This window comes from Triticum urartu, chromosome 4A (assembly GCF_056163025.1).
Source record: "Triticum urartu cultivar PI428250 chromosome 4A, HENAU_Tu73, whole genome shotgun sequence".
Lineage (NCBI taxonomy): Eukaryota > Viridiplantae > Streptophyta > Magnoliopsida > Poales > Poaceae > Triticum > Triticum urartu.
In genome coordinates, this window is record NC_141876.1 from 194660125 (window position 1) to 194731049 (window position 70925).

General features: G+C 47.0%; 4 protein-coding genes across 30 annotated transcripts; 2 read left to right on the forward strand and 2 right to left on the reverse strand.

Moving 5' to 3' along the window:
• Positions 1-15604: 15604 nt before the first annotated feature.
• Positions 15605-16515, reverse strand: LOC147975350 (putative L-type lectin-domain containing receptor kinase S.5). The gene is made up of 3 exons (XM_087520374.1): positions 16438-16515; positions 15911-16294; positions 15605-15817 (listed from the first exon to the last, which is right to left on the reverse strand). The coding sequence occupies exons 1-3, from the start codon at positions 16513-16515 to the stop codon at positions 15605-15607; spliced, it is 675 nt and encodes a 224-aa protein (XP_087376500.1).
• Positions 16516-25896: 9381 nt separating this feature from the next.
• Positions 25897-31463, forward strand: LOC125551783 (uncharacterized). 8 transcript variants are annotated; one of them, XR_007303187.2, is made up of 5 exons: positions 25897-28917; positions 29078-29265; positions 29604-29717; positions 30552-30695; positions 30996-31463. XR_007303187.2 is itself a non-coding variant. In XM_087518129.1 (5 exons), exons 2-5 carry the CDS (start codon positions 28880-28882, stop codon positions 31030-31032), a joined length of 333 nt encoding a protein of 110 aa, XP_087374255.1. In that variant the 5' UTR covers positions 25916-28645; positions 28724-28879; the 3' UTR covers positions 31033-31463. The 8 variants fall into 8 exon arrangements, 6 of the variants coding, with proteins under 6 accessions (XP_087374255.1, XP_087374256.1, XP_087374257.1 ...); XR_007303186.2 differs by having other exon boundaries at positions 25899-28917; positions 29125-29265; XM_087518129.1 differs by lacking the exon at positions 29078-29265 and having other exon boundaries at positions 25916-28645; positions 28724-28917.
• Positions 31464-32895: 1432 nt separating this feature from the next.
• Positions 32896-33997, reverse strand: LOC125554773 (uncharacterized). Its single transcript, XM_048718199.2, has 4 exons — positions 33914-33997; positions 33701-33847; positions 33442-33499; positions 32896-33368 (listed from the first exon to the last, which is right to left on the reverse strand). Exons 1-4 carry the CDS (start codon positions 33995-33997, stop codon positions 33181-33183), a joined length of 477 nt encoding a protein of 158 aa, XP_048574156.1. The 3' UTR covers positions 32896-33180.
• A 17154-nt stretch (positions 33998-51151) lies between these two features.
• Positions 51152-58822, forward strand: LOC125551784 (uncharacterized). 20 transcript variants are annotated; one of them, XR_015600692.1, is made up of 7 exons: positions 51388-51593; positions 51700-52179; positions 52271-53584; positions 54088-54208; positions 55163-55844; positions 57465-58421; positions 58569-58818. XR_015600692.1 is itself a non-coding variant. In XM_048715109.2 (3 exons), exons 1-3 carry the CDS (start codon positions 51281-51283, stop codon positions 52851-52853), a joined length of 525 nt encoding a protein of 174 aa, XP_048571066.1. In that variant the 5' UTR covers positions 51152-51280; the 3' UTR covers positions 52854-53585. The 20 variants fall into 20 exon arrangements, 1 of the variants encoding a protein (XP_048571066.1); XR_015600697.1 differs by having other exon boundaries at positions 52271-52914; positions 55031-55844; positions 58569-58817; XR_015600695.1 differs by having other exon boundaries at positions 52271-52914; positions 58569-58816.
• The last annotated feature ends 12103 nt before the right edge of the window (positions 58823-70925 follow it).

Sequence of the window (70925 nt, forward strand, 5' to 3'; positions counted from 1 at the left end):
CGGTTGAGGAGCGCTAGGCCTTAGGGCGCTGCGGCCGGAGAGGCCCAGGCTGCAGGGCGACGTGGAAATGGGCCGGCTCAGGAGGAGCTAGGCTGCTGGCCTAGGGCACCGTTGGGCCTAGGCGCGAGGCCGGCCTAGGGAGGCAGCAACTCGGTCGTCTCCCCCGAGCAGGAGGCCGGGCGAGGTCGGTGGCGGCTCACGATGGGACGACGGCACCGGCGAAGGAGATCCGACAGGGATGACGACATGGCAAGGCGGGGAAAACCATGAATGAGTAGATCCAGGCGTGGAGAGCTCGGATCCGGCTACAAACGAGGCCGAGGAGGCCGGCGATGACCTTGGCGTTTGCTCCTGCCCAAAAATGGCGGCGGCACTTAGAGGAGAGGGAGAGCATGGGAGAAAAGAGGAGAAGGGAAGGTGCGACCTGGGTTTGGCGGAGGAGGAGCTCATCTGCAGCGGCGGGGCTCTCCTGGTGGGTGATCCGGATGGATCTCGCCAACGGGAGGCGGAGCAATGGTGCTGGCTAGCACACGGGACGGCGGCGCTGGATCGAGGGACTCCTTCCTTCGATCTAGATCGGGCGCAAGGAGGACGGCGGTGCGACGCTTCGGGCCCGAGCGGGCATGCTACGGGCCGGGAGGGCCGTGGGGAGGTGGGTGGATGGTTGGGTGACGTGGCGGCTTCCTGATGGTGGAGGGCGGCGGCTACGGCGGCGCTGGCCGCACAGGCGGCGCCAAGTGGCGGAGGCGGTGTGGTCGGGCGCGGAAAACGAGGCAGAGGGGAGAGGTGATGGCGGCTGAGGGTTAGGGGAGGCTAGGGGTAGGTGGATTGGGTCTAGGTTGCCCAAAATGGTAAGAGGGGGTCTATATATAAGGAATGTTTAGGGTTAGGGGGGATTAGGAGGGGTTTTGGGGGGTTTCCGGACCCTCGGATCGCAACCGATGGGTCCGATCGAGAGGGGGGATAGGTAGGCCTAGGTGGGATGGTTGTGACTGTGTAGAAGGTCGAGGGCTGCAGGAGAGAAGAGGGAGAGAGAGACCCGGCAACAGTTTTCGGAGACCGAAAACGTCCGACGATAGACTGGCTATACTGCCGCTATAGTTTAACGGTTGGGCTATCAAACGAACTCCGAATGCGATGAAACTTGACAGGCGGTCTATCTACACTATAATAAGGCCACACGCCAACTTTCAACCCAATCAGAGAACATTTTCCAGCCACTTATAAAATACTATTTTGGACATGCCGCAGGCGCGTGCAAGTGTGTCTGGGCTCAGAATGGACAACGGAAAGAACGAAGAGACCGGGACGGATGCAAGTTTTGAAAGCATGATGATGCAATGCACATGATGACATGATAAGATGCGACACGCAAGCAAATGACATGACAACGACAGCGAATAACTGGAGGACACCTGGCACATCGGTCTCGGGGCGTTACAGGGTGGCCGCAAGGTAGAGCACCAAGGGCTCCCGAGGACGCGGAGCTACCATCACTGGTGGACTGGTAAGGTACCTCTTGAGGTCTTGGAATGCCTTGTCGGCCTCTTCACTCCATTCGAAGGGACCCTTTTTCTTCATCAGCTTGAAGAAGGGCAGCACTCGTTCCCCCAGCTTGGAGATGAAACGCCCCAGCGCAGTTACACGCCCGGTGAGCTTCTGCATTTCTCTGAGGGTCCTTGGCGGGCTCATGTCTTCGACTGCCTTGACCTTCTCCGGGTTGGCCTCGATGCCCCTGTGGGATACGAGGAAACCCAGGAGCTTGCCGGATGGGACTCCAAACACGCACTTCTCCGGGTTGAGCCGTAGGTCCACTTCATTGAGGCTCGCGAAGGTTTCTTCCAGGTCCTGTATCAGGGTTCTTGCCTCACGAGACATCACCACAATGTCATCGACGTAAGCTTCAGCGTTCCTCCCGAGCTGCCGGCCTAAGGCGATGTGCATCAGCCGCTGAAAGGTCGCGCCTGCGTTGCGCAACCCAAACGGCATGCACGTATAGCAGTACACTCCACACGGGGTCAAGAAAGCTGTCTTCTCCACGTCTTCTACCGCCATGTTGATCTGGTGATAGCCCAAGAAGGCATCTTAGAAGCACAATAGGTCACACTCTGGGGTGGAGTCGACTATCTGGTCAATGCGGGGGAGCGGAAATGGATCCTGTGGGCAGGCCTTGTTGAGGTTGGTGAAGTCGACGCACATGCGCTCCTTTCCTCCCTTTTTTGGCACAACGACCGGATTAGCCAGCCAATCAGGGTAGCGGACCTCGCGGATAACTCCTGCCGCCTCTAGCTTCCGGGTCTCTTGAACGATGAAAGCCTGTTTCTCAGTAGACCGCCGCCTTGCCTTCTGCTTCATGGGGCGCACATTGGGGCACACGTTGAGGTGATGCTCGATCACTTCCCTCGGGACCCTGCTAACTAATCAGGTTCCCACGCGAACACCTTCTTGTTCGCACGCAGGAACCTGATCAGGGCTTTCTCCTGCTCGGGCTCGAGGTTGGCCCCTATGGTGAAGGTGGCGCTAGCGGACCCATCCTCGTCGACTGGTACCTGCTTGGTTTCCTCCTTGTCTTGGGTGAACGGCTGCTTCTTTTTAGCCGGCGCAGCCCCCTTGGGCTCAAGGGCATCAGTGCTAGTGGGCTGCGCCACCGCGGCCGCCCTGAAAACAAGCTGGAGCACCTGCAGTGCGTCCCTTGTGTCTCCTGACACGGTGAGGACGCCACTGCTCCCAGGCATCTTCATGAGGTTGTACGCCGGGTGAGTTGCTGCCATGAACCGAGCCAAGGCCGGATAGCCGAGGATGGCGTTGTAGGGGAGGCCAATGGGGGCGATGTCGAAGTCGATCAGCTCCATGCGGAAGTTGCCGTAGGTGCCGAAGGTCATTGGGAGGCAGATCTGTCCCAAGGAGGCGGTGGAACCGGCCCCGACGCCCGAGAAAGGCCTGTTGGGTTGGAGCCGCTCCAACGGCACGTGGAGGAGGCTGAAGGCCCCCACCGAGAGCACGCTGAGGCCGACACCACCGTCGACGAGGGTCCTGGTGACGGCCACTTGGCAGATGGTGGGGGTGCACAGCATTGGGAGCGCGCCCAAACCAATGGGGTTGAAGGAGTGGTCCTCCGAGTCGAAGGTTAGATCGGCCTCGGGCACCACCTAGCCCGGGGGGGCTTCTCGGCGCTTGGAGGCGGTGCTGATCTGGCGGGTGAACGGCTTGACGTGATGGCTCGAGGGTGGTGCCTGGGAGCCACCGAGGAGAGCTGCAACGACGGGCGGCGCTGGTGCGGCGAAACAGGCGAGGAAGAGGTCGCGCAGCTCCTCCTAGGAGGTGAAAGAGTCCGTCGGCAGGTGGAGGAGCCACGCGCGTGGGATGCCGGTGAGGGCCATGGGCAACCAATTGGCCATCACCCGGTCGTCGCCCCCGGCTCTGAGGACGGCCTCCTCGTATGCCAGCAGGAAAATCATCGGGTTCGTCGCGCCGTCGTAGCGCGGCGGCGTCTCGGGCCTGAACTTGTGCGGCCATTGCACCTGTCACAAGGCAGGGGCCAAGGCCTGGACCCCCCCTGGCCCCAGTGTCGACATCCGTTGCTGGAGCGGGCGGTGCATTGTCTGCCATGCGGGCGGATGCGATGTACGGGGAGAGCGGGTCGTCAGGAGGGAGGACTTCGGCGCACCCCTACTTGGCGCGCCAAATGTCGGATTTCGGGTTCCGGCAGACCCTTGAGGTTCGAACACTGGGGTGTGCGCGGAGATCTCTCCCCTACCGATCTACGTCCAATCTCCTCGCGTGATCTAAACTAGAAACAGCGAACAACACAAGGGACACGAGGTTTATACTGGTTCGGGCCACCGTTGTGGTGTGATACCCTACTCCAGTGTGTGGTGTGGTGGATTGCCTCGGGGGCTGATGATGAACAGTACAAGGGAAGAACAGCCTCGCGAGAGGTGTTCTTGAGCTGGTGCGATGAACTGCTAGGGTGAGTTCAGTCGCCTCTCTCTCTCTACTAGGGTTCTACCAGATCCCTGGCCGTTTTCTCTAGATGTCTCTACTCTGTGGTGGCTAGCTCTATTTATAGAGGCCCTGGGCCTCTCCCCAAATAATGAGCAGGAAGGGCGCCAACAATTGGCCATTTTGAAGGGGAACATATAGTACAAGTTATCCTGACCAAAGGTGGTCTTCGGCTGCCAAAAGCACTGGTGATGACGTCGTCTTGGGCTCCACGGTGACCTCCGTCCTACCGCTCTGCTGGTCTTGGTCTTGTTGCACCGGAATGGCAACCTTTGCCCGGTGCCTTGGGCTGCGCTTGCCCCCTGGCGCAGGCCAGCGCCCGCCTGGTCTCGATCGTCATGGCTTGCATCACGGGTTCCTCGCGAGGTATCCCCGCCTTGATCTCTCCGCCTACTCGCGAGCCTGCCGGATGAGGCTGCCTCTGAGGAAACTTTTTGTCGCCCGCCCCGCGAGGCTTGGCCCCTCACGAGGGTCTTGAGCTTGAGCTGATGAAGATGGGCCGTGCTAGGCCCCCACTTGAGCCACGCCGCAGGCCGTAGGCAGGCAAGTCTGGGGACCCCCGTTCCCAGAACGCCGACAGATGGGTTGCTAGAGTGACAGAAGCTTAAACCCTAGTTTATGCGTTGCTTTGTAAGGGGCTGATTTGGATCCATATGTTTCATGCTATGGTTAGGTTTACCTTAATACTTTTGTTGTAGTTGCGGATGCTTGCAATAGAGGTTAATCATAAGTGGTATGCTTGTCCACGTAAGGGCAGTACCCAAGCACTGGTCCACCCACATACCAAATTATCAAAGTACCGAACGCGAATCATATGATCGTGATGAAAACTAGCTTGACGATATTCCCATGTGTCCTCGGGAGCGCTTTACATCATATAAGAGTTTGTCCAGGCTTGTCCTCTGCTACAAAAAGTATTGGGCCACGTTGCTGCACTTTATTTACTTTTGTTACTTGTTACTCGTTACAAATTATCCTATCGCAAAACTATCGGTTACCTATTATTTCAGTGCTTGCAGAGAATACCTTGCTGAAAACCGCTTGTCATTTCCTTCTGCTCCTCGTTGGGTTCAACACTCTTACTTATCAAAAGGACTACGATAGATCCCCTATACTTGTGGGTCATCACGCGGCTAGCAGTTTCTTGGCTTCTCGTTCTCCGCCCTGGGCAACTTTCAGTTGTTCTTGTAGTTGACCTAGTGATCCTACTAAGAAGTGAGCAACCGTGTTAGCATTATTTGTATACCATTATGTTTTCTCGATGGAGGGGAACATTACTAGGAGACGCCTTCTTGGATTTCTCCATTTCGGCACGGGCAGCAGTTAGTTGCGTCTGACACTTTTCTAGCTCCTAGGCTAGCAGGTCGTTCTTCTCCGTAAGAACCTGGTTATACAACAATACTTAAATCAGTTGTACCAACTGCTTCAAGCTTGGGGGCTACTGGCATATGGTTATCATATTCGAACAAAGCAAACTTACCTGCACATCTTTTAAATGCTGCTTTGTGGCTCTGTTAAGCCCATCTCGAGCAGCTCGGATGTATGCATCAGCCGAGCTGAAGACGTTAAATTCCTCTTATGAAAAGCCGAGGTCCTGTAAAACGGCCCTACAGCGCCGATGATTCATTGCGCTCTCCACTTCCGAGTTAGTGACGGACACATCATCCGAATCCTCGACTAGAGGACAGTCCGGTGTTACCCCCGCATCAGCCCCCGTCTTTACGGCAGGATCTGGATCCTGGCTGTGGGAAGTCTGACCGGCCGGACCCTTGGATATTGTCCGACACACTTTTTTCCTGATACAGGATAAACGGAAAGGTCACAGTTGGATGTGACTGCCAAGGTGCATATTTGCAAATCCATACCTCTTTGATGAAGGCTCGGTCGTATCTTTGTTTGCCTTCCTCTTCGAAGGCTTGCCCGGCATGGGGGCCACTCTCTTTGGAGATACCCCTGGGGCAGCATGGTGCGTAGAACGCCTCCCCTTTTGAGCACAGGACAGTGCGGTAGGTGAGGAAGAATGAGAAAACTCTCTTGGACAAGGTATCTCCGGATTACTTATGTGTTAAACAGGGAGAAGACTGGGATAATCAGCAATGATGGCCACTTCTGTGCCATCATAGCTCGTTTGGTAAAACACCCCATTATCGAGCACCATGAATATATCCGGATCCTCTTCGGATCCGGGGTCAAGGTCCCGATTGTGGCCCTCGGGCTGCGGGACGAGGCTGTAAAGCCCCTCGGAAGTCTTTCGCCAGTGCTGTTATAAATGGATGGGTTAATGTTCGTTGAACATAGCTCCAGGAGTAGAATGAGTAGAGCAAAGGAGTTGGGGGCTTACCCAGCTAGGAGGATTATACATAGAGTATCCTTCCCTGTGCTTGATGCACAAGAACTCCTCTTCCTCCCCTTTGAACAGTTCGGCCAGTATTTTGGCCAGGGCGGCAGGGGTGTCTGGACCTTTTCTGCCGCAGCGGGAGGCGTCATCTTCCCCATTGTAGTGCCACATGGGAAGTCCTCTGTATTGGAGTGGTTGGACCCCCTCCACCATGGAGGTCGCCATTACTTCGACTATCGTGTATCCGGACTGGGTGAGCGTCCTTATCTTGCTCAAGAGTTGGCAAACCTCCGCACTATCTTCTTCCTCGAGGCTCCGAGGACACCAGCTGTGGTGTTTCTTTAAAGGAGCACTTGTGAACTCAGGAAGACCCTTATGGACTGGGTCTGGAAGTACGACGTCCTCGATGTAGAACCACTCAGAAGTCCACTCTTTAGAAGCCTTCTTCGGTGTACCAGATAGGTATCCAGTCTCGGCAATGCGCCATATTTCAGTTCTGCCCACTTCAAATATTGATCCCTCATGGTTATGCGGGACAAGGCAGAATAACCTTCTCCATAGTTCAAAATGGGCCTCGCAACCCACGAATAGTTCGCATAAAGCAATGTAACCCGCAATGTGCAGGATGGAGGCTGGTGTAAAGTTGTGTAGCTGGAGGCCATAATATTCCAGAAGCCCTCGGAGGAATGGATGAATTCGAAATCCCACGCCCCTTAGCAGATAGGGGACGAAACACACTCGTTCCCCCACGGATGGATTGGGGAAATCCTCCGCCTGGGTTTTGCCGTTGAAGGAGGCCAAACCTGCTCGAACAGGGACTAGATCCGCAGGGCGGAGAAACCCCTGCATTTGCAGCTTCACTAGCTAACGGTGGGATACGGAGCACTTGTCCCATTCGCCTCTTTCTGGGCCGCAGGGACGGGAGGAGGTTCTGGGAACGCTAGACATGTTGGAGTGTTATATCCTAGCAACCTTTGAGGATTTTCTTCGTGAGATGTTAAATGGATCTGGGATCCAATCTCGTTAAATAGATGTTGTCCCTCACGTGGCTGGGGTGTTATGTGCAAAAATACCCTGATCTCTCGCATTCGCTCGACACGTGGAAATTGATGTTGTTGATACACAGAAGTCGAGGGGTACAACATTAAATGGAAGGCCAAACACACTACTTGGAAGTCATCGGTGGAGGAACCCGCCTTGCAATGCTGAAGACAATCTATACGCTGAACACCTCGTCATTTAAGACTAGTTCGGGGGCTACTGAGGGAGTCCTGGACTAAGGGGTCCTCGGGCGTCCGGCCTGTTAGCCATGGGCCGGACTGATGGGCTGTGTAGATACGAAGACCGAAGACCGCACCCGTGTCCGGATGGGACTCTCCTTGGCGTGGAAGGCAAGCTTGGCGATCAAATGAGTAGATTCCTTTCTTTGTAACCGACCTTGTGTAACCCTAGATCCTCCCGGTGTCTATATAAACCAGAGGACTTAGTCCGGAGGGGCGACAATCATTACCATACTCATACAGGCTAGGCTTTTAGGGTTTAGCCATCTTGATCTCGTGGTAGATCAACTCTTGTAATACTAATATTCATCAAGATCAATCAAGCAGGAAGTAGGGTATTACCTCCATAGGGACGGCCCGAACCTAGGTAAACATCGTGTCCCTGTTTCCTGTTACCATCGACCTTAGATGCACAATTCGGGACCACCTACCGGAGATCTGCCGGCTTTGACACCGACAACTACCTCAAACGGAGATGCTTTGTGTGCTTAGGTACCAAGGAAGCAACCAAGGAGAAGTTATGGTGCAAGATGGACATCAAGAGCATGAAGAGAATCTGCCCAGTCCAGACATCCCAGTACAACCTCCCAACTGCTACCGGGGCGGTACAACTTCTCAACTATCGCCCAACTACCGGTCCAGCTCCTGCGATCGAGCGGTGCAAGGCTGGTACAATACTGGTTTATCCCCGTTGTAGCCTTCAGACCAGTACAGCCGCTCCAAACACCGGTACAACCGCTAAGCACCTCTGGAAACACCTCCAGGAACCAGTACAAGAGCTCCATGCGATACAACTGCCCCGTGACCGGTACTACCGCCTTCCCTGTGCGCAGTGGAAGGGGTTTCGCCCCATGTATCCCCAATTTACCCCTTGGACTATAAATACTCGTCCCCTAGCTCCGTATTAGGGTTAGCAAAGTAGTAGGTCATTTGAGATAGAGCTTTGCTCTCCACTTGATCCCTTCTCCATCGGAGTTCACGACCTCTAAAGAGAAGATCCCACAAGTGGATTCAAGACCCCTCACAGATCGACCCCTCAAGACCTCCTCACGGAGAACTTGCTACTTGAATCGTCCCTTGTTGATCATGGATCGTGTATCTCTTTGTGTTTCGAGGATCTAGCACATGTGTAATCGAATCTTGTTGGTTTGAGTGATTCCTCTCGTGTTTCCCCTCGTGCTTTCCCGTCGTGTTCTTCGTGGGATCCGCTCCAATCGTGAAAGATCGGGCATCTAGGGTTCTACCCTACACCATCTTGGTATCATGAGCCACATTGATCAGGAATTTCGAGTCTTCCCCTCCGTTTTCTAGCCTTCTTTTGCTTGTTTTTTGTCCTAAATTCGAAAATCCCCATAAAAATAGCCCCAAATTTTTTTCTGATGAAGTTTTTTTGGAATTTGATCCGTGGATTTCGTGTGTAGCAGGTAAATCTAGCTTTCCCCCACCTCCCCACCACGAATTCCATCCCAAATCTTCTTTTCCCCTTTGATTTGGCACCAAATTTTTGAGTTTGGTCCGCCCCAAGTCCATCCCGTACCCAGATCTGAGAAATTTTCCAGACAAAAGTGGCACAACCGGCCCCCAAGCCGGTACAACCGTTCCCCCACACCCTGATACTTCTGCCAGCCCAAAATTGGAACCCCGGGATGCTCCAGGAGCAGTACAGCCGCCCTCGCAAGTGGTACAACTGCCCCTCCCAGTTTCAGCCTCGGCTGATTGACAATTTTAACCATAACTAATTCATCCGGAATCGGATTTTTCCTTTTTTAGCTCGTTCGATAGCTATTGACATCCCCCATCAATATAAATAGGTTCCAATATCGTTTGACTCCATCAAATTTTGGAACTTTGGCATCTTTTCCTAGATCCTCCACCATATCATCCGCATTACCACCACCGACTTCCGCAACTTAACCCATTTTGATTCTCATAGCATTTGTGGTTGTTTGAGTTGTGATTTGTGTCTCCTAAGGTGTTTCGGCTACTTAGGGACGATTGCTTCTTCATCAACCAGCATTGCCACTTCTGCATTGCCAACTTCAAAACCACCACTGCATCCCGCTACAACCATTTGACTTTGGTTTTGTGAATTTGAGTTGTGGTTTGTCGTTTCCTAGGGTGTTTCAGCTAACTAGGAACGTCTCGACATCTACATCACCGCTGCTCATCTTCGCCATGGACTCGTCGTCAACAACAACCTTTCTACAATTTTGACACCCTCACTGTAAGCAAGAACAGTAACTTCCACATCATCTTGGTATTGAGGTATATCATCATTCTTGCCATTGCATTGATAAACCCATAGACCATTTTGCGTATGTTGCCTATCGAGACTAGCCATTTGAGTATTGCTGGCAACGTTACTTGTGCACATTAGTGATCATAGCTCCCATTGCATACATACCATATCATCTTGGTACATATCTTGGTATCATATCTTGTGTCACAAGGTTGTCATAGCATATATGCAATTGCTATCTTGGTTCGTGAGTGCGTGAGAAAGAGCTCAAAAGTGAAAGAGCCAAACAAGCTTTTAAGCAAAAGAGAAAGATAAGCAAAGAGCTTTTAAGCAAGAACCATAGCATCATACTACATTAAGATTGTCATACTCGATCACCTTGGATCATACATCAAAACACTATACATATAGAATACTTGGGATATAAGTCGTTGCATTTTTGCTTAGTAGGTTGTGCACAAGTTTTGTATTTGCCTATTGTCATAGTACGCCCAGTAGTTGAAGGAACAACCATATCATCTCTTGGAATGTGCACCCTGCGCTTATTCTCCTTATAGACAACATGCCGTTTTATTTCCTGTTCAGCTTTGCAAGCAAGACAAAACAAACAGTCCGTAGGATAACACTCTTCATGAATTAGTATCTCCTGAATATCACAGTTTAATCCTCCCCAAAATATATCCATAAAATCATCTTCAGTTTCCTCTAAAAAGGAGTGCAACAAGGTAGTTCGTAAATCATCATAATATTTTGTTACAGTGTCACTACCTTGTTTTAAATGTTGTAGTTTTTTAGTCATGCCATGAGTATAATAAACATCGACAAATCTATCTCTCATGACAAGTTTTAAATCATTCCAAGTAGTAGGTATATGATCATGGTGTAACCGACAATATTCGCTCCACCAAACTGAAGCATAACCAGTGAATGAACCAGCCGCGACCTTAACTTTTTTAATTTCAGCAAAATTAGGGGAAGCAAATATATTATTTATGTCGAACTCCCAATAAATATATAAAGCAGGTCTAAAATGACCATTAAATGGTGGTATAGAAATATTACCTGATCATGTGCATTTGGATGTTCGTGCACGCCTCGTGATGGTTGTCGTATTTTCTTAGGTGGTGGCACGTCTCCGATGATCGAGAAAGCCCATGAATTGACTCTAAATCCTATCATGATTAGTAAAAATAAGAAATAAAATCCAAAAATAATGTTCCTATGAACTACTAGGATGTGGTGGTAAAATGCTCTCAGTATAGCAAATGTCAAAGTCTTACAAGTTCTTACCATGTAGCAGGTGATGACCGGCAACCAGCGGTGTCAAATAACTCCAGAAGTGGGGCAAACTGATTGCCAGGTGAACATATGTGTGCACGGTGTAGAAATATGTTGAGTTAGGTTGGCTTTATATATGTGGAAAAATGCTACAACCACGTTAATTAATGCAAGTTGAATAATCATTCAAAGTAATCGAGTGTTGGTCTTGGAGTAGACTATACTAGAGACACGAGCCTAAGACACAAATGAAATTCACACGGTAGAATCAACTAGAGTAGCAAGTTTGTATGTGAACAAAAGTCAGCAGACAGAAGAAATATAATACTTGCGAAAGAAATCAACTGACACAACTTTTATTTCTGTTCGGTCAAATCCAATGTATCCAAAGGTACGATACGGTGTACCTATCCAGAAACTTAATTGTTTACATAAATAATACTAGTCACGTAATCTATTTTTTTGCTCGTCTCAAGATCAACTCTCCAAAGAAACCAAATAAATCAGCACTTTTATTCCTTGGAAAATATCTTCTCTTTCTTTTATTCTCTCTCCAATGTCCAATGTGGCAAACAAGGAAATAAAATTAAGATATTTTCCTAGAAACCGAACCAGACCTCAACTTTCTTAAGGCTGGTTGTAATGGCGATTATCATATGCTAGTATCATGCATATGATACTAGTGTATGATACTACATCTGTAATGCATAGTATCAAATGTTAGTATCATGGATGAATTCATTTATTGTCATGCATGACACATAGTAGCACAACATTTAATATGATATAGTATCATGATATGATACTCAACCTTCTCTTTCTTTATTTAGTTTTACGTCACCTCAACAAATTTGCTTAGTTGGCATGCATAATACTGTTCGAATTTTGCTAGTAGGCCTTTGGCCCAAAGCCCAACTAAAATTTTGAAATTATCTTGGCCCATTCATGCACACATGTGAGTGGAGTGAGTGAGACTAAAGTTTAGTCCCACCCCGGAAGTTGAGAGGGAGTTGCATCTCTTTATAAGGTGATCTCTTCTACCACTGGTATGAGCATGAGAAGAGGAGACCTATACGTGCGCTCCTCCTCCTCGCTCGCCTTGCCACGCCACGACGCGTCGCGGGCTGCGGGATTGAGACGAGCCGAGGACAGAGCTATGCATGTTGTCTATATTTTTGCTGCTCGGAAAAAATTAACGAGTCATTAATTAATAATTAATGGACGCATTCATTACTGAACCGTTTCCGATTCTTTTGGATCGTGACGACTCGGACGTGGGGTTTACTCCCACGACCTACCCGGCCCGCAATATATAGTCAGACAGACTTCTACCTTAGCCGCTGCTTCGTATGGTTTCTCACCACCGTTCCAGATCATTGCGCCGCCAAGAAAGACTTGTCCATCCCTCCTTTCGGCGTGCACCGAGAGAAGGGACAGCAAGCCTCTGAAACCCCGCCTCTTGTGATCCTGTACGAGAGAGAGGAGATCAGGTTTTTGGGGAGCGCACTCACGCGACTGCTAGCAGCGACGACTTCGCGAACGACGACTTCTTCCCCGACCTTGGCAACCTCATCCTCGACGACATGGGCGACAACGTCAACACTGGCAGTGCTGCTCCCGCTGCACCGTATGTGATTCTATCCTTCCTGTTCGAGATCGTGGTAGAATTCATGTTTCTAGTATGTGCCCTAGATGTGATTTGTTCATCTACTATGCTAGTTCGCATGATTAGTTTAATCTCTGCTATTGATGTCATGATTTATCTTTTGTTCATTCGGATTGAATCCCGTAGTAATTTGCTCATATTTCCAACAATCCAAAAACTTGATTATAGGCAATTTACTCCAAGTGATTTTGTTGCGCATCTGAAGCCGCCTGCCTTTAAGGGGGCGCAATATAAGAGGTGGCGCACGAGAGCAGTCTACTGGTTTCAGACCATGGGCTACTATGATGCCACCAAGGGCAAGCCTGAGGGCGATCTTAATCCAGCACAGCTGGAAGCTTTTGAGAAGATCGACACTCTCTTTAAAGGTGCTCTTCTGAGTGTTCTTAATGACTCCATTGTGGATTTGTATATGCTATTTGAGAACGGCAAGGACATGTGGGCTGCGCTCGAGGCCAAGTTTGGTGCCTCGGACGCCGGCAGCAAGTTGTACGTCATGGAGCAATTCTATGACTACAAGATGACTGATGAGCGCTCTGTTGTACAGCAGGCTCATGAGATAAAGTCGCTCGCAAAAGAACTTGAGTACTTCAAGTGTGTCTTGCCGGACAAGTTTGTCGCTGGAGGCATCATTGCCAAACTTCCACCTTCGTGGAACAATTTTGCTACTTCCCTGAAACACAAGAGACAGGAGTTTTCCGTTGCGGATCTCATTGGTACTCTTGATGTTGAAGAGAAGGTGAGAGAAAAGGACACACGTGCTCGAGTTGCTGAGGGAGCTTCTAGTGCCCACATGGTACAGAAGAATAACTTCCATCCCAACAAGTTCAAAACAACAAGAACAAAACTCAGGGCAAAGGCAAGTTTGATACAAAGAACAAGCCGTCACATTCTACCAACTTCAAGAAGAATTCTCATAAGAAAGGGAAGGGACTTTGCCATGTCTGCGGTGATCCTAATCACTGGGCTCCGAAGTGTCCTAACCGCTTTGAGGAGCGCGAACATGAGAAGAGCGGCAAGTCCGCTAATGTTGTCATCGGTGATTCTGATATGAAGGAATCTGGGTACGGTATTCTTCCTACCATCCTTTCAGTATTTCAATATCCTGATTGGTTAATTAACACTGGTGCCAATGTACATGTTTGTGCTGATGCCTCCATGTTTTCTTCTTACCAGGTCACAGTGACTTCTCCCGTGCTGATGGGGAATGGTTCACATGCCATTATTTGAGGTGTTGGTACGGTTGATCTGAAGTTTACTTCAGAAAAGATCGTCTGAAGAACATTCATCATGTGCCATCCATCAATAAAAATCTCGTTAGCGGTTCCTGTTTATGTCGAGATGGTTTTAAGTTGGTTTTTGAATCCAATAAAGTTGTAATTTCCAAGTATGGACAATTTGTTGGAAAAGGCTATGAGAGTGGAGGCTTGTTCCGCCTGTCTTGGTCAGATATTTGCACTAAATTTATTAATAATGTTTGCCACAATAATGAGTCTGATATTTGGCATTCACAACTTTGTCACATTAACTTTGGTTGCATGATGCGGCTAGCCAATATGAATTTAATTCCGAAAATCTCTACTGTCAAAGGCTCCAAGTACCAAGTATGTGTGCAATCTAAGCAACCTCACAAGTCCCATAAGACTGCAGAGGTAAGAGACTTGGCACCACTAGAGCTCATACATTCTGATCTTTGTGAGATGAATGACGTGTTGACAAAAGGTGGAAAGAGATACTTCATGACGTTGATTGATGACTCCACTAGATATTGTTATGTGTATCTTCTGAAATCAAAAGATGAGGCTTTAACTTTCTTCAAAAACTATAAAGCTAAAGCAGATAACCAACTTGATCGAAAAATTAAATGGCTTAGGTCTGATCGTGGTGGAGTATTTTTTCAATGAACTTGATTTGTTTTGTGTGGAACATGGTATAATCCATGAGAGTACGCCTCCCTACTCACCCCAGTCAAATGGGGTAGCCGAAACAAAGAACCGAACTCTAACTGATATGGTTAACACCATGTTAGACACTTCGGGTCTCTCCAAGGAATGGTGGGGGGAGGCGCTAATGACTGCGTGTCATGTCCTAAACCGAGTTCCACAAAGCACCACACCAAAAGTTACTCCCATTGCAGCGCACGGGCATCTGTGCTACAAAGATGACATATAAAGATGTAGGAAAATGACTGATGACCTTTTCTCTTTTTGTATGTATAGGTGATACCAAGCAATTGACTGAATTCATGTTGGAAGTCAACTTCTGTTAGGTAACTACATCTCAATCTTTTTGGAGCAATGAGTGTGCACAAATTGATGTAATACAATTTCATCTAGGCGGATATATTGCAGATTTATCTACAGTTATAGGAATTTACTTACCTCTGTGGTTTTGATAAAAGATCAGGATGTGTGTATTATAAACATGGTCAACCTAGCTGGAAATTTTTCACAAATGGGTATTATATGGTTAACTTAGTTGGAATTTTTTTTAACAAAATTTCTATGAAATTCATATAGGTATTGTGATTGAGTTTGTCAGTAGAATAATGTCAATCTTTATTACCCCGTTGCAAGGCACGGGCGTATGTGCTAGTCTCTCCCTAATAATAAAGCACGGATTGACTCCGTGGGTTCACCGTCACAATACACTTTCTTCATATAAATTTACGCTTTCAGTTTAAATTTAAAACATATACGCGAGGTGGTACTAAAGCATTGATAGATTTCGCTCGAATCGTTTGGCATCAAGAAAACGAACGAAACAACCCATCCAGAAAAGGCCAAGCGAAGAAACAGCCCATATCAACCGGGGAGCCTCTCCACCGTCATGTTCCACGTGGGCACGCAGTTGAACTGGTACTTGACGCCGGTGGACGCTGAGAAGTCGAAGTAGGCCTGCTTGCCGAGGAGCACTGCCGAGAGGTCCAGCGGCGCGTCGAGCAAGGCCACGCCGTGCCTGGTCCCGTTCTTGGCGACGTACGCCCGCGCGCGCCGTGATGCACCGTCGTAGTTGACCTAGACCATGTAGAAGCCGTCGTTGACCGTGGTGTCGATGGGAGCGAGCTGGATGTCCAAGGGCGTGAGCGAGGCGGCGTGGGTGGAGCGGACGCCGTTCACGTCGAGGCCGACGTGGTTGTCGTCGAGGTCGTAGGGCTGCTTCACTGTGTCCAGCTCCACGGCCGCGAACCCGTTGGCGGGGTTGCTGTCCATGGACGCGTTGGTGAGGCCCAGGTACCCGCCGTGGCTGCCGGGGGGCAGGCCGCCGCCGCCGCCGTTGCTGGACGCGACAACGAACGCGAGGCCTTCGCCCTTGCTTGTCGCGTTGGTGCGGTAGAGGTTGATCCGGAACACAGTGCAGAAGGAGGCGACGTACCTGCCGCCGGCGAGTTCAGAGGCCCACAAGACGAACGGGGAGGAGAGGAAGACGCTGCCGGTCTGGTTGACGAGGAAGTTGTCGGGCCCGCTGGCGCTGTTGCTGTCTGGGGTGAGTTGCTGGCGAAGGTCGGGTTGGCGGGAAGCAGCACCAGCACCATGACCACCAGGAGTCACCGTTGCAAACGCCGCCAGGAGCCCAGGACATCTCGCTAGACGCCGGGGAGGAGGACTCCGGAAAGGCTCCCCATGCTTCCTCTCACTGGAGGCAAAGCCAGGCAGCTGCCGGCCTTCTGTTTCACTCTCTGCTGCATCTTGTTCTGGTTGGCGATGGTCGTCATCGGTGTGACTGTGCTCACCGTGTACCTCATCTACCGCCCGCAGCCGCCGAAGCTCCGGTGACGGATGCGTCCCTGAACGCCGGGTACGTGGACGAGCTGACCGTCCCCGGCGGCCCGGCCCACGGCCTCACGCTCAACACCGACCCTCACCGCCCTGGTCGCCATCACACAGCCAGTATCGATCAACGATTCGTTGGTTATCCTGGTTGCGAAAGTTTGATCAGCCCTTCCACTATCGTGCATCCATAGAATAGTCCCACCTCGCTTCATTAGATCGAATCAGTCCAGTTTATATACATGTTGCTTAGCAAATCAACAAGCAAGCTTGGAAATCAAACAAGTAGATGGCAAAAAGAGGGATTGGTGTGTCCAGGGGGCAAAGGTCAACGGGGGGAGGCCGGATGTGTGCCGCGGCAGCGAGCGAGCAGGGGGCAAAGGTCAACGGAGCCCTGAGGGGGGAGACAAGTTTGATCAGCGGGGTCGGCTCGACGGACGGACGGAGCAAGATGGAGAGGGAGGCGTGCGGGGGAGAGAGAAGTTGAGCAGCGGGGACGGCTCGACGGACGGCAGTGCTAACCGGCTACATGAAGCATACTGCTGCTGACTCGTGGGATTTTTGCTCCTAATTAAACCTCGACGCACGCATGGCCTATGGCCGATCCGAACATCACATACATGTATGTCATGGCAGATCTGAAGCAGAAAAAACCTGGTCGTCATTCCAATAATCAATCATGGAGCACGCATCAAATTAGCCTCATCAAGTCTTACACGTTGGTAGCTCACCTGAAACGGTGTCCAGAAAAAAGGTTTACCAGAGACGAACCCTGAATTGCATTGGAATAATTTCTTAAATATTGGTTTGTTCTTATCATTTTGTTCAAAACAGTGATTTCACTTTTTTGACTCATCATTTTGTGTTGTTCGACTGTCTTGGATCGGCTTGCTTCTAATTGATACCTTAATAAACACACCAGCTACAACGCTTTCAGATACAGTATGTGAGACCAACTGATTTTATTTTATTCATTTGTTGGAGACGTACTTTAAGGCTAGAGGGACATCAAGCTCGGAGACAACGACTCTGATGCTTGAAGTGTATGGAGGCTGCCTTTATAGAACCAAAACTACCGTGGATGCTTTTATTAAATTAGGCCATGTTGACATCATAGTCCTTTTAGTTTCAATTGCATTTTAAAAGTCCTCATCTCATTTTAGTATACAATTTCAAAGTTTTCTTTATCTCTACTGTGAGTCTTGAAAACGTGTTCATTTAGTAGGAGGATGAATCCATGCGGGGATAATAGTTTTTCACCCGTTTGCAACGGGCATATTTTAATTGTACAATTTTGAACAAAATATTGTAACTTCCACAATTTTCTTCTTCGGTTCCGGATTTTAGCTCATTGTTCATGTTTTTCCTTTTTAGTAGAGATCATGGAGTACGCATTCCAATAATCTGGTCGCCATTCCAATAATCAATCATGGAGCACGCATCAAATTAGCCTCATCAAGTCTCACACGTTGGTAGCTCACCTGAAACGGTGTCCAGAAAAAAGGTTTACCAGAGACGAACCCTGAATTGCATTGGAATAATTTCTTAAATATTGGTTTGTTCTTATCATTTTGTTCAAAACAGTGATTTCACTTTTTTGACTCATCATTTTGTGTTGTTCGACTGTCTTGGATCGGCTTGCTTCTAATCGATACCTCAATAAACACACCAGCTACAACGCTTTCAGATACAGTATGTGAGACCAACTGATTTTATTTTATTCATTTGTTGGAGAGGTACTTTAAGGCAGAGGGACATCAAGCTCGGAGACAACGACTCTGATGCTTGAAGTGTATGGAGGCTGCCTTTATAGGACCAAAACTACCGTGGATGCTTTCATTAAATTAGGCCATGTTGACATCGTAGCCCTTTTAGTTTCAATTGTATTTTAAAAGTCCTCATCTCATTTTAGTATATAACTAGCAAAAAGTCCCGTGCGTTGCAACGGGAGGAAAATAGATATTTTTGGCCTTTTTGCTAGTATTTCCCTCGTAATATGGAATACTTGGCAGGGGGCTAATCATCACAGAAAAGCATAACTCGAGGCCCCTAGCAGACTTGCACGTACTACTAAATATGCAATACTCGGCAGGGGACTAACCCTCACAGTTCGCTACTAATGCTGATAATATGTATCATGTCCTACAACTTTTGAATCGCCAAGGTCCTTAAGCTAGCACAAATGCCCATCCTTGCAACGGGAGAAACAAACTCAAGCCCTTTTCTGCACCGACTTCTAATTCCTCATGCGTTGCAACAACCATCACATTCACTTCACGTGGTTCAACATAAATCATGTCTTTACATATCATTTGGTGCATTTCCTTATTTATCGCACACAATAATAATTCTTAATGAAAATTATTTTAAGGTATGAGGCTCCTTACTGAACATAAGCTACACACACTTCATTGTCGCCAATGAGCTTGGGCATTTTTCAGGCAGTAAACTATGTCGTCATGTTCTTCGACCATGGCCATCGAATCATAGTACAAAAAATGAACCAACGAGAGTAAAATTATTGTTGTAATCATCAAGTATAAAAGAGAGCAAAAATTAATATTCATGAAGTTTAGTCCCATTGGATGGAAATCAATCAGTTGTTAACTTTACATTCACACTTCAGGCAAAAAACCTGACTTCCACACTGCACTAAATAATTCATAATTCATATAAAATTATAAACATGGAGATTGAAAACTGATTTATATATACCACGGGAAGTTGAAAACAACATTATCAAGAAGTTGAAAACACCACTATAAAATCCTCATTGCTGCACAGAAGAATTACGTCCTGGAAGCACCGCTGGGTGCCAGGCCTGCTGCTGGAGCAACACCAGATGTTGTGAACGTCTGGCAGAGCAAAGCTGATGACTACTCGATAGTTCAGTGTGCCATGCTTTACGGCTTAGAACCGGGACTTCAACGACGTTTTGAACGTCATGGAGCATATGAAATGTTCCAGGAGTTGAAGTTAATATTTCAAGCAAATGCCCGGATTGAGAGATATGAAGTCTCCAATAAGTTCTATAGCTGCAAGATGGAGGAGAACAGTTCTGTCAGTGAGCATATACTCAAAATGTCTGGGTATAATAATCACTTGATTCAAATGGGAGTTAATCTTCCAGATGATTGCGTCATTGACAGAATTCTCCAATCACTGCCACCAAGCTACAAGAGCTTCGTGATGAACTATAATATGCAAGGGATGAATAAGACTATTCCCGAGCTCTTCGCAATGCTGAAAGTTGCGGAGGTAGAAATCAAAAAGGAGCATCAAGTGTTGATGGTCAACAAGACCACTAGTTTCAAGAAAAAGGGCAAAGGGAAGAAGAAAGGGAACTTCAAGAAGAACAGCAAGCAAGTTGCTGCTCAAGAGAAGAAATCCAAGTCTGGACCTAAGCCTGAAACTGAGTGCTTCTACTGCAAGCAGACTGGTCACTGGAAGCGGAACTGCCCCAAGTATTTGGCGGATAAGAAGGATGGCAAGGTGAACAAAGGTATATGTGATATACATGTTATTGATGTGTACCTTACTAATGCTCGCAGTAGCACCTGGGTATTTGATACTGGTTCTGTTGCTAATATTTGCAACTCGAAACAGGGACTACGGATTAAGCGAAGATTGGCTAAGGACGAGGTGACGATGCGCGTGGGAAACGGTTCCAAAGTTGATGTGATCGTAGTCGGCACGCTACCTCTACATCTACCTTCGGGATTAATATTAGACCTAAATAATTGTTATTTGGTGCCAGCGTTAAGCATGAACATTATATCTGGATCTTGTTTGATGCGAGACGGTTATTCATTTAAATCAGAGAATAATGGTTGTTCTATTTATATGAGTAATATCTTTTATGGTCATGCACCCTTGAAGAGTGGTCTATTCTTATTAAATCTCGATAGTAGTAACACACATATTCATAATGTTGAAGCCAAAAGATGCAGAGTTGATAATGATAGTGCAACCTATTTGTGGCACTGCCGTTTAGGTCATATCGGTGTAAAGCGCATGAAGAAACTCCATATTGATGGACTTTTGGAACCACTTGATTATGAATCACTTGGTACTTGCGAACCATGCCTCATGGGCAAGATGACTAAAACTCCGTTCTCCGGTACTATGGAGAGAGCAACAGATTTGTTGGAAATCATACATACAGATGTATGTGGTCCGATGAATATTGAGGCTCGTGGCGGATATCGTTATTTTCTCACCTTCACAGATGACTTAGCAGATATGGGTATATCTACTTAATGAAACATAAGTCTGAAACGTTTGAAAAGTTCAAAGAATTTCAGAGTGAAGTTGAAAATCATCGTAACAAGAAAATAAAGTTTCTACGATCTGATCGTGGAGGAGAATATTTGAGTTATGAGTTTGGTGTACATTTGAAACAATGCGGAATAGTTTCGCAACTCACGCCACCCGGAACACCACAGCGTAATGGTGTGTCCGAACGTCGTAATCGTACTTTACTAGATGTGGTGCGATCTATGATGTCTCTTACTGATTTACCGCTATCGTTTTGGGGTTATGCTTTGGAGACGACCGCATTCACGTTAAATAGGGCACCATCAAAATCCATTGAGACGACGCCTTATGAACTATGGTTTGGCAAGAAACCAAAGTTGTCGTTTCTGAAAGTTTGGCGCTGCGGTGCTTATGTGAAAAAGCTTCAACCTGATAAGCTCGAACCCAAATCGGAGAAATGTGTCTTCATAGGATATCCAAAGGAGACTATTGGATACACCTTCTATCACAGATCCGAAGGCAAGACTTTTGTTGCTAAGTTCGGAAACTTTCTGGAGAAGGAGTTTCTCTCGAAAGAAGTGAGTGGGAGGAAAGTAGAACTTGACGAGGTAACTGTACCTGCTCCCTTATTGGAAAGTAGTGCATCACAGAAAACTGTTTCTGTGACACCTACACCAATTAGTGAGGAAGCTAATGATAATGATCATGAAACTTTAGAACAAGATACCACTGAACCTCGTAGATCAACCAGAGTGAGATCCGCACCAGAGTGGTATGGTAATCCTGTTCTGGAAGTCATGCTACTAGATCATGATGAACCTATGAACTATGAAGAAGCGATGGTGAGCCCATATTCCGCAAAATGGCTTGAAGCCATGAAATCTGAGATGGGATCCATGTATGAGAACAAAGTATGGACTTTAGTTGACTTGCCCAATGATCGGCAAGCAATTGAGAATAAATGGATCTTCAAGAAGAAGACTGACGCCGACGGTAATATTACCGTCTACAAAGCTCGACTTGTCGCAAAAGGGTTTTGGCAAGTTCAAGGGATTGACTACGATGAGACCTTCTCACCCGTAGCGATGCTTAAGTCTGTCCGAATCATGTTAGCAATTGCCGCATTTTATGATTATGAAATTTGGCAGATGGATGTCAAAACTGCATTCCTGAATGGATTTCTGGAAGAAGAGTTGTATATGATGCAACCGGAAGGTTTTGTCGATCCAAAGGAAGCTAACAAAGTGTGCAAGCTCCAGCGGTCCATTTATGGACTGGTGCAAGCCTCTCGGAGTTGGAATAAACGCTTTGATAGTGTGATCAAAGCATTTGGTTTTATACAGACTTTTGGAGAAGCCTGTATTACAAGAAAGTGAGTGGGAGCTCTATAGCATTTCTGTTATTATATGTGGATGACATATTACTGATTGGAAATGATACAGAATTTCTGAATAGCATAAAGGGATACTTGAATAAGAGTTTTTCAATGAAAGACCTCGGTGAAGCTGCTTACATATTAGGCATAAAGATCTATAGAGATAGATCAAGACGTTTAATTGGACTTTCACAAAGCACATACCTTGACAAGATTTTGAAGAAGTTCAAAATGGATCAAGCAAAGAAAGGGTTCTTGCCTGTGTTACAAGGTGTGAAGTTGAGTCAGACTCAATGCCCGACCACTGCAAAAGATAGAGAGAAAATGAAAGATGTTCCCTATGCTTCAGCCATAGGCTCTATCATGTATGCAATGCTGTGTACCAGACCTGATGTGTGCCTTGCTATAAGTCTAGCAGGGAGGTACCAAAGTAATCCAGGAGTGGATCACTGGACAGCGGTCAAGAACATCCTGAAGTACCTGAAAAGGACTAAGGGTATGTTTCTCGTATATGGAGGTGACAAAGAGCTAATCGTAAACGGTTACGTTGATGCAAGCTTTGACACTGATCCGGACGATTCTAAATCGCAAACCAGATACGTGTTTACATTAAACGGTGGAGCTGTCAGTTGGTGCAGTTCTAAACAGAGCGTCGTGGCGGGATCTACGTGTGAAGCGGAATACATAGCTGCTTCGGAAGCAGCGAATGAAGGAGTCTGGATGAAGGAGTTCATATCCGATCTAGGTGTCATACCTAGTGCATCGGGTCCAATGAAAATCCTTTGTGACAATACTAGTGCAATTGCCTTGGCGAAGGAATCCAGATTTCACAAGAGAACCAAGCACATCAAGAGACGCTTCAATTCCATCCGGGATCTAGTCCAGGTGGGAGACATAGAGATTTGCAAGATACATACGGATATGAATGTTGCAGACCCGTTGACTAAGCCTCTTCCACGAGCAAAACATGATCAGCACCAAGGCTCCATGGGTGTTAGAATCATTATTGTGTAATCTAGATTATTGACTCTAGTGCAAGTGGGAGACTGAAGGAAATATGCCCTAGAGGCAATAATAAAGTTATTATTTATTTCCTTATATCATGATAAAAGTTTATTATTCATGCTAGAATTGTATTAACCGGAAACATAATACATGTGTGAATACATAGACAAACAGAGTGTCACTAGTATGCCTCTACTTGACTAGCTTGTTAATCAAAGATGGTTATGTTTCCTAACCATGGACAAAGAGTTGTTATTTGATTAACGGGATCACATCATTAGTTGAATGATCTGATTGACATGACCCATTCCATTAGCTTAGCACCCGATCGTTTAGTATGTTGCTATTGCTTTCTTCATGACTTATACATGTTCCTATGACTATGAGATTATGCAACTCTCGTTTGCCAGAGGAACACTTTGTGTGCTACCAAACATCACAACGTAACTGGGTGGTTATAAAGGAGCTCTACAGGTGTCTCCAAAGGTACATGTTGGGTTGGCGTATTTCGAGATTAGGATTTGTCACTCCGATTGTCGGAGAGGTATCTCTGGGCCCTCTCGGTAATGCACATCACTTAAGCCTTGCAAGCATTGCAACTAATGAGTTAGTTGCGGGATGATGTATTACAGAACGAGTAAAGAGACTTGCCGGTAACGAGATTGAACTAGGTATGGGATACCGACGATTGAATCTCGGGCAAGTAACATACCGATGACAAAGGGAACAACGTATGTTGTTATGCGGTCTGACCGATAAAAGATCTTCGTAGAATATGTAGGAGCCAATATGAGCATCCAGGTTCCGCTATTGGTTATTGACCGGAGACGTGTCTCGGTCATGTCTACATTGTTCTCGAACCCGTAGGGTCCGCACGCTTAAGGTTACAATGACAGTTATATTATGAGTTTATGCATTTTGATGTACCGAAGGTTGTTCGGAGTCCCGGATGTGATCACGGACATGACGAGGAGTCTCGAAATGGTCGAGACATAAAGATTGATATATTGGAAGCCTATGTTTGGATATCGGAAGTGTTCCGGGTGAAATCGGGATTTTACCGGAGTACCGAGAGGTTACCGGAACCCCCCAGGAGGTATATGGGCCTTAGTGGGCCTTAGTGGAAGAGAGGAGAGGTGGCCAGAGATGGGTCGCGCGCCCCTCCCCCCTTGGTCCGAATTGGACAAGGAGAGGGGGCCGGCCCCCCTTCCTCCTCTCTCTCCTCTTTCCCCCTCCACGAATCCTATTCCAGCTAGGAAAGGGGGGAGTCCTACTCCCAGAGGGAGTAGGACTCCTCCTGGCGCACCTCTCCTGGCCGGCCGGCCCCCCTCCCTTGAACCTTTATATACGGAGGCAGGGGCACCCCCTAGAGACACAAGTTGATCCACGTGATCATATTCTTAGCCGTGTGCGGTGCCCCCTTCCACCATAGTCCTCGATAATATTGTAGCGGTGCTTAGGCGAAGCCCTGCGACAGTAGTACATCAAGATCGTCATCACGCCGTCGTGCTGACGGAACTCTTCCCCGACACTTTGCTGGATCGGAGTCCGGGGATCGTCATCGAGCTGAACGTGTGCTAGAACTCGGAGGTGTCGTAGTTTCGGTGCTTGATCGGTCGTGCCCTGAAGACGTACGACTACATCAACCAAGTTAACGCTTCCGTTGTCGATCTACAAGGGTAGATCACACTCTCCCCCTCTCGTTGCTATGCATCACCATGATCTTGCGTGTGCGTAGGAAATTTTTTGAAATTAGTACAAAACCCTACAATAATAAAAATATCATACACGCAATTCTTCTTTTCAGTTACTGACATCACATAATAAAAATATGATATACTTCATCCGTCGTTCAGGCATGCATGCTTCTCTCGTGTGTGCTAATTATGACGCGTACCACATTAAAATTATTCATAAAAATGTTTGCTGCTAGTGTCTTATTTGTCATGGATATAATTTAGGGATCAAAAAAATGTTATGGTGTTGTACATTAGATCGTCAATGCCTAATGAAAAATATACCACATCACCCTAGCAACCAGTATGAGTTTGCGACGGGCACAAACAAAGTCAAATTCATCCTTAAAACAAAAATATATAGCATCAAATCCAATGTGTGCAAAGTTCGGAGCATTACCGAGGATAAACACATGTGAAACACTAAGAGCATCTACAGCCAGACATTCCATATCCTCCTCAAACATTTACAGACACGCCCGGTCAGTAATCGAAAAGGAGAGAAGGGAAAAATGACCAATCGAACCCCTCGTATCATCCCTATATGTCCGGGGATGTCCGCAAACTCTCATATTGAGGACATATGTAGAAAGGATATGAGGGTTTGTAGACGCACCCGGTCAGTCCGCCATGTAGCATGCCGCCCATTTTGGACCACCATTTCTCTTTTTTTTATTCATTTTTTCTCTCTCTTCATCTCCACAATTCATTGATTGGGCGTGTCCGCGAACGTTTAGAGGGCTCGATTTGCTAACTCCGGCTGTAGATTTTCTAACACGTCGATGTTACAGACTGGGAGATATTTACCAGTCGGTGAAGGATCTAAACTACACCTTTAAAAACAGGAACATTCAAAAACACAGGTCGGTTTTTGTTAGTAGTCAGCCGCCCTTGATCTATATAACATGAACATTCAACATTCGTGCACACTAGCTAGCTAACAGGTCGTTTTTGTTAGTAGTCAGCCGCCCTTGATCTATATAAAAAAGGAAATGACCGGCCTCGCTCGATCTTGTTGGTTGGTAGCGAAGTTATCCATCCCGACCTCCCCCCTCTATCCCAATCTCCACGACCTTCCCCATGAACGTGCCGCCGCCTGCCCTGCACCCACCGCCGCCGGGAGATAACTCGCTCCCCCGTGCGCTGCGCCGCCAGATACCCGCACCCCAGCCCCACCACCGCTAGCGGCAATGGAGGGCTCCAAATCCACGCGCGCCGGGGAATCACACCGCGGCCCTGCTCATGTTCTGCTTTTTTTGATTTCATGCGCCTCTTTCGCCTCTTTCTTTTTGATTGGCCGTGACCTTCCTTCTGGGGCTATCGATTTGTGATGCATGGCATCTTTCTTCAGATCTCTATCTGAGTCTAGGCTGAGTCATATCTTATCCTCTTTTCTTGGCTTGTTGATTTTGGTAACTTCAAAAGTATATATGTTGCTAGGATCTCATGTAAAGAGGCAGTGTGGGACTAATTAGAATCTAAAATTATAACATAATAAGTCTAATCAATTTTCTCTCTCTGCCTCCGGGAGGTGAGGGAAGGTGGGGAGATTGATTTTTTTTATCGGCCCATAAAAAATCTGGCCCATTGGACTTACGAAGCTCTCAACGTACAAACCAAACGAAAAACAAACCAGGTCGGACGAACCTACTATTAGTACCACCTCGGTTATATTACAATTTTGTCTATACAAATTATAAAAAGCATATTACGACTGGGCGAAAGCGTATTGTGACGGTGAACCCACGGAGTCAATCCATGCTTTATTATTAGGGAAAGATTTCAAAGTTTTCTTTATCTCTACTGTGAGTCTTGAAAACGTGTTCATTTAGTAGAGGGATGAATCCATGCGGGGATAATAGTTTTTCACCCGTTTGCAACGGGCATATTTTAATTGTACAATTTTGAACAAAATATTGTAACTTCCACAATTTTCTTCTTCGGTTCCGGATTTTAGCTCATTGTTCATGTTTTTCCTTTTTAGTGAAACTCTGGTAGACACGACGACAATTACATTATGTTTACACAATCACAAGAACAATCATTAGAGAGGAAAGTAGCCATTTTTTGCGGGATGAGTACCATATTTGTGACTTTTTAAGATACGGAGTGCACTAGATTTTTTTAATATTACCTTCCTTTATCCATATTCATATAGAATTTTTCAAAATTGGACACAAGAACGGGCCATGACCATTGATTTAACTTCAATTTTTTAGTTTCCTACTATTTTTCTAGCTAAGTGAAATATCTCTGAAGCTATGAAACTTACCTACGCCCATGACTTGACTCTTTGTTGCAAATTCTAAATGAAGTACAAGCAGCCAATCTTTTTGAATGAATTTGCTGATAGTTTGAATGGTTATTCTTCACTATGGATGCATGGCTATTCTTGGATTTGAGCCTTAGGCATGCATCAATGAGAAATAATTGCATTGTTTGTTAACTATTTAAACTGAAATCATTCATCAATTTTGATTGGAAATCTTATCCCAATACTTTTGATACTTTACTTCAATTTTGATAACGAAAATGGTTTCAAATTGCCATGTGGAAAATCAAGTAAGAGCATATCCATGTTTACTTATTAGTTTGTTTTCTGAGAATGGTACGGGATTTACAAACTGAAAAAACATTAATCGTTTGAAAATTATTTTAAACCAAAATCGTTTGAAATTTTTGTTATGATATGTTGTTTGACTGATTGCAATGTTGTTTTAGTGGTAATTTTTTTCAACTTCTAAGCATATATTTATTTTTTTGTACACCCGGTGCAACGCACGGGCCCTTTTGCTAGTCTATCCCTAATAATAAAGCACGGATTGACTCCGTGGGTTCACCGTCACAATACGCTTTCTTCTCATGTCATAATACGCTTTTATAATTTGTATGGACAAAATAGTAATATAAATGAGGTGGTACTAATCTACCGTCCGACGCCCGTCTCAAAGTCCAAACATAACTCCTCCTTCCCCCGCCGTCTTTTATGCCAACGCATCCTACCCTCCTCTTGAAACAGGCCTGCACGAATCCTTCCTCCCTCGCATGTCCGTCGCCGCCGCCGCCAGCACCGGCCACCTCGCCCCAGGCGCGGGACAGATCTAGGAATCAGGAGGGGATGGACGGAGTATGGCGAACAGGCCGACGGGGATGTGCTCTCTCCTCCCGCTACCAAGGCCCGTGGGCGGGGCGCCCGACCTCTAGACGACGGTGGCGATAACCAAGGACGGATGTGCATCCTGGCATCTCAACTCAAGATGATCAAGTGAAATCTGCATAGGGTGGTGGCTGGCGGGTTGGACGCGCAGAACTTCGGCGGCGGCCGGATCCAGGCGAGGGCGACGAGACCTTGCAAGGCGTTGGGGTTCTCCGGGGCGGCACCATGGTTGCTCCAGCATGCTCCTGTAAGAAAAGGAGGGAGGACGAGGGAGAGGGAGAGAGAAAACCGGGAGGAAGGAGAGAAACGAGGGGAGTCACGGCAGGGAGCTGTGCTGCTGGTTTCTCCGGTGAAGAGCAGATAGGGCACGGACGTTCGCGGGAGTGGGCGGCGTTTGGCGACGGAGGCGCTGGTCGGGGAGCGCGTGGTGCGAGCTCCCAGGGGGAGATGGACGAGGACGAGGACGGTCTGGTGCGCTGCTGGTGCGGGGAGGGCATGGGAGAGGGACGATTGCTCTGTATGTTGTGCGCTGCTGGTGTGCTCCTGTTAGTTGCATATTATACTGCTGCTTTCCTGTTGTTTGTTGATTGATTGATGTTGCTGATGCTACTACTTTGATGCAGCAGCTGCTAATCTCATGTGGAGGACGCGCAGGGGCGGGCGACGAGCGAATTGAATCTGGGAATTCACCCAGGGAAGCAACATATAATCTTCTGATCTTTGTCTTGCCTCCAGTGCAAGTTCAGTTTGTCCAGCAGTGCTCTTGACAAATTTCTAGAATGAAGAATGAAATACTTGGAGATAGGCTACCAATTCGGTAAGAATATATATGTCATGGATCTGTTTATAACTATTTTACTGTGCTTACATTTGGTCAGCAGGTTTTAGGCTGTACTGCAGCCTAAATGTGATCCTGCTTGTTGTTACTATGCATTTTATATTTCCTGATATACTATGATTTCCCCGTTTTTAACCAGTTTGGGGCGTATAAGAAGAGAAAGTGAATAACTGAATGCAATGGCAGGTGTTGAACTGAGGTTTACACACATTGGTGCACATGATGTGTCAATCAAACATACTATAGCCCTCATATAATGGTTGTTGTTGTTTGCAAAGTAAGAATTGAATGATGCAAAGAGATTTATGCTGTAGAAGAACTTCCAAGGTAGTCTCCGAAGCCCTTTCATTGGAATTTGACAAAATTCCCAACCACATAGGTCACACACAATTTAAGCCTCCATGGTACTAAAAATGCCATGTCTGTCGGTCCTTTGTTTAGAAATGTTTTAGTCACATATTCTTATGTAATTACGGTATGACAAAAATAGCACTTCAGGCCCTTATTAACCGTGTTTCTCCTTTGTTTTGGTCTTCTCTTAATTTGTTTGTTTGCTTAAGGATGCCCCTAATTTTCTAAAAAATGCATGTGAGTAAAGATTACAATGGCTCAAATAGCATGTAGATTTAATAAACCGAATAATTGATTGTTGGTGTTGTTTCTAGCGTATCACATATAGTAGCAGAGACTCAGCATGGGGGACTGCCGCTTGAAGAGATGCAAATGTTGCAACTTCACCAGAGGTTCTATGTTGGAGTTCTGTGTGTCAGTGGTTCAAGGTTCTTTCCCTTATTCTATTTTTCTCTCTGCAGTTTTTGTGTAATGTATGATTTATTCATTCTAAAAGTTGTATGGTAACGAGCGAGCCTAATCTGAAAATATATTAGACTGACGATTGCTTTAGTTTGTTAGATGGGCATGATGTAGTTGTAGGAGACACATGCCTTCTATGTTCATGCCATTGTTTTTTTCAATTTTTAATTTGCAGACTTTACATTCCACAGTATCTTTCGCTGCCATTACGAAATGCCTATATATATATATATATATGGCTATAAATCCTCTATGATTACAGAGTGCAAACTACCTTTTGAGACATGTAAACTGAAGCCTGAAAAAATGCAGAATGAAAAACGCCTTGATATTCAGTAGCAGCAGTGAGAACATGTATATATTCTGTTGGTGAAAAGTTTTCAGATAAACAGTAGCAGTAGCAGTAGAAATGCGCCAGGGGATGTGAACGCCATAGAAATCGCAGAGGCCTACCTTGATATCTGAAAAACGCCTTGATATTCAGTAGCAGTAGCAGTATGAAATGCGCCAGGTTTTTTGTTATATAGTCTTTTTGCCCTGTGTTTAATTACTAGATGTGCTGCACACTGATCCATGTATATATTCTGTTAGTGAAAAGTTTTGACTATCGAGTTTCGTCAGACATGAGTTTTAGAAATTTTCAGTTACTTTTCTATGCCTACCATTGTGATGGAGATTGTAATACTGTGTTTAAAATATGTCAGTCCATGTGCAAGTCAGCTGCAAGTGCCAGGTAGCATCTTGCACTAGGTTGATTTGAATAATTACTCTTCTTTTGCACTGGTACTGAAACTTGGCAGTTCACAAGGATTGGCACCATGGACTGGAGAATCGTCACAACCATCGTGGACACACCAGGGGCAGGGGCTGCATGCAGCCAAGTCCGAGGCGACTGCCAAGAAGACTGGGCTCGATGTAGTGACCGAGGAGGCGCATGCCGCAGGGTATGCTCTTCTAATTAGTATGATGATTTGCATATGTACCAATGCTACTCTCAATGGATTCGCTAACAATCTTCATATTTTCGTATTGAATGTGGAGGTATATATATAGTATGATGATTTCCATGGTATCAGGTTCTGTAAATGCATGTTCTGGTACAATATTTGTTTTTTTAGATCCAGCCTTTTTTGCTAATAAATCTATAGTTCAATCTGGATTCAAAATCTAAGAAATTTATGGCCTTGTGTTGATAGTTGCAGTTACACACTGATGGATTGTGTTTATTTTTTTTATGGAAACAGAGAAGCCGATTATTCTGTTTGCACGACGGGTATCTAAAATTCTAATTCAGACATTAGTGATGATATAACAATGTCGTCCGCCAAATTGTGATTCGGGCGAGCCTAGCTTAGCTGGGAGCCACCGAAGATTGTGTGGTGCACGGGAGATAGAGACTCCACCGGATATTTTGTCGTGTCCACTAACAACAACGACATGGATAGTGAGCTCACTGCTGGACATGATTGCCCTATTTATAATCTGTTGGGTAGTCCTATTTGGTGGATTGTATCTATAGCATGTTGAAAGCAAATGTAACCTCGTTGATTTTCACATTACTCTTCAGTATATCAGATCTTTCTCTACAAGGAGCCTACAGTTTGTAATGTTGTATTTCTTTTGTGAGACCTCCACGAGCTGTCTATGAACCATATATGCAGTAGACGTTCCCATATGTATTTATTCGATTTTGAAAGGAATGTTAAAATTCTTATGCTCAACTATAATTTAAAATTTCCAGTCCTTTTGGTACGGCCAACTTTATATTTGTTGGTGGACACATGCATGGTTACTATCTATATCTAGGGACCTCATATATTGTGCACTATGTGCTGGGAGAAGATGCGACGTGCCCACTTGGACTGGCCCATGCGCGGGCGGCCTGTTTTTTTATTTTTATTTTCCTTATTTTTTTCTACTTTAAATAGTTTAGGACTTCAAAAAATTCAATTTTGAAATAAAAGTTTTAATAAATCATAAAACGTTTGTGGATTCAAAAAATGTTGTGCTTTTTTAAACAAATGTTTGCTTACGCAAAAAGATGTATGAAATTTTGAAAACAAATGTTTGGGAAATCAAAAAGTGTTCATAATTTCTTAAAAAGTTTGTGTATTAAAACATATCAATAAAATTGAACAAAATTTTGTCAATGCAAAAAATGTTCATAAATGGTAAATATCCTAAAAATTCAAAAAATGTTCGTGACTTACAAAATAGTTTATTCATTCATAAAATGTTTTTTCATTCAAAAAATGATCATGCATTTCAAAAGATGTCAGTTAAATCAAAAAAATGTTCGTCAATTTAAAAAATTGTTCCACCAGTTTCCAAAAAAATGTTTGTTAATTCTAGGAATGATCGCCTATTCAAGAAAATTGTTTATAAAAATATTCATAATTTAAAACAAAATGTTAGAAAATAATATAAAAAGTTCATAAATATAAAAAATGTTCTTGCTTTTAGAAAATATCCGTATATTTGTAAAAGTGTTCATGAATTGGAAAAATGTTTACGAGTTTTAAAAAATGTTTATGATTTCAAAAATTATTCAAGATTTCACGAAATTGCGGGTGATAGTGTATCTCGGTGATGCAGCAAAATGTGATCATGGCAATTGAAGATTATGATTATTTTTTTCCCGTTGCAACGCACGGGCCCTTTTGCTAGTAATAATAAAGCACGGATTGAGTCTCCGGGTTCACCGTCGCGGCGTTTTTCAAAAAAGACCTTATGTTTTTTTTAATTCTACCCGCAGTCCTCCTAACAAGTCAACACGAACCGGTACATGAGAGAAAAAAAAGAGTTAAAAGCACCAAGAGTCCTAGAACTTGCTCTCAATGTGATGCTTTAGTCCTACAACTTGAAATTTGACCCTACCCAGTCCCTCAATTTGCATAAAATGTGCAAATTTGGTCCTGACGAATCAGAGAGCGCCATGTGGACGTGTGGGTGCATACCCGGTCAGCGCGTGCTCTTTTGCGAAAAGGCCCCTGGCGTTGCTGTGAATCAACCCGCACAGATGAGCACTTTGGGGTGTACAGATCAAGGCGTTACATTTGTAGAATAGCCACAGATAATTCTGTATACTCCTCTTTTTTGGATGTAGATACCCTGATTAATTTTACACTCTTTGGGGTGTTCATAATAATGCAAAAGATCTTTACATTCAGACTAGCTTGTTTGTAAACTAAAAAAAAAGCTTGTTTGTAGCTTGGATGATGCTGGTTAGCAAGAAGTCGAGATTAAGCAGGCCGTCAGTGGGGAAATAACTAAGTGGTAAAGTCACTCAAAACAGGCCATGAGGAGTACAGATCAAAATGATGATTTATAAGCTCGCACACAAGAAGGGGTAAATCCTCTGAATGTTTCAGGCACAGAAGCTAACGGGAGCAGGATTCGAGTGCTCTGACGGCGCATAGAAGGTGGGTTTCAGGGCATCTGCCCGCCGCCGACGCCCTGCTCGTCGCCGCCCCCCGGCCCTGCGGCCTCCCAGAGCTCTAGTATTTCGACGCGCCGGTTGGTCCGCTTCCTGATCTTGATGGCCACGTCCTGCGGGCTGAAGGCGCCCCAGACGCTCACCCGGCCATTCTTCCGGTCGATCAGGTGGCTCTCCAGCTCTGCCAATTTTGTTTCAGACAACGCAGAGCAAGACAGAGAGCAACTTCAGAGAACGTAGGACGTACTACGTACCTTGCATCTGGAGCAGCGCCCTCCTGATCTTCTGGCAGTGGTAGCACCCGTTGCAGTTCTGTCAAGCTTCCCCCAACCCTATCAATGGCGGCCATCTTGGGAACGGCGAGAGCGAAGGCGACGGCGGCGTCGCCGGCGGGGCTGACGGTGAGGCTTGAGTACACCGGGGACGCCGCGCTCCGGCCGCCCGCCTCCCCCCGCTCGCCGTCGCCGAGGCAGCCGTACTTGAGCAAGCAGAGCACGAACGGCTGCCTCCGACCCTATCAATGGCGGCCATCTTGGGAACGGCGAGAGCGAGGGCGACGGCGGCGTCGCCGGCGGGGCTGACGGCGAGGCTTGAGTACACCGGGGACGCCGCGCTCCGGCCGCCCGCCTCCCCCGGCTCGCCGTCGCCGAGGCAGCCGTACTTGAGCAAGCAGAGCACGAACAGCTGCCTCTTCCTCGCGTGCAGGCGGGATCAGTGCAAGCTCACATGATGGCCGTCATCTCCGGCGGCGAGGCCGGCGCCGGGGCCGTGGGACGAGGCTGCCCCGAGCAGCGTGAAGGTGGTGGCCATGCTTGATTTTATTTATCTTCCTGCTCTTTCTGCTTCTGTGTTCGGGTCATACACTCTTGCCCCTTCAAGATTTCTACTGATTCTTTTGACTGGCTTTAATTGTTTTGGCCCTGATGGGCGTTATTTTCCTGCACACACGTGAGAAAAACATGATGCACAACAGATCTTTTGGGCTGGAAAAAAATCCACAATTCTTACGAATAGTATGAGTCAAAGTCAGTACTTGTAGAAAAAATTCTGATCAAATAGCAAAAGAGACTTGGTGGCTGTTTGGGAAAAAACAAGAGCTGTCTTGATCTATTATTTTGTTAGCAAACCAAGTTAGGGCCGCAGAAGTTGGCAACAGCTCACCGGGGTTACAAGGGGTTATCAGCAACGCCAGGGGCCTCTTTACAAAAGAGCACACGCTGACCGGGTATACACCCACAGGTCCACATGGCGCTCTCTGATTCGTTAGGACCAAATTTCCACATTTTATGCAAGTTGAGGGACTGGGTAGGGTCAAATTTCAAGTTGTAGGACTAAAGCATCACATTAAGAGCAAGTTCTAGGACTCCTGGTGCTTTTAACTCTTTATTTCCTACGGGTGACAATTATTAACACTAGAGTTGAATTTGTGGACAGTCGCCTCTCACAGTAATATCCTTGTATATTGGTGCTCCTGTAGTTTGCACATTCAGTATCATCGGTGTTGTTAAGCTACTTGCCTGTACAATTCCACGGAGCTCGAGTGTCATGGGAGTTGCTTCCCTACAAGAGAGAAGAATTCAAAAAGGGAGAGAGCAGAGAAGAAGGAAAAGGATAGGGCGCGTGGCCGTGGGTACATGCGCGCACTAAAGGATGCAGGCGAACGGCTCGGGCAGGACCGCAGGAGACGTGGCGCACGGCGGCGGCTCTCCTCGGGAGGAGCTTGGGCGTTGAGAGAGGTTTGATATTTGAGATGAGGTGCTACGTGTTTGCTCTCCATTTTTGTAGGGATCGGAATTTCATAATACACTTGTTGATTGTTTTACTGTCAATTTTCAGTATATTATTAGTGACTAATTATTTCCTAATTTTGTTTATTTTGGTTGGAGAGAATATGTAAGGCTAATGTTTGAGCAGGAGAGTGAAAAGATGCAAGAGTGATACATCCAAGCACTTGATTTGAGTCAAACTTGGTTTGCTGTACAGAATTCCACCGTATTTGTCCACACAAATAGTTCGTCATATTTAGTCAAGATTGTTTTTCTCCATAGTTCAGTGTCTACATCTTTATTCTCCTAATATAGTCATACTCTCCATTTTATAAAGTGCAGATGTACTTTGGCCAATTGATTTTAGTAGTCCTCCTGTTTGTACAGTATGGATGAAATTTGACCTACCAGTATACCTATAAAGATATTAAGATTGGATACTTAAGAATCCTATACGAACTTTTGTCTTCAACATGATTTCACAATATATAGTTTTATGACATTTCAGTAAATATATTCAAGTAAAATATTGGTGGTTAAAGCCGGATTATGGAGATCTTACCAAAACAAACAACTACTAGGAACTAGATCAATGTATGTTTGCAAGTCAAGCTCAGTTTATAGTGATTGTGAAGCGAGATTGAATGCATTTTGGCGATGAAATCACGTAGGATCAAAGCGGAGGTGCCTGCTTTCTACCAAGAAATTGCATCTTCATCAAATGTTTATGTCTTCCTTTCTTCCTTGACAATCTGAATCTGAATACTACTTTCTTTTCCTGGATGTAGCTTTCACTATAGTATATAGCTACCTTCCATGTCTTTTGTGAACCCAGTTTGTAGTGTGCCACTCTGAAGCTGAATTCTTCCTGTGTACCCAGTTTGTAGTGTGCCACTCTGAAGCTGAATTCTTCCTGTGTACCCAGTTTGTAGTGTGCCACTCTGAAGCTGAATTCTTCCTGGGTGTATCATGCACCTGTGTCTTCTTGTTGTATATTCTCAAGTCTCAACTGCAGATTCTCAAAGGCTTTGGACACCACTTGGACCTACAACAAAGATTTGGACTATTTAATTTAGTGACATTGATCATAGCCGCCTGCTGGTTTTCTTCACTCACCAGCTCTAGCTTTTGGCGTACACGGTACACCGTGACAATTCTATCTTTGGTTCTAGACAAATAGGTTGCATGTTCTTCTATTATCAGGAGTATCATGTTTTCATTTGCAGTTCGGTTATTAAGCTAAAGCTAAAGACCTAATTGTACTGTCTAGAGGTGGAATGGCTAAGCTCTCTTTATGATCCTTTCTGCCGAATATCTTGCAAATGCCACACTAAAGTGCAGGAAATTATTAGGTGTGTGGTTATCAGTCCACTATGTTCTTATGTCTATGGATCTGGGAAATGTTGACACTTTTTTGGTTTCGGTCACAAAAATGTTTGTATAGGATATCATCTTGAATATATGTAGTTCTAAAGTAATACTACTTCCCAGTTAGTTCATTGAAGTATTGATACGATCAATTGGATGTTTTTCTACGGTTATGGATCTAGCGGAAAAATTGTTGTTTTGACATCATTGTTTTTCTCCACAGTTCATTGTCAGAATATTTATTCTCCTAATACGTTCATATTGTCCATATAAGTGCATTTTCCTAGATCTAGCGGTAAAAGTACTTTCTACTTTGACCAATTGATTTCCCTAGATCCCCTGTTTGTACAGTAACTGAAATACTAAACAAAGAATACATGAAACTGTAAAATCAAGTGCTTTTTCCTTCCATTGCAAAATCATTTTGTTTTTCTCGTTGCAACGCACAGGCACATTTATACTAGTCTTTCCCTAATAATAAAACACGGATTGACTCCGTGGGTCCACCGTCACAGTACGCTTCTTTCCATAATTTTACGCTTTTAGTTTGATTTTAAAACATATTCGAGGTGGTACTAAATTTTTGCTCTATCTATTTTGCTGGGCCTTGGCTGGGCCAAAAAAATGGCCGGCGCTGCTGGGATTTGATCCCTGGTCTGCCATGTTGATCGCAGCGCAGCAAACCGCTTGGACTAGGCTCCTAAGGTTGCTATTTTGGGCGTCCGGAACCTTAAGAATAAAGGGCAGGCGTACTCGGGCCGAGATCAATGGCCACGGTCGTGATGGGCATGTACGAGTGCTGCGGCCCACTGTCGTGATGGGCATGTTTTTCTTTCTTTCTCTGTGGTTTGTGTTAACGGTATAGTGTGATGTCATCTACTATATGGCGGATGTACGAAGAAAATAAAATATTCAAAAAAATCAAGGCTTATTACGATAGTATAACTCAGCTAGCTACGGCCTCCCACAGCGTTTTGACGCCCTTAACCATCCGATCAGGCTCATGAACGCACCAGATCGTTTTAGCATGCCGCACAACGCCGTTGCCCTCGTGTGCTGCATGATCTACATGAGCCAGCTGGGCCAACGTCAAAAGGGCCGCTGCTCCTCAGAATGATCTGGGGGCTTTCTGGTGAACCGAGCCAACGTGCTGTACACGGCCTGAACGGCCACGAGGCCCGTGTTTACCGTCACGCCTGCTGATCTTTTCTTCTGTTTTTGCTCGTTTTAATCGGTCTACTCGGCGCACCGGCGGTGGCGACGCAATGCAATAATGGGGAGACGCTTGGCCGTCCTCCAGTAACGTCCATGATAGTGCGGATGCGTTACTATCCGTTTGCCTTCTCTACTCCGTCACCCGTACATATATATGTTGCCTGCATCGGATCCTTTGCTGCGTACAAGGGACCAGGCTGGAAGTTGTTTTTCATATTTGTTTACTTATCAAATAGTCTCACCTTGCTATTTTACATTAATTTTTACCAGTTTATATACAATTTTTAGGTTGTCAAGCATCAAGAAGCTGCTTTGGAAATTAAGCAAAGAAATAAAGAAAGGAAATAGACATTCTTTGCATGAGAAATAAAGAAGGAAGATGGTAATTATGTGGAGCCGGCAAGAAAGGTAATATGTATTGAATAAGAAATAAAGAAGGAAGGAAAGAAGGAAATTGATGGTAATTATGTGGGCGCCATATTAATCCCAAGAGTAATTAGCAGGTCTAGCAAAAAAGGAAAAAAATTGCATGAGAAATAAAGAAGGAAGGAGAAAGAGAGAGGAAGAAATGGGCGGTAATTATGTGGGCATCATAATATAAGGAAAGAAAGAGAAAGAAAAACTAATTAACAGGAGGTGCGGGAATCAATGGCAGGTTGGCATGCCATCTTATGAGTAAAAATGATGTGGCATTTTTTAATCCTCACTAAATTCATGTCATTTTTTCTTCCATTATGTTTTCCTTGCTCTTATAATCTTTACTAAATTTGCGCCAAATTTGTAGCACATTGAACATTATGTTTGCACATACAATCCTCACTAAATTTATGTCAATTGTTTCAACCGTTCTAATCCACAGGCATATATAGTACTTTTAATATATAAATGGAGGTATAATATTATTGGTCCTCCCATTTCGTATGTCCATGGTGTTTTCTCATACGGAGCTAGGCTATTCTACCAATCGTTTGTCTTGGGCCACTTGGCCTCTGCCACGTTCGCCCACGTAACGTTCCACCAGTAAAAAGAATCGGTGCCCTCCCAGTATGTCCGTGCGACCTGGCCCAACAAATCAAACCCACCACCCCTTTTAGGAGATAAGGCAAAAAATAGTTGACCGTTACTGGAATCAAACCCACAACCTCCAGTGTTTTTGGCATTGATCGTGTTACCCTACAAAAAAGTGTTGATCATTTTAAAATAAAAATGAATTTAGTTTTTGTTTGTGTCCTACACGAATTGGTACTAAACTATTATGATGTAAAATCCAGATAACATAAACACAAGGCACAAGTATTTGATTGCGCATATGTGGGTCATGTGGCCGGGATCTCAAACGTGACCGTTCGCTGGTCTGTCCATGCAGGTGATGCAATTCCTTATTGGTTCCAAGCTTAGGTGGAATGTTCGCCGTGTAGTGGACATCGTTACCGACAATGATGACAAAAAAAAAGAAGTGGTAACAGGGATGGGGCGCTAGGGGTGATAATTTATTTCTCCCGTTGCAACGCACGGGCACTTTTGCTAGTCTCTTCTCTCCCTAATAATAAAGCACGGATTGACTCCGTGGGTTCACCGTCACAATACGCTTCTTCCCGTGATTTTATGCTTTCAGTTTGGATTTAACACATATCCGAGGTGGTACTAAAACCTTCATCCGTCCGCCAGAAAATACGCTGCCTCCCTATGCTTGTACGTCCGGCTGGGCCTTGTGCTTCTGGCTGGGCCTTGGCCGAAAGAAGCACACGCAATATTTCGTACATCCTGATCCCTGCTAAAATACCTGCCTATACATGAGTCACATCAATGGCTTCACATATTTAAAAGTACCACATCGGTCTTTCACATCCACCTAGACCAGTTAATATACCTCTAGAAAACTAGCAATCACGCGGCACCTGAGACGTGGAAAAACAGCAAGAGAAAAAGCAGGCATTCATGAGGCGACGTGGGAAAACGACGGGAACATCAGCCACCCGGCCGGCACCACCACGAGCACGAGCCACGCCCGGCTGGTGCCGCCTCGCGTGGAGAGGCAGGGGGTGCTCTCGATGGCCGGGAGCACGCCACTCGCTGGTTGCCGGGTAGGACGAGGCATGGCGCCTCCGGCCTTAAACGTCGCGCAAGGTGCCGAAGGCCAGACAGTGCTCAGGCGGCCGTGGACGGGCTAGCAATATCCACGGGGAGGCTAGCTAATAACTGCTTTAATTAAGCCGATGAAAAGGGACGCGGCTAGAGAGAGAGAATCGATCAAGTGGCTAGCTAATAATTAAATAAAAGAGGAGCACACCATATACTTTGAGACATGTACGTGCATGATGATGCCATTCATACTTAAAAAGCCAAATCAGAACTACGCCGCCACTTGCGTCGGTTTGTTGAACGATGATGATGAAGCGCCGCCACCCACGAGAACCTATAAATCCGAAGTCACCACGCTCCCACCACGCTCCTACTAGAGCCCCATGCCCCCATGTTGAGGCCGGAGCACGCGTCACCATGACGGTGGGCCCAAAGCAAAGAAGAAAAAGTTCCACCTTGAGATCGGCACAGCCGCCGCACCAACCTCGATTGGTTAGCTTACTACCAAATTCGCCGCCGACCGCCTCACAGCAACCCACTGGAATCGAATCCGAAGTAGATTTACCACGCCGCCACCACCATAACCGTCAATACAGAAACTGGTGAAAGAAGAAAACCTCCGGAGTCACCACGCTCCTACTAGAGCTCCATGCCCCCATGTTGAGGCCGGAGCACGCGTCACCATGACGGCGGACCCAAAGCAAAAAAGAAAAAGTTCCACCTCGAGATCGGCACCGCCGCCGCACCAGCCTCAATTGGTTAGCTTACTACCAAATTCGCCGTCGACCGCCTCACAACAACCCAGTGGAATCGAATCCGAAGCAGATTTACGACGCCGCCACCACCATAACCGTCAATACAGAAACTGGTGAAAGAAGAAAACCTAGCCCTAACCTAACTACACGCCATCGATAAGAAGGTGAGGTTCCCCCTTCTCCCGCCGTCGTCGGAGCGGCTGCCAGAGAGAGGAGGAACCCCTCGAGTCGCTGGCGGAGGACGGTGGTAGCCGGGTCGCCTTCGGTTCCGCCTCTCTCGCAGGGAAAGGGAAACAAAACGAAAGAATATGAGTTTTATTATTATTTCTAATTCAACACTTCCCTTAGGGTGATTGACCCCTTTAGGTTGATATGTTTTTTTCTCAGCTTGACTATGTTTTAAGTTTAAAACATTTTCTTGCTCTGGCATGGTTCATCCAACTCGACGACATTATTTTAAATTTTAAACATTCTCTTGCGCTAGCGCGGTTAAGCGACACATGTGCCGTGTGTTGGACGTGCTCACCGCCTTGAGATGATTGACCATGTTCGGTGACCACTACAACCACCATTGACGAGGACGGACAGGAGGATAAACAACAACACGAATAAAATGAGTCTTATAGGATAACATGTTAAAATATAAGACATGGATCCGGGAGAGAGAGACTTGATCTATACATGTTTATTGGTTATGGGTATATGATGTTTTATTCTCCCGTTTCATCGCACGGTCATTTTTCCCTAATAATAAAGCACGGATTGACTTCATGGATTCATTGTTACAATACGCTTCTTTCCGTAACTTTATGTTTTCAGTTTGTTTCATATGGTTTGCCCGAGGTGGTGCTATTTTTCCGTATAGGCTCACGATGGTGTATGTTCGCCCAGGCTAGGCTGTAGCGAACGCACGAACCAGCCCATCCCACCAATTAAAAAAACTCTATTGCTGGGCGCTGAACTCGAACCTTGGTCTCCCAGATGTTACTGGGTTGCGCTGGCCATGCCACCAATTAAAAAAACTCTATTGTTGGACGTGCTCACCGCCTTGAGATGATTGACCATGTTCGGTGACCACTACAACCACCATTGACGAGGACGGACAGGAGGATAAACAACAACACGAATAAAATGAGTCTTATAGGATAACATGTTAAAATATAAGACATGGATCCGGGAGAGAGAGACTTGATCTATACATGTTTATTGGTTATGGGTATATGATGTTTTATTCTCCCGTTTCATCGCACGGTCATTTTTCCCTAATAATAAAGCACGGATTGACTTCATGGATTCATTGTTACAATACGCTTCTTTCCGTAACTTTATGTTTTCAGTTTGTTTCATATGGTTTGCCCGAGGTGGTGCTATTTTTCCGTATAGGCTCACGATGGTGTATGTTCGCCCAGGCTAGGCTGTAGCGAACGCACGAACCAGCCCATCCCACCAATTAAAAAAACTCTATTGCTGGGCGCTGAACTCGAACCTTGGTCTCCCAGATGTTACTGGGTTGCGCTGGCCATGCCACCAATTAAAAAAACTCTATTGTTGGACGTGCTCACCGCCTTGAGATGATTGACCATGTTCGGTGACCACTACAACCACCATTGACGAGGACGGACAGGAGGATAAACAACAACACGAATAAAATGAGTCTTATAGGATAACATGTTAAAATATAAGACATGGATCCGGGAGAGAGAGACTTGATCTATACATGTTTATTGGTTATGGGTATATGATGTTTTATTCTCCCGTTTCATCGCACGGTCATTTTTCCCTAATAATAAAGCACGGATTGACTTCATGGATTCATTGTTACAATACGCTTCTTTCCGTAACTTTATGTTTTCAGTTTGTTTCATATGGTTTGCCCGAGGTGGTGCTATTTTTCCGTATAGGCTCACGATGGTGTATGTTCGCCCAGGCTAGGCTGTAGCGAACGCACGAACCAGCCCATCCCACCAATTAAAAAAACTCTATTGCTGGGCGCTGAACTCGAACCTTGGTCTCCCAGATGTTACTGGGTTGCGCTGGCCATGCCACCAATTAAAAAAACTCTATTGTTGGACGTGCTCACCGCCTTGAGATGATTGACCATGTTCGGTGACCACTACAACCACCATTGACGAGGACGGACAGGAGGATAAACAACAACACGAATAAAATGAGTCTTATAGGATAACATGTTAAAATATAAGACATGGATCCGGGAGAGAGAGACTTGATCTATACATGTTTATTGGTTATGGGTATATGATGTTTTATTCTCCCGTTTCATCGCACGGTCATTTTTCCCTAATAATAAAGTACGGATTGACTTCATGGATTCATTGTTACAATACGCTTCTTTCCGTAACTTTATGTTTTCAGTTTGTTTCATATGGTTTGCCCGAGGTGGTGCTATTTTTCCGTATAGGCTCACGATGGTGTATGTTCGCCCAGGCTAGGCTGTAGCGAACGCACGAACCAGCCCATCCCACCAATTAAAAAAACTCTATTGCTGGGCGCTGAACTCGAACCTTGGTCTCCCAGATGTTACTGGGTTGCGCTGGCCATGCAAACTATTGACTGGCTTTGATAAAAACAAAGGTTTGACTTTAAATGAACCATATCTTATTCAGGGATGAGGGCGAGGTGCACGGAGCCGCGGACCGAGTTGGGCTAGGATGGTTTTTTCATTGAATTGATTCGGGAGCCTATAAAATACTCCCTCCGTTTCATATTAGTTGTCTCTGAAATGAATGTATGTAGATGTATTTCAATATTAGATACATCCGTTTAAGCGACAACTAATATGAAACAGAGGGAGTAGCTGACAATGGTTAGGGAGTTCAAACCCATGATTTTCCTTTTGTCCCACATCGCCTTTTTTCATCAAAGACCATCAATTTATATACGCCCAACTTGAATGAGAAAACAAGCAGCCTCAAGAATAAACAAACGAGGGTAAAATGTGGGTCTTGGTGGTATATCGCTGCACCGTAAAAAAGGAGAACTCAAGAAAGAAAGGGAGGGGGGGTGAAGAGGAGGAGCAGGAACATGCTTGTGGCTCCGGGGAAGAGAAGAGTGGGAAGTGAAGAGGAGGAGATCCCTCGACCAAGGGCTCGCCGGATGTGCTTGAATCGGCGCTAGGGAAGTGAGGAGGAGGAGCAGGCGAGCAACAAACAATGTGGCTCGACGTACGACACATGAGGGCACCTCCCGCATACTTCCTCCATCCATGTGATTTTTTTATCTGCCATTTGAATTTTTTTAGCTGGTCAGCTATCGTGTACATCCAAGTGAAGACATAAGGTCGGATGCTTGGAAGAGATAAGTCAAGATGGGTCTACGTGCTTGAGCTAAAAACATGATAGATCACTCATGGAATTCATATATGTGTACTTTATTATTTTATAATTTAATAAAAATTACTTCTAGGAACATGGATGAGATGAATAAAATGCATACTAAGAGGATGAACTAATTGCCAACTCATGCCCCATATATTGCATGTGTATTAAAATATATGGCGTTTTAAATCTAAATCTAGACCAAAAAAACAATTTATTTTTTATTCGAAGGCTTATATTTATAGTAAGGTCTAAAATGCAAATGCAATGTCTGTATAAGTGTATCTGCCACTCATCCTAATATATTCGCACATTTATAATAAGTGCATATATGATCTACCATCTACCATTTGCTTACGAATTATGACACTTATTTTTTGTTTCTTTATCGGCTTATATTTATATGGGTTCGTGAAAGGAGAATAAATACCCCCATGAAGCTACTTTAAATTTTTGCTGCATTTGTACAAGATCGGTGGTCCATTGAGATGACAATAATTTTTTTCCCACGTCTTCCTTGTGCTCGATGTTCGTTCTAGCAGGAGGAAGATGTGTGGGTTGGCTGCGGCGGTAGCAGCAGATGGGTGGGCATTATGCCATCGTCCTGTGGAGGAGATGTACAAGATGTGTGTAGTGCGTGACATATGCCGCTACGTCTTCATTGGTCATCCATTTGTCGCTTGTCACCGATGCACTCCTCTCCAGAGATACGCCAAATAAAAGCTTGCGTCACTAAGGAGGGAAAGTCTCGAGGCTATTATCAGGGCTAGAGTGTGTGATCTTCTCTCATTTCAACGCACAAGCCTTTTTCCAACCTAATAAAGGTGCATTTCTCCAATTTTTGATCCATTGATCCATATTATTATTATTATTATTTTAAGATTTTTTTACTATTTGAGATGGCACTGTTTTTTTGTGCACGCTCCTCTTCAGTATATCTATACAAAAATAATTATCCTTGGTAACGCACAAATTCCTTTTGCTATGTCTCGTCATCTTGGAATTGATTCATGAGTGGATGGCAAAGAGGAAGGCGAAGAGGAAACACAGACGAGTAGCTAAGACCGTGCGTGAATTTGTTTCCCGTTGCAACGCACGGGCATGTTTACTAGTAATAATAAAGCACAGGTTGGGTTTGTTGGGTTCACCGTCGCCGCAATTTTATAGAAACGTCCTTGCCTTTTTCTGTATTCAACTCACAGTCCTTTCTATAGAGGATATGTAGAAAATGTTTCCTTTATTCAAAAGAGACCCTGTGTTTTGGTATATTCAACCCACAGTCCTTTTTAATTGAGAAAACGCCAGAGCTCCTTTGATCAGAGGAGGGGTGAGGCGGAGGGTAGCCAGGCGCGGGGGAGAGTGGAGAGGCCGGCAGCAGCTGTCGGGAGGCTCGCCGGGACGGTAGCAAGGTGGCCACCACGGTGTATGAAGCGGCATGCAGCGCGCACACGAGGTTGGCCGGGAGGAGGCATTGTGCAGAGAGCTAAAAGGAGAGCGAGCGGTGTCGTGGTGATCTCGCCGGCGAGCGACGGGAGGATGACGGCGAGCTGAACCGAAGGAGGGCGAGGTCTCCACGTTACTTTAAGTGCAAAACAGAGAAACACACACACCCAGGCAGGAGCACGGGCTCTCCTCCTCGCGTATGGGTACAGTGCCGCCACCGCCGCCATGCGCGGCCGTGCGGAGCGGATGCCGTGATGGCGAGGCGGCCCTATGTCACCGCGGTAGTGCAAGGCACCACCGCGTGACTGCCAGTTGGCTGTGCCAAGCGTGAGTGCGTACATGTGACAGCTGTAAGTGTGTGTGTGGCCGGAGTGAGCCAGAGGGGACGTGGGGTACTTAACCCCGCGAGAGCATTGTAGCAAACGGGCTGTCATTTCAGTAAACTGATATTCTCTCCCACCTTTCTCTCTCTCTCTCTCTCTCTCTCTCGCTCACCCCTTTCTCAAGCCAACCTCATCCCCCTTTCCCTCACCTACCGTCGCTGGTCCTCCCTGATCTAGATCGGGGCGTGACATTTGGTTATCAGAGGCACCGAATCCTGCTAAAAAATTTCTCCGCTGCTTCCACAATCTCTTGGCCTTGATCCGTAACACCCACCGCCGCGGGTGCGAGTTGCTCCGGCAAATCGCCCAAAATACCCGGCGGGGTTGGATCGGCTCGGAGCGGAACAATGGCGCCGTCCAAACCCTCGGTTCAGACGAGACAGCTGCTGTCCGCCATGGACGACAACACCAGCACGCTCAAGGCGCTCATGGAGACTGTCCTCTCGCGTCTCGATGAGCAGAAGGCCGACAGCGAGAAGCGACTCGAGGTTCAGGCCGCCTTCAACGCGCAGGTCGCACAAGATCTGCGGGCGCTGTCCAAGCAAGTGGATCTCACCCAGGCCGACGTCGACGAGACGCGCAAGGCGCTCGAGAGATCGCCGTCGCCGCGCGGATCGGGACGGGGCGACGTCCTCAACCCGTCCCCACCTCCACCCCCTCTACGCCCTCCACCGGTCCACCAGCAACAGCAGGGACCGCCACCGTCCCCACGCCTCCCCGATCAGCGCCCGCCTCTGCTTCAGGCGCCGCACCAACAGCAGAGCGAGCCGCATCTCTACCAACACCACGACACCTACATCAAGCCGCCCAAGCACGATTTTCTGCGCTTCGACGGCACGGCGCCGTACCTCTGGCTGGATCGCTGCCGCGCCTACTTCGACCTCTACCGCGTACCGCCGTCGAGCTGGGTGACCACAACGATGCTGTACATCGAGGGCCAGGCGGCTCACTGGCTGCAGCCATTTCGTCAAACACACAGTGGCCTGGGCTGGGAGGTGTTCCGCGCAGCGATCATCGAGGAATTCGGTGTTGACGAGTTCGAGCTGGAGATGCACAAGCTTCTCCAACTCCGGCAGAGCGGCACCGCCAGCGAGTACCGCCAGGTGTTCGGCAGCCACATGTACCACCTCCTGGCGCTCGACCCGTCGCTGTCCCCAAAGTTCTTCATCACACAGTTCTTGTTGGGCCTCAAGGACGAACTGCGCACCGCGGTGTGTCTTCAAGCCCCCACCAGCATCACGCGCGCGTCCATCCTTGCTCGCATCCAAGAAGAGGAGTTGATCACGCCACGAGCGCGGCCGCGACCACAACCCCAAGGCCGCCCACCTCCAGCGCCACCAGCACGCCCGGCGCCGCGCCGCGCCAACAGCCCGACGACTACGCGCGCGAGCGCCAACTCAAAGAATTTCGTCGCGCCAACGGTCTCTGCTTCAAGTGCGGCGACCGGTACAGCCATGAGCACCGCTGCAATCCGCAAGCGCAGCTGCTTACGATCCAGGTTGGCGCGTTTGGCGAGGTGCTCATTGATGACGCCGTGCACGCTCTCGACTTGCCCGACGCTCCGGAGCATGCCGTTCCCCCTCCAGAGTGCTGCACCATCTCTGCACACGCGCCGGACGGCTCGGAAGCGCCCAACACCATTCGTCTCCGCGCCCTGGTGGGCAACCAGGTGATGCTGTTGCTGCTGGACTCTGGAAGCACGCACAGCTTCGTCAACAAATCCTTCGTCGAACGTGTCGGCGCTGAGACCCAGGAGATCGCTATCCTGGACGTGCATGTGGCGAACGGCGATCGCCTCACCTGCTCGCGCCAAGTCCCAGAGCTCAAGTGGTGGATGCAGGGCCATACATTTTCAACGCCGATGTACGAGCTCGACACCGGCGCCTACGACGGCATTCTAGGCATGGATTGGCTGGAGAAAAACAGCCCAATGACATGTCATTGGCAAGAGAAGTTCATCTCCTTCCTCCACGACAGCGAGTTGGTCACCCTGCAAGGTGTTCGACCCAAGACAACACCAACGCTCACGGCCGTTCAGCCGGCCGAGCTCTGCAAGCTGATCGCAGGTAATGACATCTGGGCTATGGCCATGGTGGAAATGCAACCCCCCAGACCCAAGTCGCGCATTCCTTCGCAGACGCCGATCAACGACTTATTGGAGGAGTTTGCTGATGTCTTCACCACGCCTACTGGTCTGCCCCCTCATAGGCAGTACGATCATGCAATCACACTGGAAGAAGGAGCTCAGCCTACAAACACTCGACCCTACCGTTACTCGCCACTGCAGAAAGATGAAATAGAGCGCCAAGTGAAGGAAATGCTCGATGCCGGCGTGATCACACACTCTGTCAGTCCGTACGCTGCTCCGGTGCTGTTAGTAGGGGTGGACTAACGAGCAGCTCGGCTTGTTAAGCTCGTACTCGTTAAGCTCGCGCTCGTTAAGGCTCGGCTCGTTAAGCTCGTTAAGATTAACGAGCAGAAAACTCTGCTCGGCTCGGCTCGTTTGAAGCTCGTTAAGCTCGTGAGCGCTCGCGAGCGCTTGTTAACAGATTATAATGTGTTACCATATACATGCTGAATGTCTAGGTATGGTTTTCAAGATGAAATATGGTGACTATAAAAAGAAATGAAGTAGTTTGTTGCCTCATATGTCGATTAGATAAATAGATGGGTTGAGGTGCTACAAAAAGTTTGTCACGTCAGATAAAAATATGTATTGTGTTGTTACAAACGAGCTTAACGAGCTACTCGTGAAACTCGTTAGCTCGCTCGTTAAACTCGTTAATATTAACGAGCTAAAATCAATGATTGGCTCTGTTCATTAAGAAGCGAGCTACGAGCTTAACGAGCCGAACTATCGAGCGCTCATTAAGCTCGCGAGCTACGAGCTTTTGGTCCAGCCCTAGCTGTTAGTGAAGAAAAAGGATGGGACATGGCGGTTCTGTGTCGACTACCGGCGCCTGAACGACATCACAGTGAAGAACAAGTTTCCGTTGCCGATCGTGGATGAGCTCCTCGACGAGCTAGCCGGTGCTGCCTTCTTCTCCAAGCTCGATCTGCAGGCAGGGTATCACCAAATCCGAATGTTGGAAGAGGACGAACACAAGACTGCATTCAAAACCCACCACGGGCATTTTCAGTTTCGCGTGATGCCGTTCGGCCTGACAAATGCGCCTGCAACATTTCAATGCCTGATGAACGCGATCTTCGCCAAGTATACCCGTAAGTTTGTCATAATTTTTCTTGACGACATTCTGTTTTTCAGTGAGACGTGGGAAGAGCACCTGGAGCATCTCCGGCTCATCCTGAGCCTGCTCCGCGAGCACCAGCTCTATGCCAAGATGTCGAAGTGTTCCTTCGCCCAAGACCACATCGATTACCTTGGCCACGTCATCTCCAAGGAAGGTGTCGCAACAGATGTAGAGAAGACAGAAGCCATGGCTCAGTGGCCTACACCAACAAATGCAACAGAGTTGCGCACATTCTTGGGGCTCACTGGCTACTATCGCAAGTTTGTGCCCCACTACGGGATCATTGCAAAGCCCCTCACACTGCAGCTCACCAAGAAGGGTTTCGAGTGGCCAGAGACTGTGCAACACGCCTTCGACACACTCAAGCAGGCGATGGTGACCACGGCAGTGCTCGCCCTCCCAGACTTCGACAAGCCCTTCGTGATTGAGACGGACGCTTGCGACACGGGGATTGGAGCAGTGCCGGTACAAGAAGGCCACCCCATCGCTTACTACAGCAAAGCGTTGGGAGTGAAGAACCAGAAATTGTCAACATATGAGAAGGAGTTCCTGGCAGTTATGATGGCGGTGGACAAGTGGCGTGCTTATCTTCAATGCGGGCCGTTCACAATCCTCACAGATCACAAAAGTTTGTGCTCTCTCGGCGATCAGCAGCTGGTGACTGACGTCCAGCGCCGTGCCATGTCAAAGCTGGTTGGACCGCAGTTCAAGTTTCAGTATAAGCGCGACATCGACAATGGAGCTACAGACGCGCTCTCCCGCGTGGGCAGCCACTTTAGCGCCAACGCCCTGTCTCTGTGTCAGCCCGCGTGGATCCAGGAAGTGGCCAATTCCTACGCCACTGATCCAGACGCGCAAGAACGACTGCAACAGCTTGCGCTGCACAGCCCAGATGATGACGAGTACGAGCTGTACCGGGGCCTCATTCGGCGTCAGGGCCGACTGTGGATCAGCGCAAACACCGCTCTACGCACAAAGCTCATCAGCGCGATGCATGACAGCGCCGTAGGAGGCCACTCCGGAGCAACGGCCACCTACCACCGAGTCAAGAAGGTGTTTGAGTGGAAAGGACTGAAACAAGATGCCGACGAGTTCGTGCGCCAGTGCCAGGTTTGTCAGCAAGCCAAGCATGAACTTCGCAAGCCTGCGGGCAAACTGGCACCTCTACCGATCCCCTCCGCACCCTGGCAGGAGCTGACCATGGATTTTGTTGAGGGACTGCAAACGTCAGAAGGCTACGATACAATCATGGTGGTGGTTGACCGTTTCACCAAGTTCGCTCACTTCGTGCCCTTGCGGCACCCGTTCACGGCAACACAGGTGGCATGCGTGTTCTGGGACAACGTTGTCAAGCTCCACGTCATTCCCAAGTCCATCGTCAGCGACCGCGACAAGATCTTCACCAGTGCGCTGTGGCGCGAACTACTTGCCGGCGCGGGCACCAAGCTCCTCTACTCCACAGCATACCACCCCCAGACGGATGGCCAGAGCGAGCGTGTCAATCAGTGCATGGAGATGTACTTGCGCTGTGCCGTGCACGACACTCCCAAGCAATGGCGCCGTTGGCTTCCCGCTGCTGAATTCTGGTACAATTCCTCCTTTCATTCCTCACTGGGTTGCTCTCCCTTCAAAGCGCTGTACGGAGTCGAAGCCAACGAAGGGAGCATGGCCACCTGGCCGGCATCCCAACCAGCCTTGCCGGACGGGGAGCAGTGGGACTGGTCTTTGTATCAGGAAAACTTGCATGCACATCTGGCACGCGCGCAAGTCAAGCACAAGAAGTTCGCGGATCTGAATCGAACAGAGCGGGCGTTTCAGGTCGGGGAGCGGGTTCTTCTGAAACTGCAACCATATGTTCAGAAGTCTATGGCGAGCCGCCCCTACCCAAAGCTGGCGTTCAAGTTCTTTGGCCCTTTCCCTGTCATCGCCAGAATTGGACCTACAGCATACAAACTGGACCTCCCTACCGACAGTAAAATCCATCCTGTGTTTCACGTCTCGCAGTTGAAGCCTTTCACCCCCAACTACAGTCCGGTGTTCTCTGAACTTCCGGTCACTACGGATCTGTCCACTCAGGAGACAATACCAGTGAAGATACTTGATTGCAGAATGATGAAGAAAGGCAGCACACCCGTGGTTCAACTACAAATAGCCTGGGACACATTTCCTCCGATGATCATCTGGGAAGATTACGACGTGCTCCGCCGACGATACCCGCACGCAAGCATCTGGGAAGACGACGCAACAGTAGAAGAAGGGCGTTCTCAAGGAGGGGAGAATGTCACCGCGGCGGTGCAAGGCACCACCGCGTGACTGCCAGTTGGCTGTGCCAAGCGTGAGTGCGTGCGTGTGACAGCTGTAAGTGTGTGTGTGACAGCTGTAAGTGCAAAACAGAGAAACACACACACCCAGGCAGGAGCACGGGCTCTCCTCCTCGCGTATGGGTACAGTGCCGCCACCGCCGCCATGCGCGGCCGTGCGGAGCGGATGCCGTGATGGCGAGGCGGCCCTACCACTGGCGGCGCTCCCCCCGGGCCAGGCCCACCCCCCGCACCACCAGCTCGATCTCCTATTTCCTTCCCAATGTCCAGCACAGCCCGCCCTCCTCTCTGGCTTCTGGCATGGAAAACCTTCCTCTCCGACTTTCGGCCTCTCCCCGACCTCTGGCCGGTGCTGCAGGAGGTACACAACACCCACCTCCATGCCATTGCAACTTCCAGCCGCGACGTCCATCGCCTTCTCTAGATTCAGCGGCTATCTGCACAGCTGCACGCCAGCTGTTCGGTCAATTGACCCAACAGACAGGAGGTAATTTTCTGTTTTTTTTGTTACTTTGGTGTTCCATCCATCACTAATATGAAAGTCTTCGTTCATATACTACTCATGTTCTGTATATTCTGATTGATTATATTAGCCTAGAGAATGGAGAGCAAGAGGAGATGTTGTCTTTGGCACCATACTGAACTATTGAGGCAGCAGGAAGATGAGTGTATCGTGCAAGAGGAGATCCTGGCCGCCGTCCTGTGCCTCGGCGACCAGTACGATCACGTCCTCACGTGCCTCCTCCTGGCTGATCCGATGCCAGCAACTGTCATCTTCCCAAAATTTAAATGGACACTTGGATGTTCTTATTATTTTTCTTCTGAAATGAACATAGCTGTGAATTTTTTCTTGGGTGGAATCAAATTCTGATGGAATTTACAATATACTCTGTATTGTTGTTTTTTAGGTCTTACACATCTCGTGTACCCAGGGTCATCCACACCCGTTTTGAACGTTCATTAGATGTTTATCGGCTAGCTGGGGAGGCATGAATAATCTTTAAAAGACCATGTTTGTACTGTTAAACACATGCTCCAGAAATGCTATACATGTTCTCTTCTTTGTTCTTTTGGTAATCTACTTCATCACTGACTCAATTGTTGGTTCAACCAGTCTTTGTGGATTCAGTTCTTGATATTAGCAAATATTTTTCTGACCGGCAGGTGCATGTGAGTTACAAGGCAACATTGAGAACACAAAAGCCAGTATGTTTGAGCTATGGGCACAAGCTAGGGGCAGTACCTCCCGGCTGCCCCAGCACTTAAGGCGACTGTCCAATTCCACTTTCATCCATGGAGGCTGTGGTTTAGTTCTCAGGTTTGGCAGCCTTTTCTCTCTACGACTAAGTGTTTTAGTCCTGTCAAATGAAGCAGTGGTGTTTTTGCAACATAGAACAGATATATAAGGTGCTTCCAATTTCTAAATCCCAGAATTGGTGAGACCTTAGTTAGTTTGGACTCATAGCAATGTGTCAATTCAAAATAGAGCCTTGTCATTTTCACGACGGCATGGACGTATATCATATGTTCTCTTGTGTTGTATTTTGGTTTAAAAAAATAAAATAGGAGAGGAACAGAGAGCAAAGAGATAGAGAGAGCAGAGAGAGAGGCACACATCACTGAACCCTTTGGATTCTAATGCAAGGTTGAATAATTTTTTGCGTTCTAACTCTCTGGGATAATATGCAGTTTTTTGGCTTATCGTTGTGCCTCAAGTTTCCGACATCGCGTGGCTGTACACCAATGACTTTCGCCGATAATCCGTCTGCTCGTACTCGACCGTTCACCGGAACTTTGTGTGACCTGAGGTACACCACATGTACTCATTACAAGATGATCTTCAGGAAAGACAATAATTACAAGTAGCGATCAAAGGAGATAAAGCTAGCTAAATTTTTATCTAGGAAGAACAACTGCTGTATGACAGAAAAATATAAGAAAAGATAAACTAATATCATGGTGATGGCATTACTTGACTATTTTGGAAGTAGCAATCAAAGGTGATAATGGTAGCTAATTTTTTATATAGGAAGAACAGCTGTTGTGACAGAGAAACGAAAGCTAAATATAAAAGTATATACCTGTTTGTGTCTGTCAATTTAATTGTCATGAGTATTTCAAAATCATTCTTCTTACTTCTTCAGATAATACACTATGTACTACTTTTGTTCAGGTATATACTACTTTTTATCATTTTTACTTTTTCTAACCGGATGCATGCATGCTTGTCCTCATAGGTTTCCCTTGGTTCAGTACTCAATTTTTTTGGTGTATACTTTCTCCTCATCAGTGAAGTATATGTACGACAAGACAGAAAGAAACATATACTGCTGATCGATACTGAAATATCATATGGAAGATAGCCCTCTCTTCTATACCCCTTTGTGAAAAGTAGTATACTATCATTTGAAAAGAAAGCACACCATATACTCCTTTCTGATAATGAGTATACACTGATCGTTATTTCCAGTGTCATAGGTATATACTCTGAGAATAGTTGTATATATCTGTTTTGAAAATATAGTATGTATATACTCCTTGCAAACTACTCCATATCATTTAAGCGTTTTTACATAAGACTGTCCGTCTAGATACAATAACTAATTAGTATTTTAATAACTTGAATTGCATGGCTTGAGCTCTGTGCTGGGGTCTTCTCTTATGTATGAGTGCACCATGTGCGGATTAAATTTTTTGGGGTCTTCTAACTCTCTGGGACAATTTGCATCTTTATTTGTGCTAATTGGCAAGGTGCATGAATAATGATTTATCTAGGGTTTTTGCTTAATGGAAAGGCCTTTTCAGTTAAAAAAAACCCTACTGATTTGATCAACAGAGCATGCCTCTGTTTTTAAATAGCAGTAGTTCCTTTGACCTTCTCCTTATTTAATTGACTATTTTGGTCTCAAGATCCAATAGCCTTGCTGTTAGTTAATGCTCTATTTATATTTTCTTCCAACAAAACAAATGTATGTTTACAGGAAAAAAGTCGCCATTTCCAGCAAAAACAATGGCCTGCTGTCGCCAGGTCGCAACAAAAGTTTTGGCCGGTCCCATAAGAAAAATAGTTCCAGCAAAAAAAGATTGTTGTTGCGGTCACAGGTACTATATGGTTTCACTCTACGCCTCTGTAGTTATTTGGCTGAAGATGTGCATTACTGTTGGCTGTGATAATACATATAGTAAGATTGCATGTTATACCAGCTTAGCAGAACTTCACGGAAATTTGCTAGAGGAGTTGCAACAGCCTTGATCAAATATTATTTTCATTATTCCTTCTTGGTTTTAGACAATAACAGTAGATAATCTTCATCGAAATTTGCTAGAGAAGTTGCAACAGCTTTGATCAAATATTATTTTTATTATTCCTTCTTGGCTTTAGACAATAAAGTAGAGAACCAAAATCCTTCTACTGTATGTGTACCTGTAATAGAGAAAAGTCACTCTGTCTTTATCATGCCAATAGGCCAATGTGCCCAGAAATTAGACAACAGGGGGAATTAGCTAGTCACCGGCTCTGAAAGCATAAAAAACAATTCAGTATTTAGGCGACTACTCAATTTTGAAGAGCTACTTCTTCAAAAAAGATAGATACGTGAGCTTTTTCTAAACTGTAGGATATCATAGTCTGCTCTGCTAGCTGTAAATTGTAGGGGATTAGTGTAGCTTAATGCCGTTGTTGAACTGAGTTAGCAAGTATATGTTGCTTTTTGTTAGGAAAGTGAAAAAGAAACTCTTTGATGTCGGGCCTATCCCTGTGGTAGTGACAACTTTTTAATTTACTCACAAGCGTCAAATATTTTGTGATGAGAGAAGTTGGTGAGTACCTAATAGGTTTGAGGCGTTATTTTCATTTGCTATGCTCGACAACCATGAAAAAGTTGGGATTGCAGCAATCATGCTAAATCTATTCAAGTGTGTTAGTTTTACGCGGACGCGGCGATTTGGTGCCCGAGCCCAGATGCACCCGAAATCGTCGGCGTCTGTTCGTGGCTTGGGATACTCAAAATTCGCTCTGACGCATCTGACGCGGAGTGTGGGAAAATGGGTGTGCAGTGGAATACGGCAGCGAACAGTAGCGCATTCGTGGGCACAGAACGTACGGGCGTCTGAGCCGTGGCTCAGAACTTGTACTGATCCGTCTGGGAAACATGTCGAGGGCTTCGGGACGGGGCGGTTTGACGAGCAATGAGATCGAGCGCTGGTGGGAGGTACCTCACGGTAATGGCGGGCGCGGCGGAGCGGCGCTGGATGCCGATGGCATGGAGTTCCTGCTGGAGCCAGGCTACCGGTGAGTTTCCCTCTGGATTTTCGTGCTTCGATGGATTCCCCGCCGCAGCCGCTTATTCTGTTGTGGTTCCCACTCATGGAGGAGTTCGCGGACAGCTTGAAGCAGCCAAATCCGGACACTCTAGGGTTCCTCCGTCCATCCATGGCCACTGGGCTGCATCGCCGCCGACGCCGTCGCCACCGCCCCATCGCCGTCGACCCTGACGCCACCGCTGCTCTCTAGATCTCAGTCTCGCCGGCGCTCCTCTCTGCCTTGGGCCCCTGTACTGGACAGCTGCTCGCCGGTGTCGTCTTTCTCCTGTACTGGACAGCTGCTCGCCGGTGTCGTCTTTCTCCTGTATTGGTCGGCGGCATCTCGTTCTCCTGTACTGGTCGGCAGCATCTCGTTCTCCTGTACTGGTCGTCTGCACGAGATCTCTAGTCCGGCAGCCTCCACCAGACACCACGGGTAACTAATCCAGTTCCCTAATCTTCTTTTCCATGGATTCATGATCCAGAGTGTTGATGCTTGTTGTGAAATTCCCAATATTTCTATCATGTTGATCTTTAATTGTTGGAACGTGCAAGTATACTATCTTCTCTTGGTTCGGTCCAAAATCATACAAGTAGATTTAGACAGGTTCCTGTAACATGTCATTTGGACATCAATCATACTCCCTCCGTCCCAAAATAAAAGATCATTTTTTACATTAACATAGTGTCAAAAATGAACTCTTATTTTGGGATGGAGAGAATACTTGTTTCTTTGTCAGTATCGTGTTATTAGATTAGCACAAGTTTCTTAATTTCCATGCAACGTTATTGGATAATTTATCTGTTATTAGGAGGCAAATCAGTGCATAAGCACTTATCTGGGCATCACCAACAGTATAGAAGCCAATACTATTTTCTTGTGCTTTCCGCATCACAATACAATAAAAGTCTGGGATACAATAGGTTACATCTTGATGTTTTCTCTAGTAATTAGTGGACATATTAATCCTAAGCATGTCCCTATTAAAATTACACTTGAAAATAAATGATAAATGCAGAGGGTAAATTGTACAATGAAGATCAAATTGGCCATGGAGTGATCATACTTTCATTCATGAAAGAAGGCAATGTTTTCCACTTCACATCTAGTTAGATTTTTATATCGACAAGATTCTTTGCCGTTTTTTCATGTCTACTACGCCCTCCTTCCCATAATATAAGAATGTTTTTTTACACTAGTGTGGTGTAAAAACACTCTTATATTATGAGACAGAGGGAGTAGATGATATCTGTTGGTCAGCTATATATGCATGCTTTTCTTTACAGTGGCCAAGTTATGATAGGGAATGTTCAGAATTTATGCATACGGAATTGTAGCATACCTGAACTTAAGATGGCAACGGCACTAAAGGTAAAAGAAATTGTAAGATTGCCCATTTGCAAAAAACAAAAAACCAATCAATCAGCATCACAACTTGCTGCTACATGAACTTTGAGTACTACTCTGCAGTAGGATGCCCTTTTTGTCATCAGAGGACATACACATGCATATATTTACAGTTGCTGCTCGTCTGGCTGTGCCGTGGCTAGTTGATAAAAGAAAGCATGTGCAAAATTAACACTCATTAGCAACCAGTAAGAAGAGAGTGCAGGTGTTGTTGTTCTAGGTCCTTCAGTTTTTTCTTCTTCCTTGGTACTGATGAGGGGTAATAATGCCTTACGATCTCACATATTACCTATCTCTTAACTTTTTCTCACACATTTCCTTGTGTTGATCCTTGTGCTCCATGAGTCAATTTCTACTAGATTATGTAATCTGTTTACTGCTACATGTCTTTGTTCAGTGCTCCATGGTTGGATGCACTTGGCAGTAGTACTATACTAGGCTTCAGATCAATCAGTTTAGGAATTTGGTAAAAAATGCTTTTTTTTGTTAATTTTGATTAATTTTACCAACCTTGATAAATTTTCTTTTTTGTTAAGTTTGCTACTGGTATTTCTCTGTGTCGTCATGGCAGTTTGAATTGACATATGCACTGAATTGAATTTACATTTCCAATCTGACATGTTTTACATCATGCTTCTTTACTTCAAGGCATGTGCTACACTTCAGCCGACTCATTCGGAGGTATTGTTGTATGTGAATTGGAAATCAGAAGTTGCGAAGCGCCATCAATGCTGCTTTGGAGCATCGCCGCTACTCCTGCCATGCCGGCGATTTGCAACATGGCGGATGTTGTGGTGACAGATGCAGCAGAGATGCCGTGGTGCCCCTCTGCTTTTCAACATGTCGCATGTTGCGCCAGGGTGCGGTGGTGGTGGTAGGTGCCGCCCTCCAGGATGCATCACTCCTCGCAGGAATGGCTTACAGCGGTCGTTGCCGTGGCACTGCTTTGCAGCATCAGTGGTGGTCGTGCTGGCTGGCAGAATCGCGGTGGGCGATGTCTGTGTGCGGGCCCACCAGGCATGTGGCAATTGCACGCGGCACTTGATTCTACATTAAAAATTACTCCCTCCATCCCGAAAAACATGTCGTAGCGCTGTTTTTACAATTTATCCCTTGTTGTTTTCCTGACCAAACCCGCGGTCCTCTCTCTCCTTCCCCACTCTTCTTCGACGCCAGCTGATTTGGTCGTGCCCGCCCCCGCCCACGGCCCCGCTGCCTTGCTCCCCCTCCCACCGCCCCACGCCGCTCCCCCCTCCCCGGTACCCCATGCCTGCGCCTCGTTTCCCTCCCCTTCGCCCGCCGCATCGTTCCCCTCTGCTACCACCCTTCAAGGTTCAATTTTTGGAGACCACTGTCCGGAGTCGACCAACTCCTCGACTTGGACCACGAAGCTCGCCCCCTCCATGGACGCCATTGACCTGAGCACTAGAAAGCACGGGTGCACCTTCTCCACTCCACGGACGGCTACGCGCTTAAGGTGGAGGAGCTCACCGTGTTCAAAAAGGTGGAGGAGCTCACCGCCGAACTCGCCGGAGTGGTGCTCGCCGTCGGCCCCGCGCATCCGGGCCCGTCGCCGCCGCCGCCGCCAAAGACCACCTCTTCAAGGTATCAGACGCACCCACCATTCTGCCATTTCAGTTTTCAGAGAGACCATATGCAGGGCATCAGATGCATATCTAATTTTGAATTTCTGCTCTGTTTGTCAAACCACTTTCAGCTCTGTTTACTTTCAGCTCTGTTTGTCTCTCTCAGGGGTCGCAGGACCACCCGGGCCTGGTCACCATCTCCATGGAGGAGATCCTGCAGTTCGCGGCGTCCATTGGTGGCGCCATCAGGACACCCACGTTGTCACACCCTCGATGCGACTAGCTCCCACGTGTCGAGGCACGACTTAGAGGCATAATCGCATTGAAGGCATATGTCGCAAGTTAGGCAATCTTCACAACATCCCATGATAATAATAAAGGGGAGATAACATAGTTGGCTTACACTCGCCACGTCAATCAAGTACATAAATAACATTACATCATTCAAACACTCATGGCCTGACTACGGCGCCAAAATAAAACAGAACCCAACATGCGACACGGTCCCAATCACCCCCAACTGGGCACCACTACTGATCATCGGGAAAGGAAACATAGTAACGTTGAGAGTCTTCGTCGAACTTCCACTTGAGCTCATACGCGTCTCCTGGAGCGGAATCATCAGGCCCTGCATCTGGTGTAATAGTAATCTGTGAGCCACAGAGACTCAGCAATCTCGCACCCTCGTGATCAAGACTATTTAAGCTTATAGGTATGGCAAGGTAAAAATAAGTGGAACTGCAGCAAGCGACTAGTAAGTATGGTGGCTAACTTATTAGCAAAAGAGAGCGAGAAGAGGAGGCAAAGCGCGAGCGTGAAACTAGAGAGCAACCTGCGCAAACATTACTCCAACACCGTGTCCACTTCCCGGACTCCGCCGAGAAGAGGCCATCACGGTAACACACTCAGTTGATTCATTTTAATTAATTAAGGTTCAAGTTATCTACAACCTGACATTAACAAATTCCCATCTGCCCATAACCGCGGGCACGGCTTTCGAAAGTTCAATCCCTGCAGGGGAGTCCCAACTTAGCCCATGACAAGCTCTCACGGTCAACGAAGGAATAGACCTCCTCCCAAGACGTTCCGATCAGACTCGGTATCTCGGTAATTCAAGACAACTCCGACAATGGTAAAACAAGTCCAGCAACACCGCCCGCTGTGCCGACAAATCCCGATAGGAGCTGCACATATCTCGTTCTCAGGGCACACCGGATAAGCTAAGCGTACGGGAGCCAACGTAACCCAAGTTGCCAAGGGACGGCCCCGCACGGTGCTCTAGGTTGGACCAACACTCAGAGAAGCACTGGCCCCGGGGGGGGGGGGTTAAAATAATGATGACCCTTGAGTCCGCGAAACCCAAGGGAAAAGGCTAGGTGGCAAATGGTAAAACCAAGGTTGGGCATTGCTGGAGGATTTTTATTCAAGGCGGACTGTCAAGGGGTTCCCATTATAACCCAACCGCGTAAGGAACGCAAAATCCGGGAACATAACACCGATATGACGGAAACTAGGGGCGACAAGAGTGGAACAAAACACTAGGCGAGAGGCCGAGCCTTCCACCCTTTACCAAGTATATAGATGCATTAAGATAACAAGATAATATAATGATATCCCAACAAGTAAATAAATGTTCCAACGAGGAACGGCCTCCAATCTTCACCTGCAACTAGCAACGCTATAAGAGGGGCTGAGCGAAGCGGTAACATAGCCAATCAACGGTTTGCTAGGACAATGGTGGGTTAGAGGTTTGACATGGCAATTTGGGAGGCTTGCAAGCAAATGGTAGGCATCGTAGAAATGGCATAGCAAAAGAGCGAGCAAACTAGCATAGCAAAGATAGTAGTGATTTCGAGGGTATGATCATCTTGCCTGCACAGTTGTCAGAGTTGACTGGATCCTCGAAAGCAAGCTCAACGGGCTCCTCGTTAGCAAACTCGTCTCCCGGCTCTACCCAAACAAGACAAACAAGCAACAAGGATACAATCAACCACGTGCAAACTCAAACAACACAATGCAAAGATGGTATGCTATGCGGGATGCAAAATGCAAGATATGACAGAAAATGCATGAACCTGGCCTCAACTTGGAATTCCAAGTGTGCCACTGGAAATATGAGATTAAATCTCTTGAAAACGATATAAAGAACGCCGGAATCGGAGTTACGGTTTGGAAATGGCAAGCGATTCAAAAATGACACCGGTCTGCGATTTTCAGCAAGTAGGCATCTAAATGCAATGAGATGAACATGCTACAAGATGCTTAACAAAAGTCTAGCACTGAGCTACGGCCAATTCATCCATTAACAGGTTCAAACAAGTATGGCAAAAATGCAAATGACAAACAGATCTCAGACTTAGTGAAATTAACACTTGTCTAGAATTTCAGATCAGGTAGCCCTCTTCGGAGCAACAAAACTACATGCTACAGGATCTGAACATGGCAAAGTAAAGCATGGCATGGAGCTACTCAAAGAGCTTAACAAAAGTCCCTTAGTGACCTTGAGCCAAAAAGGACCAGAAAATACAATTGGAAGCATGTGAACATAGCAAAAACATAATCAGTTTTCAGACTTAGTGAAAACTGGCACATGCTGAAATATAACTCAAGTAGGCATGTTTACGAGCTCGATGCACTCACTATGGTGCAAGTCAGGGCAAGACAAGCATACAACTAATAAGAAGGCACAAAATGCAAGCTATACATGGCAAGAACAATAGCATAGCATGCACGGATCAACTACAACATCACCGGCAAAATTGCAAACAAGTTGACAATCTGCCCAGATTCACAAAGTGGCAAAAGTAGAGTTCGATTGACTCAAGCTAGGGTGCTCCATAATTGCAAACAAAGATATGGATGAATAGAGCACTACAAGATTAACAAAACATCCTTACTGATCATCCTCAAAAGAGGTACGGATCACTAGGAAACAACATGAACATATGGCATCATGAGATAAACAACTCCAGGACTTGGCGAAATCACTAAGTCCCTGAAAACAGAGTTACTAAGTGCACCACTTTGCAAGCTTGCACTAGAAACCACACACATCCTAAAAATACATGGGTTGCACCTCTGGAAAGATGACAAAACCCTTAACAAAACATAAGTAGAGCATCAGGGCATAGCATGCACACATTAATCATGGCAAAAATGACAAAAGTGCTAAACGGAGTAGCAGATCTGACAATTATCTCAAGTAGCCCTCTTCTAGCAGCATTTCGGGCATCAAGATGAGATCAAATGAAAATGATGCAGTGGAATGAAATGATGTACTCTCTGAGATGAACATTTTGATATGCTATATGCATGAATCGGAGCTACAGATGCAAAGTTACGAAGCCGTGAATATGAGCACTTGAACTAAAATTATCAGGGACTTGGACGAAATTTTACCCTCCAGATCTAGGGTTTCGGTGGGCACGCGAACCGAGGTTCGCCGGCGACGGGCAGGGCGGCGGCCGGAGGGGAGATGGCCGGGGCGGCCTCCACGGCGCGGGGCGCTGGCGGCCGGGGCGGCGGCGAGACGGCAGCCGCGGCGCGGGGCGGCGCCCGCGGGCTGGCGGCGGCGATGGTGGCGGTGGTCGGAGGAGCTGCGGCGCGCGGCGCCAGCGTGGATAGGCGGCGGCGGCTCGTCGGCGGGGAGGCGGCTCGGCCGCGGAGAAAGGAGGCGGGCGGCGCGGGGAACGGGCCGCGCGGGGGCCCGGTTCGGGCTCGCCCGGGCCGCGGCGGCTGAGGCGATGTGGGCGCGGGGACCGACCAATGACGAGGCGACACGTGGCGGCGGAGCTGAATTCGGACGTGTCCGTCGGTGCAGATCTTGTCCGGCGGCGCGCGAGGGGATTTTTAGGGTTTCGGAGGTAGGAGGAGATCCGAAAATCGGGGGGTGTTTAAATAGGCATAGAGGGAGCTAGGAGAGTCCAAATGAGGTGCAGTTTTCGGCCACGCGATTGTGATCGAACAATATAGATGATGGAGCAGAGTTTGGTGGGTTTTGGGCCAAATTGGAGAGGTGTTGGGCTGCAACACACACGAGGCCTTTTCGATCCCTCGGTTACCTGTTGGAGTATCAAACGAAGTCCAAATGATATGAAACTTGACAGGCGGTCTATCGGTAGTAAACCAAGGCCGCTTGGCAAGTCTCGGTCCAATCCGAAAATGTTTAATCCCCACACACGAAAGAAAGCTAGAAACGACCACCAGAGGAGAACAAAGCGCCGGAATGCAAAACGGACAACGGGGAAAATGCTCGAATGCATGAGACGAACACGTATGCAAATGCAATGCACATGATGACATGATATGAGATGCATGACAACGACAACAACACACGGAGACAAAACCCGAACCCGAGAAAATAAATATAACTTAACACCGGAAACGGTTAGAGTTGGAATACAAATTGGGAAAGTTACATCCGGGGTGTTACAACACTCCACCACTACGAAAGGATCTCGTCCCGAGATCTAGGACTGAAAGAACGCCGGGTACTCAGAACGTAGGTGATCCTCGCGTTCCCAGGTAGCTTCGCGGTCGGAATGGTGTGACCACTTGACTTTGAGAAATTCGATTGACTTGTTGCGAGTCTTGCGTTCAGTCTCTTCAAGAATAGCAACTGGGTGCTCATGATAGGAAAGATCTTCTTGGAGCTCAATGTCCTCGAAGTTGACGGTGCGGTTAGGAGTCTTGAAGCACTTTCGAAGCTGAGAGACATGGAACACGTCATGAACATTTGCAAAGTTTGAAGGAAGCTCGAGTTGATAGGCGAGGTCACCTCTCTTGCTGACAATCCTGAAAGGTCCCACGTATCTAGGGGCAAGCTTCCCTTTGATACCGAAGCGACGAGTACCTTTCATAGGGGAGACGCGGAGGTAAACATGATCTCCGATCTCGAAGGCCAAATCACGGTGCTTACTATCATAGTAGCTCTTCTGGCGGGATTGGGCTGCTTTGAGGTTATCACGAATGACTTTGCACATTTCCTCTGCCTCTGTGATTAAGTCATTACTCAAAATTTGACGTTCACCGGTTTCAGACCAGTTGAGAGGGGTACGGCACTTCCTGCCATACAGAATTTCAAATGGGGCCTTGCCCGAACTTGCTTGAAAATTGTTGTTGTAGGAGAATTCAGCATAAGGAAGACAATCCTCCCACTTCATGCCGAAGGAGATCACACAAGCCCTGAGCATATCTTCAAGAATCTGGTTGACACGCTCGACTTGACCGCTAGTTTGAGGATGGAAAGCTGTGCTGAAGCGGATGTTGGTGCCCATGGCCTTCTGAAAAGAATCCCAAAACTTCGAGGTAAAGATGCTGCCACGGTCTGAAGAGATCACTTGTGGAATACCGTGCAGAGAGACAATACGAGAGGTATAGAGTTCTGCCAATTGAGCTGCAGTGATCGACTCTTTGATAGGCAGAAAGTGATCCACTTTGGTGAGTTTGTCGATGACAACGAATATAGCATCATTGCCACGCTTGGACTTTGGAAACCCAGTCACGAAGTCCATCTCAATGTGGTCAAACTTCCATTCTGGAATGGCAAGAGGTTGGAGGAGACCTGCTGGCCTTTGGTGTTCTGCCTTCACTCTTCTGCAGACATCACATTCATTCACGAATTGAGCAATCTCGCGCTTCATTCGAGTCCACCAATAAGCCTGCTTGAGATCCTGATACATTTTCATGCTCCCCGGGTGGATGGAGAGGAGAGAATTGTGAGCCTCGTTCAAGATCACTTTACGGAGGTCACCTTTGGGTACCACAATACGATCCTCGAAGAAGAGAGCGTCCTTGTCATCAAGGCGGTAGCACTTGTACTTGGACTGGCTCTTGGCAATCCCAATCTTCACCTTTTTCACCATAGCATCAAGAAGCTGGGCTTGGCGAATCTGGTTTTCCAAGGTAGGAGAGACTTGAAGGTTGGCGAGGAAACCTTGAGGAACAACTTGCAGATTAAGTTTGCGGAAAGCTTCACAAAGCTCGGGTTGATAAGGCTTGAGAATCAGACTGTTGCAGTAAGCCTTCCTGCTCAAAGCTTCAGCAATCACATTGGCCTTGCCTGGAGTATACTCGATACTCGGATTATACTCTTGAATCATTTCGACCCATCGAGTTTGCCTGAGGTTGAGATTAGGCTGAGTGAAGATGTACTTGAGACTCTTGTGATCAGTGAAAATGTCCACTTTTCTTCCCAATAGAAGATGTCTCCAAGTCAAAAGAGCATGCACAACTGCCGCCAACTCGAGATCATGAGTGGGGTAGTTCTTCTCATTAGGCTTCAACTGGCGAGATGTATAAGCAACAACTTTCTTCTCTTGCATCAATACTGCGCCAAGACCTTGGAGAGAGGCATCACAAAAGACCTCGTACGGCTTGGATTCATCAGGCGAAGTGAGAACTGAAGCAGTGATCAATTTCTCTTTCAAAGTGTTGAAAGCAATATCACACTCCGGAGACCAAACGTACTTGACGTGCTTCTGGAGAAGATTAGAGAGAGGCTTCGCCATCTTAGAAAAGTTTTCAACGAATCTTCGGCAATAGCTTGCGAGACTGTGACGCCCCCGATTTAATCGTACACTAATCATACACGCAAATGTGTACGATCAAGATCAGGGACTCACGGGAAGATATCACAACACAACTCTACAAATAAAATAAGTCATACAAGCATCATATTACAAGCCAGGGGCCTCGAGGGCTCGAATACAAGAGCTCGATCATAGACGAGTCAGCAGAAGCAACAATATGTGAGTACAGACATAAGTTAAACAAGTTTGCCTTAAGAAGGCTAGCACAAACTGGGATACAGATCGAAAGAGGCGCATGCCTCCTGCCTGGGATCCTCCTAACTACTCCTGGTCGTCGTCAGCGGGCAGCACATAGTAGTAGGCACCTCCCGAGTAGTAGTAGTCGTCATCAACGGTGGCGTCTGGCTCCTGGGCTCCAGCATCTGGTTGCGACAACCAGGTAGAAAGGATAGAGGGAAGAGAAGGAGAAAGCAACCGTGAGTACTCATCCAAAGTACTCGCAAGCAAGGAGCTACACTACATATGTATGCATTGGTATCAACTGGAATAAGGCTATTATATGTGGACTGAACTGCAGAAAGCCGGGATAAGGGGGGATAGCTAGTCCTGTCGAAGACTACGCTTCTGGCCACCTCCATCTTGCAGCATGTAGAAGAGAGTAGACTGAAGTCCTCCAAGTAGCATCGCATAGCATAATCCTAACCGATGATCCTCCCCTCGTCGCCCTGTGAGAGAGCGATCACCGGTTGTATCTGGCACTTGGAAGGGTGTGTTTTATTTAGTATCCGGTTCTAGTTGTCATAAGGTCAAGGTACAACTCCAAGTCGTCCTGTTACCGAAGATCACGGCTATTCGAATAGATTAACTTCCCTGCAGGGGTGCACCACATAACCCAACACGCTCGATCCCATTTGGCCGGACACACTTTTCTGGGTCATGCCCGGCCTCGGAAGATCAACACGTCGCAGCCCCACCTAGGCATAACAGAGAGGCCAGCACGCCGGTCTAAACCTAAGCGCACAGGGGTCTGGGCCCATCGCCCATAGCACACCTGCATGTTGCGTACGCGGCCGGAGAGCAGACCTAGCAACCTCCATTACAAAGGAAGTCACGTTACGCGGTCCAACCCGGCGCGCGCCGCTCAGTCGCTGGCGTCACGAAGTGCTTCGGCTGATACCACGACGTCGAGTGCCCATAACTGTCCCCGCGTAGATGGTTAGTGCGTATAGGCCAGTAGCCAGACTCAGATCAAATACCAAGATCTCGTTAAACGTGTTAAGTATCCGCGAACATCGACCAGGGCCAGGCCCACCTCTCTCCTAGGTGGTCACAACCTGCCCTGTCGCTCCGCCATGAAGTAACAGTCGGGGGCCGTCGGGAACCCAGGCCCACCTCTACCGGGATGGAGCCACCTGCCCCTTCAGCCCCCATCTCTGAACAGTATCACAGGTAATGTAACTGTGTAAAGTATATCGTATATGCCCGTGATCACCTCCCGAAGTGATCACGGCCCAATGGTATAGCATGGCAGACGGACAAGAGTGTAGGGACACTGATGGAACACTAGCATCCTATACTAAGCAGTAGGATAGTAGGTAATGGTAACAACAGTAGTAGCAAGGACAGGCTATGCATCAGGATAGGAATAACGGAAAGCAGTAACATGCTACACTACTCTAATGCAAGTAGTATAGAGAAAAGAGTAGGCGATATCTGGTGATCAAAGGGGGGGCTTGCCTGGTTGCTCTGGCAAGAGAGAGGGGTCGTCAACACCGTAGTCGTACTGGGTAGCAGCGGCGTCGGCCTCGGTGTCTAGCGAGAGAAGAGGGGGAAGAAACAATGAATACAATGCAAACAGATGCATGACAAAGCAAAGCATGATGCTAGGCGTGCCCAATCACGGTAGTAGGTGATACCGGCGAAGGGGGGAAACATCCGGGAAAGTATCCCCGAGGTCCCGCGTTTTCGGACAGATGAACCGGAGGTGAAATGTTGCATGTTCACTATGCTAGGGACGTGTGGCGGACGAACGGGCTGCGTATCCGAATTCGTCTCGTCGTTCTGAGCAACTTTCATGTAGAAAGTATTTTCATCCGAGCTACGGTTTATTTTATATTAATTTTAAAAGATTTAAATCATTTTTAAGATTTACTAAATTATTATAAACCAACATTATCTAGAATAGTGTATGCTGACGTCATCATGACGTCAGCAGTCAACAGGACGTTGACTAGGTCAAACTGACGTGTGGGTCCAGTGGGACCCACCTATCATACTCTGTATAGGTTAATTATGGTTTAGTTAAACTAATTATTGTTTAATTAAACTAAATTAATTAAGTCAATTAATTAATTAATTTTGTATATTTATTTATTTTTATATATTTTCTTTTCTTTTCTTTTCTAAAAACGTTCCAGGGCGGGCCCCATGTGCCATAGGCACAGGGACCTATAGAGCGCTGCTTAGCGGGCGCGGGCGAGGGGCTAACCGGGGCGAAGCCCCGACGATGCAGGCGCGTGCGCCGGAGCGCACGGCCAAGGGGAAGCAGCGGGTGACGGTGTGCGCACGGCGGCTCGTGCGTGCGAGGGGGAGGGGGGAGGAGCACGACAGCGAACGGGGCATGGCCTAGCGCGGCTGCGGAGCCACGGCCCTGGGCTGCCGAGGCCCAGGCGGGCGCGTGGCCGGGGAGGCCGGAGCGTGCCCCGGGCGAGCGAGTGACGGGAGTAGAGCAAGCGCGCAGCAGCGGGGTAGCGGCGCGGGAGGCGAGCGGCGTGCGGACGGCGTCGACAGCGAAATGAGGCTGGCGCGCAGGTAACGCACGGGTGTGCGCGTGCACAACAGCGGGACGACGCGAGGAGCAGAGAGGGATAGAGGCCGAGGGCCTCACCGCGGATCCGTAGGGTCAAGGCAGTGGGCTCGGGGAGGTCCGGCGAGGCGGCACCGGCGACGGAGAGGACGGAGGTGACGGGGTCGACGTCGGGGTGGTCGACAACGAAGAGGACGGGGGCGATGGCATCCGGCGAGGTGGTCCTCCAGGCGATGGTGACGGCGAGGGGGCGACGGGGTGGCTCCGGTGAGGTTCGCGGAGCTCCAGGCGACGGTGGACGGCCACTGGCGGGCGCCGGGCGTCGGGGGCAACGGGATCAGGCCGATCCCGATCCAGATCGATGGGGAAAGAGAAGGGGATCGTGGGGGAGTGGGGGAGCGAGTGGCGATCGTGCGGGAGCAGTGGGGGTGGACCGGGCTAGGGTTTTCGTCGGTGGGGGGCTATGGAGGGGTTAGGTGGGCCGGCCCGGTTGGATGGCCAGCTGGGCTGAGGCCCGGCGTGGGGGAGGGTCTTTTTTTGTTTTAGTTTAGTTATTGTTTTCTATTTTCTCTTTTCTTTTATTCCTTCTTTTTTGTTGTATTAAAATTTTAATTTATTTCAACTTTATAGAATGTGAGAACAACACCTAAATGTAGTATGTTAAATATACCACTGCCACATTAATTTGGACAGCTAAATAAAATAGTTTAATATTTTACAAAATACAAAAGGCATTTAATTAATTTATTTTGCTGTTGTTTTATTCATTTTTGAGTATTTACGCATTTTATACAAGTGTGGTTTCTCCACCATTATTACTTAGGATTTAGTTGTCCCATTTTTAACATTTTAGTTTTAACGTTTGAAAACTTTTATTGTTTCCCTGATTTTGAATTTTGAATTCGAACCGGTTTCGATCTAACGCGAGATTAACAACAGTAACAGTGGTGACAAGGCATCATTACTAGAGGGTTACTGTAGCTTGATTATCCGGGCGTCACAATTCTCCTCCACTACAAGAAATCTCGTCCTGAGATTTAAGAGGTGTGTAAGGGGGGAGAATAGGTTACGAAATCCTAGTGATTCTTCTTGATCGTTGTTGCTCTTCTCGAAGAGGTCGATCCATAACATTGATGTCTTCATCCCTATGCTTCAGTCATCATGATGAAGTCGGCTTCCTTTCTTCGAGAACTCAATCGTACTTACGAAAGAATAAAGGGTGGGTATATTCCGGGAGAATGGACCTCTGCAAGGTTGACTATCTGGTAGTTAACATCGGGGAAGGTGGCGGAAAGTAACTCTCGAACTAAAACTTAAAAAAAATCTAGAGTAAAGTAAGGAGGTACCATGAGAAGTTTCAAGCGGGTAGGCAATCGTTCGTTGCCTGAAACAGAGTGTGAAAGGGGTTCAAAGCAACAGAAACAAGTATTGTGTTTAATACCAGGATTGAGGATCACACGGAAGGTGGCTCGTGAATTACATACGAGGCCAGGTGCGAGGAACAACCTTAAAAACAGGGGGTGTATAGGAGAGTCAGGTTTCGATCCTGTGGAACTGTGGGTTATGGGCCCACCATGTGGTTAAAGTAGGAAGGGCGTCGACATCTGGCACGACCATGATAGCAAGACATGTCAGAGATTAGCCTATCAGTTATGTCAGCAACAAAGTCGGTACCAAGGGCGAGGGACGAAGAGAACCATTTTCCTGCTCGTTGAAACGAGGCAGACCAATAGGCAAAGTTCTCGTCCATCGGTGGTTACCGGGATGTCACCAACAATAGTAACAGGGTGTTACTGACAGCATTGTACAACGAGGTGTTTACATAAGCAGGAGAATGTTACTGATTAGATCATATAGATCACAAGAAACGTTAAACCAACCAATGGAAAGGAAAATATGATTATCAGATTCAAAATGGAAAGGAAAATGTGTTTAAACACATATTTCAAGGGTATATCCTTCCCAAGGACAAGCAGAGTATGATATCCATGACAGGATATAATGTAGAAAACTCTTTAGGTAGGGGAGAGAAATTTCATGACATTACCCATACAGCGGTGTTTGGATAATTGAGCAGGAAACATTTAGCATTGGGCTTCAAATGGTCTTGTTGAAAATCGGAGTACCATAGACGTGCTTCGAGATAGCATTGACATGGTCATCAGGTGAAGATCAGACTTTGGAAACACAAAGGATCCATCGGGAATAACTTGTAGAATAAGTCTTACAATTTCCTCATGGAAGAATGGATAGCATTGCTAAAAGGAAAATTATAACAATAGGTCCTCCGGTCATGTGTGTTAGGCATGACACCACCTTACCGGGTCATATAAAGACCAACATTATAACTCTTGGAAATATGTTCCAAACATCATATCTGACCGAGATTCAGATTTGATTGGTGTCAGGATACCTCAGACTCAGGATGCATGAGAAGAAAAGGTGCTACACAATTTGACGAGATGACATTTATGAGATTCTCAAAAATGATCTATGGAAGTGAGCTCTGAAACAAGAGTTCATCAGTAAACCAAGGAGAGGATGAGGAGGTGGCTGATAGGCTCAGCAACAAATCATCGAGATTTCCAAAGGATGGATTTCCACAATTATGTGAACAAGGAAATATCATTTGTCAGATCAAATGATATGATGATGTATGCTCGAGGGAAACATACACAACTGAACAATGATAGAAGGGTGCACCCAGGAATCTGGACTAGGTAGCACGATCAATGTTTGAATGATGATTCAATAAGCAATATCCTTAGAATGAAACTATAGACCAATAACTTCAAAGCAATAGGGTTGCTAGAAGTTTTGAATTTACACATCACAGACCATTTGTCGAAAGGTTTCATGAAGATGCAATCAAACATCAACGGCAACAAGAAAGGGAATAACGAAGCGACAAGTTATAGGATCAGTATATAAGATGCAAGCTCAGAACCAAAGTTGCCCTTCAAGACAAGCAACATGATGTTGAAAGCTCGACGTAAGTCGTGCTCACACACTGAAGAACTCGTGCACCAGAGAAGGACGAGGTAGCACAGTCAAAGATAGCAAGACCAGGATGCAGCCGATAGTCTAGGAATGACCAGATTGAATTCAGAATTTCCCAGTAAAAATACTAGGGGTATTTGATTTGTAGTGCGGAATAATTTCACTAGTCGGTGTCCTCGGTTGACAA

Bases quoted from the DNA above. Each gene is read 5' to 3' on its own strand.
- LOC147975350 (XM_087520374.1), bottom strand. From the start codon at position 16,515: ATGACGACCATCGCCAACCAGAACAAGATGCAGCAGAGAGTGAAACAG. The intron at 16,295-16,437 runs GTGAGAGGAAGC...GACCTTCGCCAG, and splicing joins GCTGCCTGGCTTTGCCTCCA to CAACTCACCCCAGACAGCAA. The intron at 15,818-15,910 runs GTCCGCTCCACC...TACATGGTCTAG, and splicing joins TCGGCCTCGACGTGAACGGC to GTCAACTACGACGGTGCATC.
- LOC125551783 (XM_048715108.2), top strand. From the start codon at position 28,880: ATGAAGAATGAAATACTTGGAGATAGGCTACCAATTCG. The intron at 29,718-30,551 runs GTTCTTTCCCTT...GAAACTTGGCAG, and splicing joins CTGTGTGTCAGTGGTTCAAG to TTCACAAGGATTGGCACCAT. The intron at 30,696-30,995 runs GTATGCTCTTCT...TTATGGAAACAG, and splicing joins GAGGAGGCGCATGCCGCAGG to AGAAGCCGATTATTCTGTTT.
- LOC125554773 (XM_048718199.2), bottom strand. From the start codon at position 33,997: ATGGCCACCACCTTCACGCTGCTCGGGGCAGCCTCGTCCCACGGCCCC. The intron at 33,848-33,913 runs GTGAGCTTGCAC...TGCTTGCTCAAG, and splicing joins CCGGAGATGACGGCCATCAT to TACGGCTGCCTCGGCGACGG. The intron at 33,369-33,441 runs GTACGTAGTACG...CAAAATTGGCAG, and splicing joins GGCGCTGCTCCAGATGCAAG to AGCTGGAGAGCCACCTGATC.
- LOC125551784 (XM_048715109.2), top strand. From the start codon at position 51,281: ATGGCGAGGCGGCCCTACCACTGGCGGCGCTCCCCCCGGGCCAGGCCC. The intron at 51,594-52,270 runs GTAATTTTCTGT...TCTGACCGGCAG, and splicing joins ATTGACCCAACAGACAGGAG to GTGCATGTGAGTTACAAGGC. The intron at 52,425-52,795 runs GTTTGGCAGCCT...GATAATATGCAG, and splicing joins GGCTGTGGTTTAGTTCTCAG to TTTTTTGGCTTATCGTTGTG.